This window comes from Lonchura striata, chromosome 4 (assembly GCF_050655825.1).
Source record: "Lonchura striata isolate lonStrDom1 chromosome 4, ASM5065582v1, whole genome shotgun sequence".
NCBI classification, from domain to species: domain Eukaryota; kingdom Metazoa; phylum Chordata; class Aves; order Passeriformes; family Estrildidae; genus Lonchura; species Lonchura striata.
The window spans coordinates 8,203,521-8,275,194 of record NC_140706.1 but is presented as its reverse complement, the minus strand read 5'-3'; the positions used below and the strand labels follow the sequence as shown (position 1 = coordinate 8,275,194).

The 71,674-nt window shown below is 45.2% G+C and overlaps 1 protein-coding gene across 6 annotated transcripts; it reads right to left on the bottom strand.

The window, feature by feature from the left end:
• Nucleotides 1–15,687: 15,687 nt before the first annotated feature.
• On the bottom strand, nt 15,688–68,445 carry FGFR3 (fibroblast growth factor receptor 3). 6 transcript variants are annotated; one of them, XM_021535670.4, is made up of 18 exons: nt 68,314–68,445; nt 67,899–68,127; nt 47,037–47,300; nt 42,657–42,710; nt 36,603–36,772; nt 31,814–31,937; nt 31,208–31,398; nt 26,548–26,692; nt 23,765–23,958; nt 22,824–22,969; nt 22,612–22,733; nt 21,334–21,444; nt 20,991–21,181; nt 20,177–20,299; nt 18,528–18,598; nt 16,961–17,098; nt 16,419–16,524; nt 15,688–16,330 (listed from the first exon to the last, which is right to left on the bottom strand). In XM_021535670.4, the coding sequence occupies exons 2-18, from the start codon at nt 68,074–68,076 to the stop codon at nt 16,166–16,168; spliced, it is 2,493 nt and encodes an 830-aa protein (XP_021391345.2). In that variant the 5' UTR covers nt 68,077–68,127; nt 68,314–68,445; the 3' UTR covers nt 15,688–16,165. The 6 variants fall into 6 exon arrangements, with proteins under 6 accessions (XP_021391345.2, XP_021391344.1, XP_085433703.1 ...); XM_021535669.3 differs by having other exon boundaries at nt 22,824–22,972; nt 23,771–23,958; XM_085577577.1 differs by lacking the exon at nt 26,548–26,692 and adding an exon at nt 27,801–27,951 and having other exon boundaries at nt 68,314–68,444.
• Nucleotides 68,446–71,674: the final 3,229 nt, after the last annotated feature.

The window sequence follows — 71,674 nt, the reverse complement described above, 5'->3', positions numbered from 1 at the left end:
ATCTAATCATGCTAAGGAATATATTTGCTAAGATGAACTTTTCCAAGATGAACATTTCCACTGTAGGCATAATCTGTAGTTCCAGACAAGTTAAAGAGTACATAAATGATTCATCTCTAGCTGGTATCTGTGCTCATTGTGGTTGTAACTACCAGCTGCTTTTACAGAGATATTTGTTAGAGAGGAGAGCATTGTCTCATTTATCTCAACAGCATTGTTGGTGGGAAAGGTGGGGGAACTTGGAAAAATACTTACTTGTGCCTCAATTTCTTCTCCAAAATCAGGGCAGATGGGATGCAGGCATTAGGAAGATGGTGAAAGTCATTGTAGGCACAAAGTAAGGAGCTGAGAAGTGTGCTCTTGCCCTTTCATTGCTAACTTTTGCTGGCCTGACAATGCACACACTTCTAAGAAATTTGGTAAATCTTCTCTCTTGAGCCAGGAAAGTGGAATTTGAAAATAGTTTCACCAAACTCTGAGACCAAGACATACACAAGGGCCACTAATTTATCTGGAGTATGGGAGCAGTTATCACTTGGTCAGCCCAGTTCATGGCTGAAATATTAGCATTCCCCAGGATGGAGAAGCTGTGGCTGCCCTGTCCCTGGAATTGTTCATGATCAGGTTGGATGGGGCTGTTGGGAAACTCAACCTCGTGAATGGCATCCCTGGCCATGGCAGAGGGCTTTGGAGCTAGATGGTCTTTAAGATCTCTTCCAACCCAAACAATTCTGGGATTCTGTGATTGCCACTTGTACTAGGGAGACCAGAGAGGTCCGTGTGTAACTGTCCCTTTCATCTTGCAGAGATATCGAGAAATTTATTAAGCATTACAGAGATGGGAATTGAACTGGATTCAAACAACTGAGTAACTGTTGTTCACTCTTCACTTTCTCCTGCAAGCCAAAGTCAGCACATCTCTTCCTGGGGGAACCACTTCTGAGGGTCACAGAAGGAGTGTGGCTGATAAGATGCATGGCCGAGGGTGATTGCAGGGCTTCCCTGCACACAGAGCTCTTCCAGGGCAGTCCTTGTGATCACAGAGGGCTTTTCATGGGGTTGTCTGGAATCTGAGGGAGGAATACACTCACCCAGCTGCAGGCAGAGAGTTTTGGGAGCTGAAGATGATGAAACTGTGAGTGAGGCAGTCCAGCAAGATCTGGGGTCCCACCACCACTTATGCCTGGATGCACTAATTGGTAGGAGACTGGAGGCAAATTTAAATAAAAACACACTGCACAATTATGAGAGATTAAATCAAGCTGGATGTACCAGAGCTGCAGTAGTGAATGGAAGAAGCACATGGCTGCAGCTTGAATAGGCATTACAGAAAATCTGTCTGCCAAACCTCCCTGATCCTGAGCATCCCACCAGAGGCAACTCCTGAGTAACCAGCTGGAGGGGGCTCAAGAAATGACCCCTTTAGCTTTACTCTTGGACCAGGTGGGTAACTCTGCAAAGGACTGAGTGAAAGGGTTTGTAGAGATTTAAGTAGAGGGGTGTGGAGGTCAGAGCTGAGACCTGCAGAGCTTGTGTTCATTTCCTTTCTTTGGTGCTGTCTACAGCCTGAGTTTTGTTCTCAGCTTGTGCCACAGCAGCCATTTGGAGGTCAGGGGTTGGATGCCATGTGCTTGAACAAAACAGTGCTTAAATAAAATAGTGACACTGAAGCCAAAAAGCCCAGGAAAGGCTTTTTGCCCATGTCTGCTCAGAGACTGTTTGCAGCCCAATGAGAAGAACACGCAATCTCAAAATGAAGCTCTGAAGAACCACCAAATCATAGACATAGATTTAGGTTGAAAAAGACATTTAAAGTCATCAAGTCCAACCATTAATGCAGCCCTGCCTAGGACACAACAAAACCACGTCCCTAAGGGCCACACCTGCACATCTTTTAAATACCTCCAGGTATTTAAATACTTCCAGGAATGGTGGCTGTACCACTTCACTGGGCAGCCTGTTTCTGTGCAAGAGTACAGGATCTTTTAAGAGAAATTTAGATGTGGAGTTGTGTTAGTACATGTTTTATTATGTAATGGTTTGTCCCTATGTACCCCCATTGTACCATGTTCCACTTGGTTTGTCCCTAGTTTTCCCGCCTTACCCCATCTGTCAATCCTTCCCTAAAGTGCCTAGTCACTCCCTTGCCGCCTCCCTGGCACCCTGTCAGTCACTCGGTATCCCTTCCCATACACCTAGAAACTTCCATCCTGGGTACCGGGTGATTTGACAGGGGCCTGGGGCCCCTCCCACGTCCATCCCTCATTGGTTCCCATATGTGTCTACCTGTTGTATTCTCTTCCCTCATCTACCCATACAAGAACCACTCCCTATTCCACCCCCATTGGTTGACTGGTTCCCCTCCCTCTCAGTTTATAACATGCTGCAAGCACCTTGCAGGTGCTCTTGTTAGCAGGACTGTTCAAGTGTTGTTGGCCCTGGTTGGGCTGCAATAAACTTCAGACTTAGCCCTAGCAAGAGTCTCTCTTCCTTATCCCGCCGCGGGATTCAGCAGCGCTTTCCGAACCCACGAAGCACCCTCCAAAGCCCTGCTGGGCCCAGCGGAGGGTGTTTCACCTGCCCCTCTCGCCCCATCGGGAAGCTAGCCGGGACAGAAAGGGACCTGGGGCGGGAGCGCGGCAGCCAAGCAACAAAATACATAGAGCATTCAAGTATTATTACTCACTTTCATGTGGCTGAAGATTTAAGTGTGAAGCACAGAAGTGACTGAAACAACACCTCTCACAGAGGTTTTTGTGGCCAGGCACCACTTTAAATCCAGAAAACTGTTCTACTTAAATCAACATCATTGTCAGAGAGAAGGAATGAGCGAGAAGTGCATTCAGAGCTGAACCATCCTCTAGTTTTGCAAAACTTATGAATATGTTCATGTCTGAAGATTGCCTTAAAAAATACTTCTACATTATCTTAAATGTGAGTGAAGAGCAGAGTTGGTAACTGCCATCTTTGCTTCCTGTCTTTGAGACCTTTGGTACTGGGATTGTGACAGTAGGTGGTGTTTAGATGCTGTGAAGAAAAGCTGTCAACATCTCCTGGAAAGTATTGTCCACACTGAACAATGAAAATTCAAAAAAGTGGCTTAATCTGAAAAGTAATCAGAATTTAAAATCCTGCTTCTTTGGGCTGGAATTGGGAATGTGTGGGTCATTAGTATAGAAAATTGCTATAAACCCCATACTCTGCATTTGTCTGGCACAGCAGTGTCTTCTGCCATGCCCATCGAAACAAGACTCTTCATCTTGCATGGAAATTCAGGCTTTGGTCTCAGGGATGGATCACTACCAGGGAGTTAGGGAGAGTTGTCCTAGTTGGCTAGACAGCTCATTTCACAAAAGCCAAAGTGGAAGCCCAGTTAGAAATCCATCCCCTGGGCTCTCCCTGAGCATGGATTCACCAGGGGAAATGCAGTTCCCAGGTGCTCTACATCCACATGGTCACTCAGGCCACCACTGACCTGGGTTAATTACAATAGATGCTCTTTGAAGCATATTATGGAGAGAGAATGGCAGGTATTTCACCTTGACCTACTGAGTTTAGCTCCTTTCCTTTTGTAAACCTTTCCCAAAGTACAACAGTGTTAGTTTGCTCTTCATCCTGCAGTGAGAATAATTTATGTGGAACGCGTTTTCCCTCCTGTTAAATACTTTTTCTTATCATGTCAAGCGTGTACATTGCTGCTGGCAAAAAGCAACCAGACTTGTAGAAAGAGAAATTTCTGAAGAATGTGTGGGGTGCTTGGGTGGAGCACAAATGAGCAGATGTTCCCACAGAACAGCAGGGTTTTATGGCAAATGAGCAGAGGTAAAGCCCTGGCTCCAGGGCAGCTGGATGTGTTAGATGTGCTCCAGTGTAAGAGCCACAGATGCAGCAGGACTGCAGGAAAAATGATTGCTGGGATGTGACTGAACCCTTGAAATGCTGTGTCTGGGTGTTTCCTGCTGAAGGAGATTATTGGGATGGTTGGATGTGGGATTACTGGGATAATCTGTGTCCAGCTCACAGCCACCCTCAATTAACAGCGTTTGGCTTTCTGAAGCAAACTAATGTGTAGTTTAATGTCAGGCAGAAGAATTCCTGTAAGAAATTTCAAACTTGAGCATTGGAAGATGGGCCATTTAAATCCATGTTATTTGGAAATAGTAAAATGCCATTTCTTTGGCTTGTACTTACTTTATTTTTGTAACTGAGTGGTCAAAAATGATGAAATATCTCTTTCAGCTCCCCCAAACAAGGTCAAGAAGCCCAGAATCTAATCCTCCACTCCATCCAGTGTGGTCCCCGTGCCCCAGTTCCTAGGGATACTGCTGCAATGTGATCAGATAGTGAACAAAGTTAGTGCTTTAATTTGCAACACATTGAATCTCTCAGCCCTTCTGAAAATATGTGCCTTAGCTTCAGTGTCTGTAAACTATGGTAATTAGCTGTAGAAACTCATCTTTCAAGCTTGACATCTTTGGCAGCATCCTAAAAGATTACTCAGAGAAAGGAAAAGCCCCTCCAGTGCCCTCACTTGTCACTGGACCCTGCCTACATCTGTGTTCCTGTGAGATGTGTTGCCAACTCACCCCATTCCTTGAGCTTGCATTGCCCTACTAAATTTGCCAAGGTCTTTCTTTTTCTGCACCTGTAAGATGTGAAAAGAGAGAACTTAATGATTAACCTAAATGTTTCTCTGATAATAATTTATTTTCAGCTGAAATTCCCACTCTCTGCACATTAGATGCCCTGCCCAAAATCTGCAGCATTTGTGCCTGAACTTCAAGGTATCGAAAATGAATGTTGTGAGCTGTGCTTCTGGAGTGTTACTGAGAGCTTGGTGATATCTGATTTCCTCTGTCTTATTTGTATCTTGCTCATGCATGCATTCTGCACAGAAATCTGGCAAATCTTTAGCTGGACTAAATTGAGATGTTGCACATCATCTGATGTTTAATGTGAACCATTCACACCTTTGAGGCTGGAATTAAGTGTCAGGTTTCAGTCACTGTAATTAGCAGTTGCTTGAAATGATAGTTAAATCCATTTTCTGAGCCAAACATATCACTCAGATACTGAGGAAATAAAAATAAACACAGATCAGAATTAGATTTGATCATTTGGAATTATATGCAAAATAAGCTGGAAACTTTGAAGGGCGAAGAGATGTGGAAGTTTGTCCCTTTGCAGCCACAGATTCTCAATTCTCAGGGGGATAAAAAGGTCTGTTATAAACCATGGGATGACTTTGCTGGCTCTGTCTGTCCTGAGCAGCTGAATCCTAAGGGATGATGTGGATTTTGCAAGGGAGTAACTGCAGGAACATTTTCAGGTGCTTTTAGGAAGGGACTGTTGCCTTGATATGAGTCAGCTGTGAGGAGCTTTCCAGATCAGAATCACAAAACAGCCAATTCCTGAGTGAAGAATGAGGTCTCAAATTAAAGTGTTGCCTTTTTTTTTTTTTTCTTTTCTCCTTTGCAGGATAATCACCGGTGGACCTGTCACTGAACAACCCCAGCTATAGCATATTTCACATTTAAAAGGCATGTGGCACTTGGAACATGGCCTAGTGGTGGGCACAGTGCTACTGGGCTGACTGGTGGACCCAATGATCTTAAAGCTCTTTTCCATTCTCAGTGACTCTGTGATGACCAACATTTCAATACCAGGAGGCAACATTGCACCTGAGCAGTCACCCCTAACGCTGCACTGCTTGACTGCTTCATTTCTCAACTTTAATGTTGCATAAACAACTGTTTTTCTGCCCTGTTCTACGTGCTCACACATGCACAGAGGCCTTGCTTCTCCTGTCCCTCCCACACAAGCAAACCTCTATTGGCTTTGCTGGAAATTTTGCCTAACACTTGAAATGATGGTGTTTTGCAGGGTTCCTTGAGGCTGACTGTACTAATGAGGATGTATCTCCCTTTTGGAGAGCTGCCCACTCTCCTCGGGCTCATACAGTTCATAAAATCCATGAGACTCACTGATCTGGGCAAGGCAAATATGAGTTGCACCCCTGATGTGAGGATTGTGATGCATTCAGAAATGTTGATCAGCCAACCAAAATTATTTTGGATTCTGTAACCTCAGAGCAACCCTTTTTGCCAGTAATTTCTTGCCCTTTCTCTACTTGGTAAAAATTTCTTAAATTCTACTTTTGAGTACAAGACTTGGAAAAGTCATGCCAACAGCACTCTGTAATGTTGTAGTGAATAAAGCACTTACCTTTCTGTTTTGTGAATATCCAGTAACAGCCTTGTTTTTGCAAACTCAATTCCTAAAAATGTCATTAAAATCATTCTCAAAGAGTGAAAACTGATGGTGGAGTTTTGCATGAAATGAACTCGGCATCTGAAGGCTCTCACTGGCTCAGGTGTCTTAACTCCTGTTTATTTTTTTTAAGAGAAAAAGAAGTGATCATCACAAATAAATAATAATTTGGGATAAAAACAGTGTGTGTGTATCTCCTATGCTCTGAGACCCTTTTGATGAAAAATCTCATCACAAGTAATTAACAATTATGGTCACAGGTGGAGGTGGAAGGAAGTGCATCCAGAATGTTTCAGCCCATCTGAGACTTTCTCCAGCTTAAGGCAGAATTAGTCTTAGTGGTAAACATCAGTAAAACTGGTAAGCAGTACTAAAAGCATCCATTTTCCCAGAATTTTTACCTAACAACAGGACTGCTCCTAGGCTGAAATTGTACCTAGAAAGCATATCTGTATCACTATATATTAATTACAATGTATTTGTTAATAGCAGGAAAAAAACACTTGAACACAAAAGGAGAGTGATGCCCACCTGGAAGAGCTCCAGGTATACCCTCCTGCCCTCTGCACAGACATTGATCTGAGCAGAAACACCAGTTCTCTGCTATTATTAGGCTGCAGGAGGTCCAGCTCCACTCATCCATCATGAACCTCTTTGCTCAGCCTGTACAAGTGTGGGAACTCAAAATGTCTCTCAGACATTTTTGGAGGTTCCAGGCTGTGGTCAGAGGCAGTCTGGACCCTGGCAAGCAGCTGGATTTAGCTGTGATTTCGAGTTTGAACCATGGAATGAATTACCAACTTTGAAGGTGGAACAAGCAGTCACAAAGTGTTAGATAGTATAGTAAATGTAGTCACAAAGTAGAGGGAAAAAATTTTTGGTAGTGTACAGGGGGGTTTTAGTGCATGTACAGGGGGGTTTTTACTTTGTACATGGGGGTCAGAAGTTCTAAGATGGAAGAAAGTGGGCTGAACCCGTCCTTCTTCTTTCTTCTTCCTTACCTCCATGTTCTTGGTGATGTTGGCACTCACAGATTAGTTTAGAATAGAAAAACACTTAGCAACGTAGGTAATAGGTATTGGAGAATAATTGTAAACATGTTATACGTAATATATCTTATAAAAGATAGCAGCAGCCCTGGGTGGGGGGAGAGAAGAAGAAGACACCGGACAGTCAGGGTGTCAGGAGTGTGTGCCTCTCTGCCTGGGCCGCTGACCAAAGGGCCGCAGCCCGAGAACCTAATCTGTTAGATAACTAGCAATAAATCATCTTGAGACCGAACAAAAAGAGGCTGCAGAGTTTTTCTTTGGGAACACAGGTTAGAGGAAAAGCTTTACCACCACATGAGACCCCAAACCAAACCCAAAGTTCTCACATACAAGGAGAGATGGGGGCTCCTTTGCCTTCCTCCCTTGCAGCCTGGAGCCAGCAGTTCTGGTTGGATCTTGGTGTTGGTTCAGGTTTAGAGGTTTAGCATCAGCTTCACAAACAAGGTGTTCTGCATTTATCATTTATCTGTATCTGCTTTTTTTTTTTTTTTTTTTTTTTTAATCTAATAATCACTGTGCTGTCCAGGAGCCAGATAGGAGGGTTTCATACCTTGGTAGTTGATTTGCCAGATGAAGTCCCTGGTGGCCAGGGCTATACTGCAATCTTCTCCTCTCTCTTGAGCTATTTGAAAGGTGATAAAGCTTGCAAAAGCATTACCTAATTTTCATGTGTTTTTGTCATATGAATATTTCCTTGGGTAATTTGTGAAGGGCTTTTTAGCAGATGATTTTTATTATCTGGGTGTTTATACACCCCAGGCTGAGGCAATAAGGGTTGTTCTGAGTGGAATGGCTTTTTTGAAGAGGGAGACTCTGCATGGTCTCATCAGGATGGTGCAGGTGTTCTCCCAGAGTTTGACCATAAATGCCTTTGGGAGGTGCTTGCAGAGGTTTTGCATGTGTAAACCATAAACCTCCAACAGAAGCATTCCATAGGAATGTATATGCTGACGAGGGCATTTCCACAAAAGCATTTCACAATGCCAGATCAAAAAGGCCTAAAATTTACCTCCTGCATCCCTTGTGTAGGTTACAGTTGGCTGCATGGTTTCTGCCCAAGAAAGAATATCACCAAATATTTGCATTACATGTATAAGAGTTCTAAGATGACTTTCAGACTACCACAACTTTGAAATTCTCACATGCAGGCTGTAAATGAGTGGCCCTTTCTGACAGGGGCACATTCCGAGTGTGTGAACTCACAAGTAACTGGAAAGGTATTGCATCTTTCTTAGGAAACCATCTGACAGCTTGGAACTTTCCCTCCTTTGACAAAGATGACTCAGCTTCACCCGTGCCCATCTCTGCTCTTCTCCTTTGGTTTCCAGATTGCCTTTACCAGCTGAACATCTCAGTGCCTTTATGACATGCCCAGCACTGCCTGCTCAGCAGTCTCCTAAGGGTTTAAAGTCCATAGTCCTGGAGGTATCACCTGCTGGGATTCCCTTGGCTGGGCCAGGAAATGTGTGGTGGAGGCCAGACTGCTGCTAAGGCAAGAATCTGCCATCAGATGGGAGAAGACATCCCTGGAAGATGGTATTAGGCAAAACCCTAGGACTGGCCCTGGAAATCCTCTGAAGCTACTGGCCAAAGTGAATCAATTAGACACATTCAGGAGCTGATCCTGTCCCTCTGCTCAGGCCTCATGGAGGTGCATGGAGGCATGAATGAATTTCATTAATGAAAATATGGTGGGCATCATCCATGTAACGTCAGCATTTAAGTGCATGTCCTTCCAGCATGGAAGATGCATGTCTGTCACTCTTCAGAGTGACAGAGAGGTCGTTGTTCTGGAGCCCTGAAATGTGCAATGAGCATCTGTCAATGCTCTTTTAGTTTGTTCCTGCAGAATGGCCTCAGGCATCATCACTTCTGAGCCTGCCATTGCCTGTGGGACAGACATGGATGTGGGACAGACAAACACTGCCGGGAGGCACAGGAGGCTGAAAACAAATCTCTGTCTCCTGCAATATGAAGAGGTAACCTGTCAGCACTACTAAAGTAGGTTTAATAGCAAAGTCTGCTTGAAAACTTCTGCAAAGTCAAGCCATTTGTTGTTTGGGAGAAAACAAGCTTTTTCTGCCTCCTCTGTATTATGGGTGTGAAAGTGGAAAAATTGGCTGAAACCGATAAATGTGTTTTCTGCCTTGCTGAGCAGACTAGACAAGTGTCTGATGGAAGGTCAGCAGAAAGAGTAATTTCTTGACTAAGTTATTTTCTCTACTGGGGGAAAAGTTAACTGTGCTACCCAGGAAAGACAAGGAATGATTTCTCTTGTGTTGGGTTTGGGCAAATTCAGCAGGATCTGAGCTGCCACATAGAGTGACATGCTGGCTCCTGGGAAAGTGGCAAGCTGCTGGCTGGATCCTGGATGGACAGGCAGCTGTTCTGGCTGTGCAGGAACAGGTCAGAAGTGCATGACAGCACTTCTTCAAGGAACTCAGTGCTGTGTCTGTGCAGGCTGTGACACTAAGTTATTCTCCAAAGCTTACAGCTCCTTGAGGCAGCTTCACTGAGGACTTGCAAGAATTCATTGGGGTTCTTTCCCCAGTTCTACCAGTCTGGCAGTGCCATCAGGGGCTGTGCTAGGTTTTATATTGCCTTTCTCAGCCTTGATTTTCTGCTTCCCATAGTTCTGCTCCTCTCCTATTAAGAGGTTTTGCTGGTATGAGTCAAAACTTTCACCACTCCTGCTTGTAACCTGCTCTTTAATACAGTCTGTAACATCTGGAAGTCTCTCATTACACCAATATCCATGTTGCCTTTGGCTCAGGGTTGGCTGAACCCACTGCCTACCTGGCATGTAAGGCAGTGGTAACACCTCCCAGCCCATCTCAGTGAGCATGCAGAGGGTGGCCAGGCAGCCCCAGAGGTGAGTGTGTGTCGCCCTGATTCTTAAGATTTTCTAAAGCCTTCTGAGTTTACATTCTGTTAGAAAACTTTCCCACAAATTTTCTATAAACAACATATTGTTTTGCATTCCTTCGTGGGGGTGGAGGAAGTTGATGTACTGGTGATTTGTCCAATGTCTTTGGAGAGGTGGCCCATTCATTCTCCAATCCACTGTCACCTTTGGAAAAGTATAAAAGTTGGAGTCAGAAAATAAACCTTCTTTTTTACCTTGCCATCGCAGTGGCCCGTGTTGGGCTTTCTCGTGTCCTATGGCGACAAGTGTGCATGGCATTTAGCTAAATGCCAGCAACAAGGGTCTGTCATCACTGGGCAGGATATGTGCTGATTATCCATCTTACTCTGCCCAGTATCAGTTTGTGCTGCCTGGTTTTCTGGCCAAATGTGTAGGGAGTGCACCCTGGTGTCCTGGAGGTGGGGAGGTACATTATGGTCTCATGGTGCCACATTTCCTCTTGCTTTTACTGTTTAAATGTTGTGCCCAATGCCTATATGAATGTACCACTGGGTTGGAAGATGCATTTGGCTTGGTTCCATATTTCTGCTCCCTTCTCCCAGCTGGGGTCCTTCCTTCTTGATAAAATGCTGGTTTTTCCTGCACTGGTGAGGAACCTGGAGCAAACCATGGATGGTGAATGTGATGCAGACTTTGGCCTTAAGCAAAATCATTCCTGTGCCAATGCCACTTGCACATTTGGTGAGATATCTTTCTTCTGCTCCTGCCAGACACCACCACCCAAGGAAAAAAAAAGGTCTGGCACAGAGCTGGTCTTTGATGGGCACCATAACCCAGAGTTGTGAGGCCAGAAATGTCCCCATGAGGCTCTGATTGCAACACTGCACACTACAACAATGATTTCTTTCTTGGTTGTAGATAATAATCTTGTTGGGGCAGGGCACAATGCTTTTTCAGCTTGACATGTTACTGACACCTGAGATCTGTTTGTGAAAAACAACATGATGGTTATGAAACAGAGAAACTAACTGAAATATAACATGCCTGAGAAAGTGGAGGGAAAAGAGGGTATAAATAAGAGTGACAAATCCTTTCCTTGTCTCTGGTGAGCCCATGGTCCTGGGCCACAAAGCCCATGAAAGTTCTTCAGCTCCTGGCATCTCCTCTGGCCACTCCCTCATGCCCTCCTGTTGTTAGTAGCTCTGCTGTGCTGAGCAGAGCCATCATTCACCCTTTATTCTCCTTTTTCATATAGCACAACATATCCCCATATTCCCTTTTCTGGAGATTATATAGCCCCTGGGAGGGATGAGCTTGCTCAGAAAAGTCACCAGGGGAAACACCTCCTTTGAGAGTCTGAAATGGCACCAAGCCCCAGGAAACTTTGCTGTTATGGTTCTAGCTGCCTTCTCCTACTGACACTTGCAGGGCTTCAGACTTTTCTTCCTTTTGCCAAATCCTCCCTGTCTCACCATGGAGCCATGACCAATGGAAATAAATTTACAACAAACAATTTTAGGAATTTATTTGAATGTTGCTATGAAACAGGTCACGACAGCCAGTGAGAGGCTCTATTTGTGTAGACACCCACAGAGGAAAGAAGACATTTGTTTTGCTTTGAAAAATAACTCTTTCATGTGTAAAGGGCATTTTGGGTTTGGGTGGAAGGCTGCAGCCACTGAAGGGAAGATGAGTTGCAGTGGGATGTTCACTCAGTCACACAGCCTAACCAAGTAAATTTGCAAATTTTCCTTGAGGTCGTTTTGTGCGTTGCTCAATGCACATCACAAGCTGCAGCCAAACGTTCAACATGGGCTTAGAACTGGATGCATTGTAGGGCAATTAAAGTAAAATATTTCCCTCTCCTCCCTAGGCCACAAGCAAACACGGCTGCGGGTGAAGGCCAGCAGAGGAAGAATGACATCATGAAACCCAAGAGGGAAAGCAAACACCGAGCCAGCGCCATGTGCAGGTCAGCCACGGCACCAGGACAGACTTTCCTCTTTGTGACTTTGATTTCTGTGCTGTTTGCCCAGCAGGCTTTTATTGGGAAAGCTTTCAAGCACAGGTGCTATACACCACAGCTCACTGCAGAAGGATCTGACCCTCTCCCACTTCTCCAGTCCTGGTGGTGGCAAATGGAGCACAACATCCTCACCCTGCCCCGATGAAGCAAGTTCCTCAAAAGGCCATTTAGTCACTCTGCCTGCAGCCCTGGATGGCCAGGACTTCTCCTCTGGCTCATGCTGCTCCTGCTGGGGCAGGGCTCAGGGTGGCCACCAAAGCGTGTCCCTAAAGCACAGAAGCAACTCATTTCAGGTAGCAAGGCTCCTCTAACAACACAGTGGCACTAAAAGAACGGTGTCTTTTCTTACAATGGCAAGGAAATTACCTGAATCTCATGTGATTTTAAAATTCTTTATCTAGGATGGAACAGTGCTGGTGTCAGTCCCAGTGCCACAGATGGAACCTCCTTGGATGCATGCCATCCCATGCCCAGCTACTTAAAACACAAAGGTTTGCTAGTGGGCAGGGTGTACACAGGTAGGCAAACGTGCCTGCCTAGATCCAGGTGTCTGAGATGCATTTCAACAGGATCACTTGTAGGAACCAGTATTATATGAAAGTGCTGGTAGGATTGGCCCAAAGTCTCCCAAGCTGCAACATCCCCTGCATTGTCTGCTACCAGAAACACCAGGTTTTACTGAGTCCCCTTGCTTAGGCCCCCCCAAAAGTCAAAGCTAGGGCTGACACCCCTGTGCACACAGTGGCTTGTGTGGCTATAAATACACCCACTAACAAACACAGAAGACTGCCCTTCAACCAAAATGGCTGTAATTAATTTATTATGAATACAAAACCTGAACTGGCCAGGACTCGCAAAGCAGCACTATAAAAATTAAACCTTCCTGGCAATACCAGTCCCAATGCCTAGAACACTTGGTTTTGCAAAGGACCCTCACAACTGGGAATAAACCCCAAAATTTATCAACTTGTTTATTTTTTTTTTTTTTGGTAGAAGTAAGTTTCCCATGTTAACAAAAGCAGAATAGTTTTATTTAGTGTTCATCTCACACCTTTGACAGCTGCAGCTGTCAGGCACAGAAGTACAGTATTAAAATAAACTGAACAGAGTTGCTCATTGCAAAAATCACACTATGCAAACCTGTGGATTGTAACATCAACAGTATAAAATGTAACAAAATTGGAACTTTTAATTTTTTTAAGCTTTTAAAGATAATAGTCCAGGCTATAAAACTATATAAGCATTGAATAAGAAATGTTAAAGTCAACAAGTCTACAACAGATACATCTTGTAAAAACTCAATAAATTATATATATATTTATAATATCTAGTAACATTTAAAACCATGCACAGTTTTGTACATTTTCTTTTTTCAGTACAGGAAAACTCTTTGCTTCGAGTACTTGGAATGTACACAATTAGCAGACATTTGTAAGAAAATACCAAAAAATTCTTTTTTTTTCTTCCAACAAAACAAAACTCTATAGAAATCTACCTTCTCAAACTCCCACTGAAGTAACCTCGAACTATAAATTATTTATTTTAGGATAAGGATTCTGTGGCTCTAAGAAGAAAAAAAAAAATCCTTAAATGAGATGCTGTCATCCTGTTATTCTGCAACATTGATATGCAATATGCACCAGAGAAAAATGAAAAGAAAGAATTCAGGATGTAATTTGCTTTGCCTCTTCTGGTAGTACATAAAGAAGTCTTCTGGACGAAAAATAAAAAACCTCACCCACAACAAATCCTCAGCCCAAACCTCCCCCTGTCAGCTTGATCCATGCTAACATTCTTTAGGTCACTCCTGTGCTTTCACACAGCTATCTGGCATTGAGGAACGGAACAGCATAGCATTCTAAACACCAAAAATCAGGCATCACTGGCACTTTCCAATGTGTTAGATGCAAAAGAAATATGCAGCTGTAGCAGCTCTCCTGCAAACAGTGTCACTATTTTGCTCACATGGCATTTCTGAAGCCGAAAATACAACAGTACTGGCAAAGAGGAGAGAAAAAAAACCTACCCTGCACCATCCAAAGTCAACATTTCACTTTGCTGCATACTTGTTATTAAATCGACCACAAAGAATACCTTCATTTGAAAATAGAAAAATAAACACCCACACCCCCTTAATGCACAGTGGTTAAACTGATGGAAGAATTCTTGGCCCTGTTTTTCAGAAATATGTAAAAATCATCTCTCTGCTGCTATTTGCTTGGTTTTAACCACTGGTGATGTATTGAAAAATAAACTTACCTTTGCTCACTGCAATCCAGGATAAACTAATATTTTTTTAATGAATACATATATATATTTATAACATTAAATGTAATTTGTTAAAGGACTGTACATCTATACATTCTTTCAATATTTCCCATAAACACAAAGGAAAAACTTGATTAATATATTTTTCTCCATTTTTAATAAGTTAAAAAAAACACCCTTAAGTTTGGTGAAATTTAAAGTTTACAGTAACGCTATACTATTTAAACCAATGAACAGATATGTTAATGTCTATAAATAACTTTACAAATATACATGTTAAGGTACAATTTTTAAAACAAAACTGTGAAGATACAAAACAAACAATCAAAAACATCTTTTCTTTTGCCCAGATCAGTATATCCTAGATTGCAATGCTCATATTTTGAGACTCTCTCTCTCAGTACTGCTTTATGTTGCATTAGTATTATACATTCTTTTATTTTAATATATTTATTTATATATATACATGATATATTTATAGATATATACACAGATTCTCTGGGATAAACCTTTTTGATATAAGTTAAAGGCTCTTGCCTACAGGTACCCGTAACTTCTCTATCCAAGTCACTGCACATTGATGGAGCCAAACCTCTGGCGTCGAGGGGTGGATGGAGGAGCTGCTCCCCCCACTCACCCTTGGCAAGCAAGAACTGGCAAACCCCAAAAATGAGATTTATTCCTTTCCCCCCGCTTTTGGCTGTTCTCAAAGGTCAGGGTGTGACTTGAGATGCCGTGTGGGCTCCAGGAGCCAGGTGTCAGGGCACCCTCTGCTCTCAGGTGGGTGATGCTCTGCTCCCCAGGGACCCCTGGGGTCTCTGCCCATCCCTGGGGTCTGCTCCTGCCTTGGCTCGGCCCCGTCGCTCCCAGCCCCGTGCAAGGGCCAAGGCGCTGACACTTCAGATGACTTGACCACCTCTCTTTTTACTATTTTTACTTTCACTTCTCCATGACAATTTGCATTTTACTTAACTTTGCTTTCTCTTCTTCCAAAAAGGATTCCTTCTTATGTAGCTGGGTAGTACGATCACGAAGCTATAAAAACGACGACAACAAAAATATAGATATTTTTATAAATATATGAATCCCTGCAGGCAACGTGGCTTTTCAGCTCCACCAAAAAGGTTCATGTACAGATTGCATAAGCGAAGAATTTCCACATTCTTTACACTTTTTTTTTTTTTTGCATGTTTCTTTTTTTTTTTTTTACTTTTAAAGGAAGATTTCTTTTTCTCTTTTCTTCGTATTGCAGGCACAGAACGGTTACTCTGGCACTCGGAACGCAAGCGTGGAGGCTGGGAGGTGTCAGCGCCCCCCAGGTTCAACATTCTGCGTAGTGAAAGAAAAATCCCTAACAAAATGGAAAACTAAACCAAAAAAAAACCAAACAAAAAATCATCTAGGATAGATCATCTTGGCAAGAGATTATAGTTCCTTCAGGCCAAACAGTGCTTCTTGACTTTTCATACAGCAATAGGGAAAAAAAAATTAAAAAAAAAAATATAAAAAGTTAATTTTTTTTTAAACCCTGAACAGCTTGTCAACAACACAAATCTCCAGGCACCACCACACAGTTCCACTGGAAGATCCTTCAGTACGGTTTCATGCTGGGCGCCCCGCACTCGCCACGGGCACACTGCCCACCTGCCCGTCCGTCCGTCCGTCCGTCCGTGTCCCTGGGGCTCCTCACGTCCGGATGACGCCGTTGCAGGGCGGGCGCTTGGGCAGGCAGGGCTCATCGGGCAGCAGGTCATGTGCAAAGACCGAGTCGTCCCCTGAGGAGCAGGTGCTGTGGGTGTCCTGGCCGGCCGGCGAGTACTGCTCGAAGGGCACCGACAGGTCCAGGTACTCCTGCCAGGGTGACAGAGCCATCAGTGCTGCGTGTCCCCCGCGCCAGGGAACAAGTGACCCCCTCCCACGCCCGCCCCGCCACACTCACGTCGGTGGATGTCACAGTGAGGACCCTGTCCAGGTCTTCCACCAGCTGCTTGAAGGTGGGTCGCTGCGAGGGGACGGCGTGCCAGCACTCCCGCATGATCATGTACCTGCACGTGGGGACACGGGACAGTCACGTGTGGTCAGGCCAAGTGACACCCACCCACCTGCTCGCCCATCTCCAAATCGCTGAAGGAACAGCCGTGGCCAACGTGGCTTCAGCCATGGCCAGCTGGGGGGAAGAGGAGGGTTTGTGGAGCCATGGTCCTCATCGCTGATCCTCTGACACATGAGCGTGCCCTCAGAGCAGGAGGAGGACCTGTCCTGGCGGTGACACACCAGAGCTACACCCCCAGGTGCCACCCACCCAGCAAGGGGAGGTGCTGCGTGTCGCTCAGCATGGGCTGAGCAAAATCTACCTGGAGATGGCCACACAATTTCCCAGTGGGGAAGTCCCAACAGCCCAGAGCCCAGAGCCCAGCAGGGTGTTTCTGGCCTCAGAGAGAACAGGGAGTGGAGCAAAGTCAGCCCCCAGCACACACTCACAAATCATGGGTGCAGTTTGCAGGTTTGTCCATCCGATGGCCTTCCTTCAAGAGCTTGAAGAGCTCCTCAACGGGAATTCCTGGGTATGGAGACCCTCCCAAAGTGAAGATCTCCCATAGTAGCACTCCAAAAGACCAGCTGGAAACCAAAGAAAGATCTTTAAAATTCAATGAGGTTTTTTTTTTTTTCCAAGCCCCCCCCCCATATCCCATCCCCCTTGCTCGGCTTTATTTCTGTGCAGCCATGCATATCTAACAAAGTCATCAATAGCATGACTAATTGCCTAGGCCATTTTTACTAGTTACTTGGAGATCTCTACTGATCCAACTCAATAGCAAAGAAATCCCAGGCACCAAGTCTGAAATTGAAATGAGCATTTAATCAGATAGGTGACAGCCCATCTATCACCGCCAGCTCTTTGTTAGGTCTTCCACCAGCTCCACTGAATGGAACAAATCAAATTATTCATGCACGGCTTCACTGAATTGCAGGCTTGGAACCACAGGCCACTAATTGTGCAAGCTGATACCAAAACTTGCTTGTTACAACACCCATTTCACTGGCCAAGCAGGGAGAAAAATACCCCAACAAAAATCAGCAGAGCACTAATGTTACACACTTCAGTCCCACAGCTGTGCTCTGGTTAAAAGTCCTGTTTTTCAAAAATATCTTTTGCCTTCTTCATTTTCTTTCTAAAATCAGGGATTATCTGTCTCTGTTTCACTTTCATGCACACTCACTTTCCCATTCTCTAGCTTTGATTTATCTGTCATGCCTTCTGCAGCATTACCTAAGCAAGGAAACTATGATTTAAGATCAATAAAAGCCAAAATATCTAAAAAATACAGAAATAGAAAGAATTTGTTTGTCCAGTTGCGAGCAGTGAGCTCTGGGGATAAGGCAGGCTAGCTATAAAAATGCCACTATTGATCAAATATTACAATAAAAAGCTAGTGTATATGTGGAGCTGCTTCAGCCCTTGCAAAATTCAGATGTGTTACTCATTTACATGTAAGGAGTGCTCTGCTGTTTGGTTACTGTGCAGAGGGACTAAAACAGATGAGACAGGATTACGAAAAATAAAGAAAATAAATGAAATGGCAAAATTAATCCAGGACTGTATTTGCTGAATATTCTTTGATCAATTCTAACAAGAGACAGAATATTTCATGCTCATTCCATATCCTTGACTGAAGCATAACAGTCTGGGTCAAAGTGTGGAGAAAGCAGAGGGTAATTTTTTTTCATGAGGTGTTTTTGGCACAGTATTTTTCAACTGCTGGATGAATCACCTCATCTATAAAGTGGACGAAATACCTGCCTGCTTTCCAGTAATTTTTCAGCAGCTCCCTAGAGACCCTCAGATGAAAGCAAGCAGATAACAGCAAAATAAAACCACGTGCGTGAAGATGCAGCTTGGAATCAGTTCCTGTACTTTTGCATCCCCAGGCACTCCAGCAGGAAACAAGCCCTGGTCATGCTTAGCAGTACTTTTGTCTGTAAGATACTATAGGTGTTGGTTTCCCTGTTGTATTATTTTCTTTTTTCAAAGTGTGGGTTTGCTTACACATCGCTCTGGTGAGTATAGACCCGGTCAAACAAGGCTTCTGGAGCCATCCATTTCACAGGCAGCCGACCCTGTAATTAGGAAGACAATGGGAACACCCCATCAGCATATTCCCCCAGCCACAACGGCACCATCTGAATCTTCTTTTCTAATCCAGTTTGAAACATTTTCATTAACAACCACATCTGCCTTCCCGGTCACTGGGCAAAGCAGCAGTGGCCACATATAAACAGATTAGAGCATTTGATCCCTGGATCTTCACTGACAATCTCTTCAGTAAATGCTCTCTGTAGAGGACTGTATTTCACTGCCAAGGCAGGTTTAACATATCAGTGCAACTAAATCTTTGCATGGGAACAGCATCTAAGGCTCAGAGATGCAGTGAACTCTGTGGAAGAGCATGGGACAACACTTTCTATCTCTTTGTCTGGAAAGTACAGTTGACTAAGTCCAAACTCAGTTTAGGCTCAACTTGAAGGGAAACTTCTAAAGAGTGAAGGCAAGGCCCAGGTCCTCTAAGATACAAATCCTGATCCTGCTGGAGGCTAAAGGAGGAGGTCTGATGCTGTCCTACATCAGGGTCATAAGCACAGACTGTCATGTGAGAAATACAAGATGAGAAAGACTAGATTAATCATAATTCTCTGGGGCTTTGTTTGGCCCCTGGAGGGAGACAGAAAGTACTGCTTTGTGTTTGAACCATAATTTGGATATGGGGGAGCTTTGTCCTCTTCTCACCCACTGTCTCACTGTGGGAGATGACTAGAGATGAGACACAGGCAGGATATATAAATGGGATTATGTTCTCAGTTGTCCCACACAGCTCAAACTGGGAAAAATCCATCTGACCTGTGATTAAAATTCCCAAGAATTCTTATTAATTTATAATCAGAAATCCTGGCAATTAAGGAAGATTTCTGATATGTGGCTGAAGTGGATCAGAATGGACATGGTGGACTTCAAAGGACTGCTTGGACATTTAAACCCCTTGCAATCCCAAGACCCACGGGTTCTGCCCTGCCCTCAATCCTCACTCTGTCCTAGTTAGGGTTTTCCCTCAGGGCTCAACATCTGCTGCAGGCTCTGAACCAAGACAAAGGGCTTATTTTCTCAGCCCTTTATTTGTAAATTCATCTCTACAGAAAATATAAACAGCTCCAGGCCTCAGCCCCTGTATGAGACCATCTTCTCACTCTTGGCAGTGGAGCGAAGAAGCTCAGATGTAAAGAAGAGAGAAATACATGAAAGACAAGTAGATCCAGGTAGACAAGAAGTGACATTACTCTGTCAAGGGCTCTGGTGAGACAGAAGTTAGCTCCTTGGGACCTTTATGAACAGCGGTGGAGCAGACTGGTAAGGGCTCCATTCCTGTTGGGGAGAAACCTCAGTTTCTCTCAGTCTAAAGCACCCTGGCCAGAGCTGAAACCTCACAACCAGCAAGACCAGGATCTGTCAGGACAAAAACAGATGGTGGATAGACTCCTGGGACCAGCCTATCTACAGTCCCTCACCAGGTGAAGTCCCTGTCAGATTTCTTCCTCCTAAGCCCCTCTAGAAAGGGAGATGTGAGACAAAGCCCTCTTGCTGCAGGGATAACCAAGTTCCCTGCCAGAACGAGAACTGTGTGTGCTCGGCAGCTCTGTACTTACATTGGTGGTTTTCTTGTAATAGTCAATGTTGTGAACGTCTCTGGCGAGGCCAAAATCAGCTATTTTCATCACATTATCTTCAGTGACTAACACGTTCCTGGCTGCCAAGTCGCGATGAATGCACTGTGAAAGGTGAGCAAGCCAATAAATAAGGGCTCGTTAGCCGCTCGCGCCTGGAACCAACAGCACCGTGTGGTTTATGAGCTGCCGTTTCATTGACTCCCAGGCTCATAAAGCTGTGGGCACTGCTTAGCTCCTGGCTCTGTGTGTCACCACCCCACCGTGCCTGCTCAGTGGGAACCCCCTCTTAGCAACACCTAATCGGCGGCCTCGGAGCCGGCACGGCCATGCAGGCACCTTTTCTCTCCAGACAGAATGTATGGATGAGAAAGACAGCTCCCCTCCTCTGTGGGCACTTACTGGCACGTGCAGCAGCTTTTCTCTGCTGCTTCCAGCAGGAAGAGGAGTGTAGGATGTTTAAGGGGAAAGGGATCTTGAAATTAAAGTATCCCAAATACATCCAAAATACAGACTCGCAGAATGGTCTGTGTTGCTGGTGCTTTTATAGGCATTTTGGGGGTGCTAACGGTCCTCCAGGTGACAGCTGTACAGCTGCATGGTTCAGGAATGCAGACAGCATATAGAGATTTTTCGTATGGATGGAGCCTCCATATACTTCATCCAGCAAAATCTGGCCTCTAAAGGGAGAAGCCTGCAATGTTTTGCCTGGGGTTGTCCCACACACAGAGCATTCCCTGCCTTTGAACACGTGGCTTTCACCAAGGCTTCTACCAGATGAGGTTTCTCAACTCACTTTCTGAGATGCCAGGTACTCCATGCCCCGTGCCACCTGGTAGGCACAGGAAACAAGGTCCTTAAATGTCAGCTGCTCCTCGGGCAGCTTGCAGGTGTCAAAGGAGTAGTCCATGCCAGGTGGGCGACGTGCCCTGAGGTATTCCCGCAAGTTCCCCTTTGACGCGTATTCCACCAACACGTAGAGTGGTCCTGCAAGGAACAGCACATCAGCACCCAGCAGAGGAAGACCTGACCACCCAAATCTCATCTGGGCCATTCTGGGCAGCCAGTAATTACAAACAAGGGATGGCCAAATCTGAGCCTTCTACAACCCGGTTAGTACTGGCTCCTCTGCTACGTACCGTCCTGCGTGCAGGCACCCAGGAGGTTAATAATGTTTTTGTGCTTCCCAATCATTTTCATCATTTCCATCTCAGAGACCAGGTCAGAAAGGTCTTTGTCTGTGGCATCATCTGGAGAAAGTAGAGCAGGAAAGCAAAAAAATGTCAGAAAGAAAATAAGTGTTTAGGGGTATACTTACAACTGCTGTGCAGCCGTGTGGGGCTTTGATGGGGAATACTCAGAATATGGTATTTGGCTTTATTCTACTTAGGGAAGAAGAATAAAAACAAAACCTACTACCATGGCAACAAAAAAAGATAAAAGAGCAAATAAGTGGAGGTAAATGTTCATATGGAAATCAATAATGCCTTTTGTCTTCTGTTTCATCCTCAGAAGTGTTAAAGGAAAAAAATTCAAATTTTGGTACCCGCTTTTCTGATAGTTTCTATCCCTCATCTCTAGAGGACAGGAGTTAATGATGGTGGAAGGTCAGGGCTGGGAGCAAATGCATTTTTTGGATGAGAAGTTGCAATGTCTCTGCAAAATTAGAAAAATCTATCTACAAAAGTAGAAAGATTGGGAAAACCTCCTCAAAGGAATGTTTTGGTTCAGAAAGATGGAAATGTTCCCACTTTCAAAACCAGCTTCGTAAAGACAAAAGGAAATGTAAATTAATTAAACCCATTTCTAGTAAGAAATATGACTTTTCCCCAATGTCCCCCCATGTAACCTCAAGCCCAGGCTGCTCACTGCCCTGCTTGCTCCAGGTGAACTCCTCAGCTGTCGGGGGGCAGGATGGGAAATGAAGACTTATCCAGAGGTGCCCACTGAATCCCCCATTTCTGTCTCCCTTTAATTTCTCAGGTGTCTGGGACCAAGTTTCCTTAATGAAAAGCTCCTGAAGAAGGAGTTTGTCAGCTGAAATTCCCCAAGCTCCATCTGAGGTTGCTGCACAAGCTTTTGGTAGAACAGGCAGCGCTGGTTAGGGGAGGAGTAAGGAGTGGGCTGATTCGTGGAGCTGGCTGGAAGAGAGGGGGATTCCCCTTCTTCTTAGGGATGCTACTACTACCCCTTGGCAGAGAACTGGACTAATTCCCAGTCCCTCTTCCTGATGGGATTTGCACTTTTGCCTGCTCTCCAGGGACAGCCCTCACCCCCAGGCTATGTGGGTAAAGGGGAGGACAGGCTGTTCCTGCTTTCTTCTATTGTATCTAGTTTGTGTAAAAGACTTAAAAGAGAAGCAAAGAGAGGAAATCCCAGCACAATATGCTGTTCTGTCCTCTGTGGACTCCCCATACCTTTTAGCATCTTGACAGCAACTGTGATGGCCTTGTTTGGCTTGTCCTTATCAATCCCAATCGCTTCTGCCATCACCACTTGGCCAAAACACCCCTCGCCAAGCGGCTTCCCCAAGGTCAGGCTGGGTGGAGGGAGGAACAAACAGGTATGTTAGGAGGGTCCTGGTGTGGGGACACTCCCAACAGAGATCCCAGCCCTGGCTCTGACTGACCGAGACCGTGTCAATTCCCACTTGGGATCTGGAGGTAGTTCCAGCTCGGAAACATTGGCCAGCATCGGCCCATCGCTGGAGGAGAGGCGCGTGATCCGGACCAGCGGCGTGTTGGAATTCATGGAAGAGTTGGACTCCAGCGACACCTGCTTGGGTAGAGCAAATGAAGTGTTATTGCCAACTGTATCCCCAGGGCAGGCCGGGCCCGAGATGGATCACTGAGGAGGTTGGAGCTCTCTGGGCCCATGGACAGAATTCTGGGAATTTCTAACTGGGAAATGCCCCACCCTTGCAGAAATCCACTCATTTAGGCACTTGTGGTCAAGTGTTTAGCAGATGGAAAGGAGGGACATGTCAGCCAGTGCCCTCCAGCATCAGGAGGAATAATCCATTTCAGTTGTTCTGCTGCATCTCCACAGCCCATACAGACTATGAAGTGACTTCTCCCATCCTGGCATTGTCAATGCCCACCGTGAGCTTGCAGCCAAAACTTGAAATCCATACCCCTCACTGTGGGGTTTATGGGGTGTCTTTTGGTCCTGCCCCTCTGCAATTTCATGCAGCAGAACATCTCTTAACTTCACAGAGGACCTTTGCCACCATCACAGCAACAGCTTTGGGCTCACCAGTGACATCTGTGAAAGCAGGAATGAGCACAATCAGTGCTCTTTCTCCCCAAATTCCTGCTCCTCCAGGGAGCCTGGACTGGACTTCCTCTGCTAGATGTGCTTTCTGTGGCACTCACAGCTGCACTGCCAAAACCTCTTGGGCAAGGCCAACAGCAGTGGGGGCTGCTCACGACCCAGAGTCAGCTGCCACCTCTGCCAAAGCTCCACAGGCATAGAAATAAATAAAAGGGGGTTACACTTCTTTGGGGAAAAAAAAAAAAAAAAAAAAGGAGGGATACCATAGAGGGGAATAGGAATCTTGTATCTACTTTCTGTTACCTGTCTCTTGAGTGGGAATTTGGAGACTTTCTGAACAGTGGGGGTGTTCATGGCTTTTTTGTTTGACATTTTCATCCTCCAGACAATCACCAAGACCAGCACCAGGAGAAGGAGGAAAAAGCCAGTGCCATAACTGAGAATGCCAGTGTACACTGAGCCCGAATCATCCATCTCCATGAGCTCCTCGGCTGCAGGGTGACAAAAGATGGCAGTCAGGACAGGGTGGGCAGCTGCCCACACACAACTACACACACACAGCACAGAGAATATGGGCAGGACTTGTTCAGCTATGTCAATCTCAGTGAATTCAGTGAGGGGACTCTCCCAGGCCAGTGGTTTTCCACCTGCAGCTGTAGCTGCAAACATTAGTTTGGTTTGTTCTTTTTGGGGTAATTTTACTTTGGGTTTTTAAGAGCCACCAGCCCATAGATTGAAAACCACTGCTCTAGGCTGAAGGCACCTTCACACGTCTGTGCTGTCCCTCTGACCAAGACCTTGCACCTCTCCACACATCCACACAAGGTGGCTGGATGCCTTGGATGTGCAAGACTGGGTTTGCTGCACTTTGCTGATTCAGATTCTCCATCCACCAGACTAGTGCCTGCCCTGAGGGACCAAGGGGCTTGAACAGCACTCAGCAGTAAGGCATCACACAGGGAGAAAGCCTCATGAGAAAAATCTGCTTAATTATTTAATGAAAACTTAATTCTGCTGGGAAGAGGCTGGAAGGTCTGTCCCACAGAGGTGGGATAGCCAGGAGGGTGATGGCATGAGCCCATCAGCAGTGGCTACCTGCCTGCAAGACTTCTTAGACAGCAGCAATAGTGTTTTCTGTGTTTTCTGTTTTTTCTGTGTTTTCTCCCTTGTTCTTTTCAGGACAGGCATGTTGACCAGAGGAAGGAGACATAGTGGGACTGATTTTCTGTCCCCCAAAGTTGTGTTGGCATCAGAGGGACAGTCAGCAGTGAGAAGCTTTATAATGAAGTCATGCTGGTGTGGATAGCTCAGTAATGGGTCGTGTCCATTGCTGAGCAGTCCCTTCAGCAAGCAGCAGGAGCCTTTCCCTGGCAGCAGCAAGCTCTGTTTCAAGTATTTGGTGGCAGAGCCCAGGAGGACATGGACATGACAAATGTCATGTTGGTGACATTGGGGACTGCTCCAGCCTGTGAAGGACCTGATCCTGCCAATGGCCATCTCCTCCCACAAAACAGGAGTACCAGATCTCTGGGGTCAGGCACTGTGGTTGTGCTGCAGCTGCCTTGCCCTCTGCTCCCTGTCCCTCCTCCTGTAGCATGGACAGGGCATTGCAAGCTGAAGCTCCCCAGATGGGCTGTATCCTGCACCCCTCTCTGTGGGGGCCTGCTGCTGCACAGATAGCTGTCCTTCACTGCATCTGACTTCAAAATAAAGTTCTACTTTTTGATTTTTGGTCAGTTTTCTCCTGCTTATTATTTTCTTGAATAAGAGGTGTGAATTCATGAACTGAGTCAGATGAGACAATACTGTGATATTCTGAAAATAACAGAGACATTAGTCTTCTAACCAAAGGAAATGTTTTCTCATCAGTGGATACCAGAAACAGAAACAGGATCAGATCAGCTATTACAGAGCTGGCAAATAAAACAGGAAAGATCAGCAGATCCCACTGGCAGCAGGGCTGGGCATGGAGGAGACCTTCTTAAGCCCCCATAAAAGTGATTATATCCAAATCACCTGCACAGATAAAGTCAAGATTAGAAATGCCAAAGTTTCCGGTTCCTAAACACATCCTGAGATGGATGTGTTGTGAGATGGACCCAAATGTGGTCAGTCTATGGGTGAATCGAAGTGGGCTCTTTAGGATTTTGGGTGCCTTTTCAGTAAGGGTGTATTGAACGTACTCAAGGTTTGTTTCTGTACTGAATGCAAGGCACAGCATATGTGAGGTTCAATATGAATATTGCTGGGACTTCCCTGGACCACGCTCAAGCCTGCCCTGCAGCCAGAGGCAGATTCAGCAGGTGAAGGGGCAGCACAGCCTCATTCCCCCTTTTGCAGAACAGATCTCTCTGTTGCACAGTCTGTGCTGGCTTCATTGTCAATAAGGGCTTTGCACATGAAAGGACCACAAAATTGAGGTCACTCTGGCCTCGGGTTTCAAGCCCACTGCAGCTTTCATCGATCCCAGCTGGAGCAGGCAGCATGCAATGCCCCTGGGAGCCAGGACTCCTGTGCTCTGCCTACAGATGACTCTCCTTGACCTTCTGTTTGAGATCACTATCTTGGCCTGCTCATGCGTGAAGTGGAAATAATGCTACAGGCAGGGAAGGGTGTACTCACACCAGACACTTATGCATCTAATTTTAGGTTAAGATATGAGGTCAGACAGAAAGGATCCTTCCCAAGATGATCCACAGTTCATGTCCAATTTAGGTGCCCTGGATCATCTGATGGGGAGGTTTTCTTTGCCCACTGTCAGAATAAGAAGACAAAGCTCCTTATTTTGGCACTTAACAGTCCTAGCAAAGAGGAGGTGAATACCTGCCTGTTATTAGGCAAAAAAAAAGATTCTGTGTATTTTACTGTATCACTACTGCAATAATTTAAATTTTGATATACAATGCAGAAAGAGTCAGCTGCAAGTATGCAACAGGGTTCTGCAGCAAATCCCAGAGAAGGTCTCCCTGGAAAACTCCCCTGCTCCAAGCAAGGGGCAGCCTCCGGGAACTTGGCATTTCCAAAGCAAAACATTGAGGCATCCTGGAGAGGGAAGGAGAGGCCAGCACAGAAGGAAATACCTGGTAGCACCGTCAGCCAAGCAGAGTGATGTGAGAACCCAATAGAATTCCCTGCGAGACAAGTATATTCCCCAGCATCCTCAAAAGTAACATTTCGCAAGTACAGAATCTCTAGCTCCTTATCCGTTGTGTTAACACCTGCCGTCTACGGGGAAAAAAAACACACACATATAGAAAGAGGGAAAACAGAGAATAAGCCACATTCCCAGCAAGTGTGAGGACACCACAGGCAAATTTCAAAAGCAGATTAAAGTGGTTCTTTTTTATTATTATTTTCCAATGGCCCATCTTCCACATTTATTTATTCATTCCCCTCTGCAACCTGTAGTCAAAAGCAAAAAAAAAAAAAAAAGTCCCTTCACCAGGTTCTTACTCTGTCCCACTAAAGAAGCATGCAAGCAAAAGCGTCCAAATGAAAAATTGCCCCCACAATATGACTGACTTTGGGTTAGTGAGGTGAGTAGAGGGGTGGGGAAAGAGAGATGGGAAATGGAAATGAGGACAGACAGAAAGAAAGGGGAAAGGAGGGGAGATGTAGTGGGGAAAGATTCAAGTGCTGATCAAAGGAATATATAAACATGGTTCATGAGTTCATTGAAAATATAGAATTCTAGAATTTTTTAGAATTTCTTCAGTGGGCATCTCAAAGCCATATATTGATTACACAGACCTTGACACTGCAGTAGAATCTGGTTTATAACCAGAGGATGCCTTTAAGGAACTTTCCTGCAGTGGCACCAAATAATACAGCAGTCAAACCTTCTAGGCTGGAGTCAAACCCCAAAGCCCATGAGATTGGTTCTCCTCTCTAGTTAACATGTTTGCTTGAATGAGCCAATGTTGATATTTATTTCTCCATTACTTCTCCAAGAGACAGAACTGATTAATTCAGTTTTGTAGGTGAAAAACACAAAACAGTTTGGTTTTCCAGAGCTTGGAACATCACAGGTTATTAACATGCAATTCTGTTATCAGCACTCAATTGTAAGGAAAGGAAAGGAAAGGAAGTATGAAGAGTTGATAGTAAAATTTGACAGTCATTTTATTGTGGGAATTTTTCCATGGCAATTGCTGTATAGGCGTTACAGTCTTGTAAAAAAAAAAAAATTAGCAAGAAAATAAGATAAAGCCATTCAGCGTCAGTTGACAGGGTATAATACAAAATGAATAGTAATTTTAATCACTAGATTCTTAAAAATGTTATAGCTCATTCTTGCAGTTGCCAGGGCCTTGGGACAGAGTCTGTAGTTTACCTGGTTTTGGTTTGCGAATGTGGAGCCAAAATGGCTTTTCGGCTATGCCTACGAAATTGTTGGCTCTACACAGATATTCTCCTTCATCTTGTTCTGTCACATTGAACAGATTTAGGTTAGCATCGGCTTCAGCGTTTTTACTGATCCAAGACTGCAGGAATAGACAGAAACCTGAACTTCAGTAAACCAAACAATAGCTCCATCGCACCTACATCAGCCAGGATTGACTGCACGGCTGTGCCGGCATCCCCGGCTCACCCTGTGGTGAGACACCGACCCCAGGACTGGGTGGTGGAAAGAAGTTGCCTTTGGCCCCCAAACCACGTGCAGGTGAGATCCCTTCCCTTCACACAGGCGATTTCTTTTTTAAAACAGAACAGTTTGCCCCTTCTCCATCTGACAGCAGTCAAAGGCTCGATGGTTTCTTAATAACTCTGCAGACAGGAGCACCAGAGAAAGGGCTTAAGCAGAGATTTGTGTTTGCAACCCGGCTCAGCAAATACTGTTTCAATTATCAGATTCCAAAATAGAATTTGGAAACAAAATATAAGCAGTGGCGGTCTGAAACTTGCTGCTGACTTTGCCTTTCAGAAATTAGCTGTAATTTTTTCCACTGCTTATAGGAGCCTCTTCTTTACTAAATAAAGTGGTGTATATAAATCAAACAAACTTCAGACTTTTAAGCAATGTGTTTATTTCTCTTCTAAGCTGCCACAACAGCACATCAGCTTCTTCCCAAAACACTAAACAGTTGTTTTTATTTTGGCTGAAAATGCATAACTGTTTTTAAGTGGCCTCAGAAGAAGCTTCAGTTCTGGAAATGAAAATAAAGCAAATGTCTTCTCTGTTTTGGTCTTACACTCTCCAGCCCAGTCTTGATGCCTTTCATTTCCAAGCCTGATCCTGCCAATATGACTTGCAGCTCATTAAAATCATGGAGGCAGCCAGCTCTGATAGGTCATTAGGAACTGAACCCAGAGGAGGCACCAGAGAGGAGCCCCAGTATCCATGTCTGATGACAAACACTACCAGTTTTGACCTGAGCTCATCTCCAAGGCTTACGTGCAAGTTTGTCTGCCCTGACTAGTGGGGAAACGTGCCTGCCTGCTGTTGCTGCCTTGTTTATAATTAAACCAGGCATGTTTCAATGCAGAATGTACTATTTAGCTCTTGACAAAGCTTGGGCACAGTGTTGCCAGCCCCCTTCTGTAACTGGAATGCATTTAGTGCTCTTCTGCAAAGAAAAAGGGGTTTTCTTTGATCACAAATTAGCTCAGGCTTTCAGGAATTGATGCAGGTGATGGCTTGGTTTTGTCAGGCTGTTTAAAAAATGGTTTCAAAGTACAGCATTCAACTTATCCATCTGGACTTGGGTGGGATTTGACACCCCCTCACCCTCCCCTTTAGATGTACGGGGGGGAATTTCACATGCTGGGCACCTCTCTGACTCCCTTGCTGTGATGGAGACTGGGATATTCCCCATATTTAACTGCCCTATAGCAGCTCCTACACGCCACAAAATCTCCTGAAAGCAGGAGGGAAGGGCAGGCTGATAAAAAAAGCCTTATCTCCCTGCAGGAGAGCAGCATGGGGCAGGAGAGCAGTTCTGTGAGCAGGGGGGCTGTTAACAGCATCCTGCTCCTGCCAGGGTGCTGGGGCAAGGCAGCAGCACCGCGTGGCATGAGGAAACCAAGTCCATAAAGCCAATGGACCAGCCCTGAGATGACAGCAAGATCATTTTATCAGATCTTCACATATAAAAAACAAGCACACCACATTTCAGAAGGAAAAGAAAAAAAAACCAATCCCTGCAAAGCTGGGTCTGACACAGCTCTGTGGAGGCCCAGTACTGGCGCACAAAAGATGCATCCCAAAATGGAAATGCTCCGTGCCCCAGCGCTGATGCCGGCATTAATACAATTCAAAGCATTCCTGATTAACCAGAAGTAGTAAATAGACGTGTGCTGGTCCTATTCAGCAAAAAAACATAAAACCAAACAAAACTTGTGCTTTCAAACGCCTGCCTGTGCTCCCCTTCGAGGAATGCGGAGCCTTTGCAGTCCACAGAAGAGAAGGTATTTGGCAATTCTAATTACCTACCCACCCTGGTGCCGCTCCAACTTAATTTTAAAACACTATTTATACGGACTATTTATATGTTCTTTGCCACGGCAAAATGGGGGCTTGTGCTTGTGACACAAGGCACTGTTCACAGCCGCTTTGCAAACTTCCAAAAGGTAGCACTTTATCCCACGGGGACCACACACGGAGCTCGGAGACTATATGAGATGGCATGTGACACAACCAGCTATTCAGAGCTTGGTGCTGGGCTGTGAAACTAGGGGGAAATTCAAATATGCATAATTCAAACACATTTGGAGAGGTGGTGAGAAATAAAAAGTTTTCTAAACTTGCGAGAAGCACATGTTGCCAGTCCTGAAGAACTGTCTCCAACCATTTCTTCCAACCAATCTGTTATTTCAATCTGTGTAATTATTTCCAGGGTCTCTGGCTTTTATTATAATGTATCTGGCTGCGTTACAGTTTTGTAGATACTGTCTGATAAGTGGTGGTTGTTTTTTTTAAAACTTCATACAAAGAGAAGAAGGGTGTGTGCAGTAGGATGTGCACAGGGAATGTCTATACACAGGACAGCCTCAGAGACAAAATCTGCTTTCAGCACTAACTGCAGAGCCAGAAAAACTCCATTTAGCCCTATATATTATAATAAACACCACCACATGATGCTTTAACTATTTTTTTTTAAGTATTTTAGAAGTCAAATGTGCTCCTCACTCCCTATTCCCTGCTTTTATATTTACATTGGTTGAGGGAAACCAAATCCTCTGGCTTTGTTATGGCTGTAATCTGAAAGTTGCCTTTCAAGAAAGCATTTTAGCAAAGTAAAGTCTTACTATGTACTTTTTGCTCAATTAAAAAAAAAAAACGGCTTTTCTGAGCATTGATAACAGCAATGTTCACAAATTTAGTGACTGGAACAAGATTATGTTGGCTCTCAAGTGCTGGTAGTTCAGCATTATTTGGTATGTGCACGCTGCAATGTGCTTCCTTAGAAAAGGAAGAATGTGTTTTATTTGGGAGACTTTTATTTTAATAAACTCTGAAAATACCTCCATTGAAGCTGTAAAAAAAAAGGTATTTTTACAATTTTAGGTCACATGTAATCTGACAGCTCTTTCATTGTGCTGCATGTCTCACAACTGCCTCAGCTCTTACAACTTTGCTTATCTGTGCCACCACAGTAGTAGTGTTATCTCTGGCAAACAGAAGAGTTTGGAATATGGATTTCAGGACATTTTTGCTGCATCCCCTCCAAAAAGAAGAGTATTCCACTGGGCAGAATTACAGAAGGACTGCCCTGAGGGTGAGGAGGAGCATGTACCAACCTTCAGCACTGTGACATACGGGGTTCCATCGGGTCCATATTTGCTGCCATTGACTTCCACATGTTTCAGCCACTGGATGTGAGGCTGGGCATCGCTGTAGACCTTGCAGTGAAATTCCACATTGCTCCCTACCACCACAGTCTGGTTGGCAGGGAGCCCTGCCTGCAGGATTGGTCGGTGGGGCGACCTTTCTGAAAAACAGAAAAGAAATCCTAATTTACTTGTCTTATTTTTGCCCAGCAAGTATTCTCCTCTGAAACATTAATCTCCTGTCTTTTCAGGGGAAAGGACACAAATTAGGTTTGTCCCCCACGGGTGTCCTGATCACTGTTCTACCCAGGGCTTCTCAAGCCAGATGGGGAATGACCACCTGGGAAGGGAGGGGGCATTTCAGCCCTCCCATTCCTTCTTTAAGCCCTCTGCAGACCCACTAAGTAATTTCCTGATCACAGATGAGAGCCCAAATTGTTGGCCAAAAAGAAGCTTGCTGTTGGTTTTAGAAGACACACGATCCAACACTTTGGGAAAGAAACCAAGCTCCTGTTCCCCATATCCTACTCCACATGGGCACAGATCAGCTGTTGAGGGAAAACAGTGGGATCTCACCTAGCACATCCAGCTGGTAGGTGTGCCTAATGTTGCCATATTTGTTCTCCACGACGCAGGTGTAATTGCCTCGATCTGACGGCACGACGCTCTCCATCACCAGGCTCCACTGCTGGTGTCGCAGCTAGAAGAGATCAACCAAGCTCGTGGTCAAGCACCATCCTCACCAGACCTTTCAAACCAAGGAACCATCACTGAGCTTCCACACACCTGGACCCCAGAGGAAGCCTGACCATCTCAATGACCCATTTACAAGGGTAATTAAAGAAAAAAGAAGAAGTTTTCCAGAAAAAGAGTCAAAGTTCTGGAATGGTCTGCCCAGGGAGGTGGTGGAGTCACCATCCCTGGGTGTGTTTAAAAAAAGACTGGATATGGCACTCGATGGCATGCTTTAGTTGAGGTGTTAGGGCATGGATTGGACTCGATGATCTTTAAGATCTCTTCCAACCTAGTCATTCTGTGACTTCTGTAAAGCCTTGATGAGAAAAGGCATTAAGACCAATGCAAAAATGATGCAACACAATGGAACACATTGAGATGTCAATGGGGACTTTATATTTCCACAATAATAACAATAACAAAGCCAGCTGACAACTGAATGTGGCACCTCTCACTAGAATAATTACTTCAGCAGGTATCACATAGGATCTATATTTTATGTATTTTAATATTCTGATCTGTATTTTAAAATGTCTGCACCATGGAGGCAACAGGTTATGGCATTTGTCTGAACAGAAACAGGTTTCTCCAATTGAGTTAGCTCCCTAAATTCTCTCTAAAAACAGGAGCAAACATGTCCAGCCTCAAATCTGGTCCCTAGGATGCTTGACCAGCCCTTCTATTTTGGCACTGAGTTTTATACTAGTTGGTTTTCTGGATGTGGCTCATGTCCACAGCTGATGGATGGTCCAGTAGCAGAAGGGAAAGCACAACCCATGTCTTCACCCTGACCTGCTGCCCTGTGATCTCAGCTAGAATATTTGTTTCTAGTGATTATAAAGAAAAAAATTGATATGGAAAGCAAATCTTGAATTAATACAGAAAGCAACCAACAGTAACAAAGATTACTTCAGGGTGCAGAGCATATGAAAGGTCTTCAAATCTCTGGATATTAATTTGATGCCTTCTGCCACCCAAAGCAGAACATTTAACTTTATTAAACATTTTGAAGGTGACCCCAAGGACACAGAAGTAGGAGATTTACAATAATGCTGCACTATAGAATGTCATGGGCTGATGGAAAAAACAAGGGTGTAATTGCTCCTGGAGATTTCTTGCTGCAGCAGGTGAACTCAAATATGAAGTCATTTAACCTCTTTTGCTACACATAAATTGCATCCACATGCTTTCCTTAAGAGGGCCAAGTTGCAATCAAAGCCAGAACTTTGCAAAGAGCAGCTTTAAAACCATAGGACTAGACAGCTTAGTTGCAAGATAAGCAAGCAAATGTAATTTTAACAATTTTTAGGCCTCTGCAGTTCTATAAAGAGCACTGCTGAGTACCCCATTTTTCAGAGAATGTGGCATTTCTTTTCATTTTAGAGTATGGGCAACAGGAGGCTGTGATCAAACATTTGGTACAGACATCTCAGCTGTGGCAGATGTCTGCTCAGCTCTGACTGCACCTCTGCCCACCCAGGACAGCACAAATGGAGGAGCTCAATGAAGGAGCAGAACCAACATCTCACCTGTTGTAAAGCAACATTCCCTTTGCTGCATCTCTGTAGCCTCGTGGCAACTAGAGAGTAAGAGAAGCTCTGAAAACAGAGAGCCTGGACCCCGAGCCCACAGCTGAACACCTCAGGCTGTCACAGAAATGTGGCTGCCCAGTGGCTCATTTCCATACTGGCTTGTCTCATAGTTGTGTCTGAAGGCTCCTCTAAGTCCACTCTTCAGCACTGCAAAATGTTTGCATCTGGAACCCTCAGGAGCTGCTCCAAGGAAATGGGGCTCCAGAAATATGGATGACTCCCTAGTCTGACCCATATTCTAAAACCAGGTCCAAATTAGGTGTTTTACAAAGGATGCACTTTCAAAGACACTTTTATGACACTTTCAAAAACTTCTCTGTCAGGTTTGTGATGGGAACTTTGTACTCTGAATAGAGAAGAACCTGCGGACACAGACTCATGGGGCAGAACTTGTTTGGAAACCCAGGAAGACATTTTAGCTTTGAAAATCTTTGGCAAAAGATAGTAATTCTCATGTTAGGATAGTCACTACACTTGATAAAACATGAAGTGACTTAGTGCAGGCATTAATCAAGTGGGTGAGATACTGGAAATCCCTCTGGTTCATTTGGTGTTGTCATTCTTGGCTCCTTGTGAAACAAACATTTGCAGACACACTTGGAACCTCTGTTTGCCAGACTGGTATGCAAGTCAGTGCAATGGTCTGGGGAAGGGATAATCCTCCATCTCCCCTCCCCCCTAGTCTTCCCTTCTAGGGTCATTAAACACACACAGGCTTACAATATTAGAGATTCCAACACGGATTTAACCATTAATGCTCTTTGGGAAATTTCATATGATAAGTCATATGAATTTCTTTCCTTTACCAGTTAAGGATGAACTGTAACAAAACCAGGTTAGCCTGCCTATCATGTTTTCAACACTCACCCTTCTCTCTTGCAAGCTTTGCATCGAGCAATCACACGGGTCTAAATGCCATGTGCAAGGGGCAGATGTGGAAGAGTGGTCAGCTTTCATTTGCTGACAACAGACTTCTCACCATCAACATTAAAACTCTTTCACACACTGAAAACAAATGAGAACACTCCCGGCTCAAGGATTTCTGGGTTAAGACCAGATCTCAAGATGAAGCAAGCCAACCAAACTCTGCCAGATCTGGATCTTGCCCATTCTTTTCAAGCTATCTAATCCTGTTATGAAGTTAAGTTGTAACAGGGAATTTAAATCTTGAATACATGAGATACCGAGCAGGTTTTCAATCCCCTTTTGTGGTTCAAATCTCAGCTAATATCTATCAGTATATTTATACTGGATGAGATTTACACTGGATTACTTATATTTATGTGTGGCTCGTGACCAAAAGCAAGGAAATAAAGGAAGGAAAATTATAGAGAAAGATGTCTTTATATCAAGAATGGGACAAAGAACTACACCTAGACAGAGCTTAAACCAATCTTCCTGTAATTGTCCTGATATTGCCTTCAATAGCTCTTTTAAGCATTGACTTGTTGCTCAAAGGTGCCCCCAGAGAAATATAGCACAGTGATGCCAAAGACTCACTACTGTATTTCAGAGGATGAAACATGTCAATTTAAACTCAAAGATAGATTAAAACTACTGGAAAGTGGGTAAGGGAATTGCTTTCAGCTTTAGGGTGTTTTTTTTTTTTTTTTTTTAGGCATAATTTAGTGCAGGTGATGTGACAGAATTTAGTGAAAAGCTGTTGGAATGGTTCATGGAAGCCTGAAAACTCTTCAGGATGATCCCTACAGCCTGCAATTAGTAAAAGATGCTTGTGCTTTGTGAATGTCATCTGTTGAAGAGCAGTTTACCCTCAGGAGCTGCCTCTCCACTTCTTTACCCTCCATGGCTTTTCCAAGATCCAAACCTGAGCGTGTTCTCAGCCTCATCCAGACTGGAGCAGAGACAGGACTGAGGAAGGAGCTTTAAAAGCTTCACTGAAGCCATCACAAAAGGCTCTTTCAGGAACAGGTCTGAGCTAACAGGAAAGAAACAGCCCAAAACTGTGGGGAGGGGGGGACTTTTTTTGAATCCTTCTCTGGTTTCTAGAGCATGGCACGCTTTGCATGCCCAGTCCCCTTTCAAAACACTACGGATGTGGCAGGCATCAGCACACAGCTATTCCGAGTTCTGATGAAGGTGCCTTCCTACAAGGCCCCTTCTCTCCTTAGCAGCAGAGTCCAGGAATATGTCAGGGCTGGCAGAGTGCAGGCAGAAGTTGCTTCTCAAGAGTCCTTCCTGCTATGATGATTTTGTTATAATCAGCTGCAGCAGTTTTATTGTCCCCAAATAAAACCAGAAAAAAAGAGTCTGACTGTGACCTCAAGGGGACAAAGTAATAACAACAGCAGCAAAATGTGAGAAAAGCTGATTTTCCTTTTAAAATCCTGCCAAAATTCATCATATAAAGTAGCACAGAGATTTCTGGCTAATTAAATAATTTGACTGCAGTGGAGTTTTGTGTCCCTGAGCTCTATCTGTAAACATGAGCCAGAGCATTTTCCAGAACACCTCATGGTAGAAAGGAAGCAGGAAGAAGAAAGCAGCCAAGGAGCAGATGCTATTACTCTGGCTACAAGGGAATCCAACACTTGACCAAGGGTCAGTGATTTATACCACAAGAATGTTAATGACTACCAGCATGATGACCCAGCTCCTTCGTGAGGGATTTCCTATACCTTCAAAGGACACTGAATAGTTTTTGGGGTTTTTTTTGAGAGCTGGGAATAGCTATGGCTTGGGCCAACACATCTCAATGCCCTTGGCTCATCTCCAGAAATTAGGACAGAAGTTTCTGCTCCTGCTTTTTAATCCCTGTTCACAATGAAACCATAAACCCAGCCCCATTTTTACCTACTCCCTGAACGACCACTATAGACAAACTCAGAGAGAATTACCCTTTGATCCCAAACGACAGCAGTCCTTTTTAACTTTTGGTGCCAAGCAATTCTTAAGAGAGCTAGAACCACCTAAATTTTTACACAGTGCTCTTAAAACCACCCATGTTAATCACGGCGCAATACCATTTTCTGGTTGGTAGAAATAATAAAAAATTGAGATCCAAACCAAGACCTTACCTTAATGCCCCCAATCCTGTGCTCCCCTTTGAACTCCTTGCCATTTTTCAGCCAGTAGATGGAAGGAGTTGGGTTTCCACCCGCCGGACATCGGAAGCGAACGGTGTTGGCGGCAGGAACTGCCAGCAGCTTCTTCTCCATCTTATCAGGCCGGGTCCAGAAGGGCACACCTGAGAAAGGAAAAACCAAGCTGAACAGGCCCCTCTCTGCAGCAAAGGATATCAGCTGGTGAGCAGATGCATCTGAGGAGTCTTTGGCATGTGCAGATTGACAGTTAAATTGCTACCTGCTGCTGTTAAGATAAATGACACAGAAATGCTTTCCAGCTAAATGGCTCTCATAGACACAGAGAGAGTGTTTGCATTTCAGTTTTGTGATGAAAGGTTCATGACCAGGTTCTTGTCTTGGTAGTGCCACTATAAATCTGAAGTGGCTCCTTTTAAATCAACAAGTAGAGTTATCCCAGATCAGGATGAGAATCTGGCCTCAGTGTGTAAAAAGATACAGATGTACCTTTGGGACATTATTAGCCAAGAAGCATAAACAGCAGAAAGATGTTAGAACTGTAAAAGAATGTTGATGGGCCAGCAAGGGAGCAGAGAAAATGTATGAGCCGAGTGCAATGGAAAATGCTCCTCCTCAGCAAATACAAATATAGTGTAGCCTCCTTAAGGGAAGGAAAGAAGAAAACGCGCCAGTGCCAAACTGGTTTATCATGTTTATGTTCTTTAAGTACAAGTGATTTTAGTTTTAAAGATTCACGTTACCTTTGAACAGGGATAAATTTTAGAACACCAGTGTTAGCATGAGATACTTTTTATAATCTGCCTTAAGTACAGCTACGTTCTTGGCTGCGTTACAAACATTACATATTAACTCCAAATTAAGGCAGCAGCAGCGGCAAACTCATTATACTGGGAAGAAAGAAAAAGTTTTTAAAAAGCCTCCCAAGCTTTCATTTCTGCTTAAGGCAACGCTGCAGAGCTGCACATGCTGTGTTTCCACTGCCATACCAGGGACACATCCAGCCCCCCAGACCTGTGCTCCACACCACGGGCAAAGGGAGAGGGGGGCAGGCAGTGTCTGGGCTGCAAAACAGCAAGAAGGCGAGGAGTGTAAATGGCATCTCCTCCAGTTGGGTAGAACAAACTCACAGACATGGAGCACCTGTTGCAGAGGTATGTGTGCTTCTGCCAAGACAAACTGAAGGCACTGGTTCTCCAAGAACTGCCTTGGAGAACTCAATGGCCAGCAAAGCTGTTGGGACAGCCTTGCTGCTGGCCTCTCCTGCAGTGGTGACGACGCTCAGGAACACCAGCCAGCATCTCAGCCCCATCTCAACGCTACTCTGAAGCCCCTGTAACAATCCCCTTCTTCATGACAAGTGTGTACCAAATTTTCCCTCTTGCTGCATCCCTTTGAGATGCATGGGAGCTGCTCCCTTTCTCCAGCACTCCTTATCCCTGATGCATTTGTCTGCGTGATACCCATCCCATTACAACTCCAGTGACTGACCCCACCTTGATGTAAGGCCCCAGTGTCCCCCACGCAGGCTCCCTGCTGCATTCCAGCTCCAAGGATATTGCAGGAAAGGTCACACATCTCAGCCAAGGCAATCCATGCACCCACTGGTTTTTAGCACCTGCCAACACTCTCCCCATGTTTCCCCCACCTTAGAAAGTCCATGAGGAACTGGATGCCAGGAGCTGCATCCAGGATGCCGCTCCATGTATTAGAAACAGCCCCGCTGGGCACAGCTCATGTCCCATCTGCCCTCCCACCTCTGCAGTAGGATGGCTGGACCTAACAGCATCTCAGGGAGGGAAATCCAGTACTGAGGGTTTGTATCTGCCCTCAGCCTGCCTTGCACAACAGCGTGATGCCTATCGGAGTCAGCCCCATGTATCAGAGGGATCTGCGCTCACACATCCCGTGTACGCCTCATTTTTCAAATAACAAAACTGCTTAAGGCCCTTTTCTTGCCAGGATCCAGCAGGAGTATGGCTGGCACAAACAACAGCAAAAGGAGGAATCCCCACAATTCCCATAGTCCTGGAAAATCCCAGCTACAAACTTTCCTGTGAACACACAGCTCATCCAAGGGGCCTGAAGTATTCCATGATCCAGTGAGCTAAAATGGGACATCAAGCAGCCATGTACCATTCCAGATGGCAGAACTGCACAAAAATAGGAAACATTCAAAAAAATGTTAGAAGAGAGGGTGCAACTGCTAAAGGAACAGGTGTTGATGATAAAAGGATGATGCTGTTATAGCATGAAGGAAGGGCAGAAACCAAGCAAAGACTGGGCAAATCCCCAGGCAGCAACAGGGGAGTGAATGCAGAGGACACTTGGGGTGATGCTGGGAAGGCTGGAGAGGAGAGGGCCCCAGAAACCCACAGTGGTCCTTGGTTTCTGAAGGCCTGGGCCATTTTCTCCTGGGCCATTTTCTGGCCAAATGCCTCCTTTTGACAATGCACTTTGATTTTCTGGGGATGTTACAAGAGGTTAACAGGGGTACAGGGGAGCGGCATGGCAAAGGCCAGGCATGGGTGGAAAAGTCCCCTTCTGCCACCGCCCCAGAGGGCAGCCAAATAACCTGCCTTGTTGTTTGATTAACATATCTGCCCACAAGAAATCCATTTTATGTTGTTGGTGACAATCATCTAGGCACTGAGGTGTAATTACATCACATGGTCACCTGGTCAGGGCCAGGTTCTTCCTTTTGCTTTTTCGGGCTCTTCCCTTTTACACAACATCTGCATGTGCTGCATGGTGACATTTTGTCACATTTTTTCATTCAAAAGTTGAGTCTGAACCTCACAGGAGATCCATCAAGCCATTGGCTGCAAATGTTGTCACTGAAGCCAAGGGGGATTTTGCTATCAGACATCAGAGAGCAGCAAGATGGAGTCCAGGAAAGTTTCCAGCTGGGGATATTCTCCATATGGAGCAAAGGCAAGATTCACTCCTGCCTGCTGCAATTAGACACAACTCCTTCCTTGAGTGCCTTCCCTCATTTGGGTGCTCTTCTATGAGATTCAGGGTTTGCCAGGGCTGGGCACCCCTGGATTATTGTGCCAAGACTCAAACAGGGCATTGCTCTCAAGTTAAACTGGAACTGGAAGAAAGCATCTACACATTGAAAACAGTGCCTTTGTTCTCACTTGCAGGAGCAGCGAACAAAACATCCCAGCTTTTGCTTTGCTCTGCCCTCTGAGTCCTTTCATTACCACTTTTTAAGGGCCTGAAAATGTTGCTAACTCTTCTTTTCAAGCAAAGCTTGCACAGCTCCAGAGAGTTTTGGGAGCGGGAAAAGAGGAAGGATGAAAGACAGGAAAATTTTCTAGACTAGCTCTCTGTAAATTAATTACTAGCAATGGTTTTGCATGTGCAGGTGTGAAAAAAAAAACAAGGGAGCCCCAAACATTATCACCAGCCCTTTCCCATCATCAAACACTAAGCCTGACGGTCCGTTTTGTTCGTCAAAGACACCGGCCACCCATCCAACTGGAATGACCAATTAAAAAAAAACTGAGAGCAATACTTGGAATAATTAATACAGCCAAGCACTCATTTAGCAATTAGGAGCTGCCACCAAATTCTGTGGCAGATAGAATCAACCCTAATTGTGTAATTTCCCCAGCTGACGCCTCCGAGGACAGAGCCAGATTTAATTGGAGATTATGGGGGCTCTTTGAAGGTGCTGGGGCTGCGCAGCGGGGGCTCCAAACAAACAGATACGAGAGGGGCAGGGAGCACTGGGGCAGAAGCACAGTGTGTGAAAAGGGAGTTTTGTTTTTGTTTCAGGGCCAGGAAAAACAGCTGTAGAGAACAGAGGTATTAGAAAGCCTCTTTCTGCAAAGGCGGATCACGGCTTGTGACAAGGCTGCTACAAACGAGCTGGCTTGAACCTGCAGAAGTTTCTCCTTATTCTTTTCTGCTGCCCATCCCCAAGGGATGCCCTGTTTCTGTATTGCCCCTCAGAGAGGAAGCTGCGAGTGAGCAAAGCAGGGCACTCCATATGGAATTTGGTGTTTCCAACCCTTAAAATTAACAAGATTGGCTTCAAACTTATGATGCTATTGGAATCAGCTTTCTCAACTCTCCACTATGTGAGGATGAGAAACTCTTGTTGAGTAGCACAAGCCAGAAGAGTAACTTATCATCACAAGGAGCCAGGACAAAAGGATTTTATTCAGTGAAATACAGTGTGGCAACACACAGTGAGCCAGTCCAGGATGGATTGCCTTCCCCCACATATAAAACACTATCAGTTATACTGAATAGATACCTTTGAGGTCACTTCCAACCCTAACCATCCTATGAGTCTGTGGTATTTTTCTTTAGCATGAAAGCATTTATTGCCTTTCCTCCTTTAAGTACTGACCACAGCTGTGTCCGATGCCTGAGCAGGACACCCCATCATACCTCATCACACCTCATCAGTAGGGCACATTTTTGCCACAGGATAGAGAGGACTTGGGTCTTTGGGCTGTCCAAAGAACATGGCACTGGCTACATCCCTGCCTGGGATGGTCCTTCCATCCCTGCTCCTGGTGGAATGTCCTGACACAGGAGGTCTCCTGGTGGCACCAGGGTTAACAACACAGCTCCCCAGATTCAGGAGACCTCCGAGGGTTAAGTGGAGGATCTGACATTAAAGAAAGCAACACAAAGCACACCCATGCCATGAAATGCTGTGAGGTTTCACTGACACATTAAACTAATCAACCATTTTTAAAGCAGAAGAGAATCCAACTTTTTATAACGAGACCTTTAAGCAAAGCCAGCCATTGCCTTCAGGTCTAACACCAGAGACAGCCTCAAAGTCAAAAGACCCAGAAAACAGGCTATAAATACATGTGGTGAAATGTGTTTTCCTTTTCAGTGAAGAAAAACGTCTTTCTGTACCATAAGCCAGCTGATGTTTTGTGATACCTGTTGCTAAGAGATTGAGTTCTCTATAAACCACATAAAAAACTGCACAGAACAATCAGTTGTGCTCATCAGAAGCTGCTCTGCAGAAGGAAAAAAATCCTGACCAAACCAGACCTTGCCTATGTCTGTACCATTCTTCAGCAGGGACCAGGAGCCCTGAACACCTCTGCAAAGGTGCCTGTCACCTGGCAGGATTTGGCCCCTAATTAGAAGCTATCAGAAAACCACCAACTGCTGCTGATGGATCTCCTGGCACTGTAACTCACCATTACTGTCCACAAACTGCACACACAGCAGTATTAACTTATTGCAGTGGCAGACCTATTTGAAAGAGTCCACATTGCACGTGCAATGTTATGGGCAGGAGAGATTTTCCAGTCATGTTGAACTTCTGCCAATGTACATAGCTGATTGTGAGTTCAAATGCAAGACATTTATTTATTAAAAATACATACATATGGGCAGCTCACTCTGCAGAAGTATAAAGAGCAGAATAAAACACAACACTAACACCTCTGAGGCCTGTAATGATCCTGATTAACGCTATTGCACTTAAAGAAAGCAGCACTGGGGCTGACAGGGATTCACTGTGAAAGCACCAAGCACTGTCCTGGGACTCCCTTCCTCACAGGAGTGAAAGAAAAAGCCAGTGAAGCTAAAGAGGTTGCTCTCACTTATGGCATCAGAAAATTTGGCCCTTGGCTAGAGTATGTTTTGTACTCTGACCCCTGTCAAGATATTGGTAAGGACCAGAATCAGAATAGTTAAAAGTAAAGCAGTCAAGGTTTGAAATGGTATAAAATTGGTGTAACATCCGTGCAGTAAGTGGGCTTGTCTGGATTTACATGCGAGGGGAATTTGTAACTACACGTCTATTCAGATCCTCAGCATCAAGTCTTCAAAATACAGTACTGCTGCTGTAGGACTCCACAGCAGCAATACCACTCTGGCAGCTGTTTTAAGTTTTTAGATAAATTTCATCATGGTTCTATCCTAAGGTCACTGATTTCAACACAAAGAGAGAGCTGCTGTGCAACTGCGTGAACAGCCAGATGAGCTGCACTGCTTGGGAGCCACAGCTTCTGCAAAGAAAAGCCCAGAAAAATGAATTACCTGTATCTTCTGACTCATCATCGTCATCCTCATCATCACCTGATGAAGGGGAATCTGGAAAGAGACAAGAAAGAAGTGAAGCAGAAAGAGGATGGAATGTGGGGACACCCAGCCCGCCCCTCTGACCATGCTGGGCCAGGAACAACTGACAGGAGCTTTCTCCACTGGGAGAGAGGTGTCAAGAGCTTGTCAGTGCTCTGAAAATGTGGTCCAATGTCAAATACTTCTCCCTGTGTAAAATGCTCTCTTCCTCATCATACTAAAGAAATTCTAAACCGGAAATTTTATTTTTGCAGAACAAGCTCTCTGACTGCGTTTTTTTGGGTTTTTTTCCCTCTAGCATTCACTCTGAAGACCTTTTATTTTACCATGTCTCAAAACTACAGGTCAGCATTTCTAATTCACTTTCCCTGACTTTTTCTTTTAACTCAATATCCTCCTGCCACATCTCCCTCCATTAACTCCTTGTTCAAACACTAAGACCAAGACTTTTGAACTTCTTGCAATCAAACCTCTCTCCATCAATGTTTTCATTGCTATTCCCTGAACCAGTTCCCTTTATTATACTCCTCCCACAGAGGCACCTCAAGGCTGTAACTCAATACAGGTAAACAGGTGGGAATTTTCCATCTGTATCTCTCCAAAACATTCTGAATGGTTTCTTTTAATGTGGTCTAACATTTCACCTCCTCCAAGCTGTCCATAAAGAAGGCTCAGTCTGTCTTCCCCCATAAAGTGACTACTGTAAATGTAAATGCCATTATCAAATAGCAGCTTAGTGTTTGATTTAGTTTACACAGTTTAGTTTAGTACAGTTCAGCATCTGGAAGATTTAGCAACACTGATGTTACATCATCTCCAGGAATTTTTCTTTCAAATAAAGGCAAAATGCTAGCAACCCAGCAGCCTCCATGTTCTGAGACAGTGGTAAGAGAACCTGGCCTCAAACACAAGAAAACAGGAAACATTATGAGTGTTCAGCATATGGCCAGAAATGTAAAGAGCTGCTTCAGACTGAGCCAGGCAGAACATCCTTCATTGCAACATGCACTTGAGTTTTCTACTGTTGTACGACCAGCACAGTGGAGGTAAAAATGGAAAACGAAGAAGGTGGGGAGGGGATAAAAGGAGGAAAAAACAAGGAAAGGTAACAGCAAATAGTTCTTCCCTGCAGAATTTGGAAGGGCCTCCCAGGCATTTTCACCATTCACAGAAGCAACACAGGAAACATCTCCCTGCACTGCAGGGGCTCATGGTGCTTTGCACCTTCTCCTTGGCAGAGCCTCAAGGACAACTTCAAGCACGTATCTAACTGCAAACCCACAGCTGAGGTCCTGCTGGCAGCAGAACTGGGGAAATGCCATGGGGCTTGCTGAAAGTCAAGTGGATGTTTAGGTGTTCTGGCTGATCCAGCAGGTTTACTCAAGTCCTGGCGAAGGCAGAAACTGAGCCAAATCCCCACCAGCATCGACAGAGAAATCAGCACCTTCTCAGCTCTGCTCTCAGATTTGGTTACCCATATATTAACACATGATTATATTTTACTTCTGCTTTCCAATGAATCCATCATGACCAGAAGAGTAGAATCAATTTTTAAACTAATTCAAAAACATCTTCACAAGGTTGAAGGAAGTCTTTGACTTTGCTTGTTCTTAAGATGAGAAGTGCAGCTTAGATTTTAAGACCAAATATCCCACATGCATAGCTACTGTCCTATTCAAGTTACTAAAACATCACCTTTTTCAAAAGGTGATTAAAAATTACAAGCTATTTGTTTATTATTTAGTAAAACACTAATCCTTAGCAGAACTTGTTGGAAGTATTGGCAAGAACTGCTCAAAAGGGCTTTAATTATGAATGAAAAGGGACTTAACTTGTTTAGTCACCTGTTTTGTAATGCTTGGCCTTGGATATTTTGAAAGCTCTGTTTGCTGGTACCAGCCTGCAGTCTGTGCTCATCACAGGGGTGCTGCTCAGCCACTAAATCCAAAGGCTGTGCTGTGCATTAAATGGTTGCAGAAACGGAGCTTCTGCCAACAGGGCTGGATATCAGTTTGGGCACACAGCCTCTACACGATCCTTTCCAAGTGTTCAGGTTTTAAGGGGACAGTATGTTTCTTTTTGTAAACTAGCAAAACACTCACGCCCTTGTCTGTCAAGGGAGGAATTTTTTAAAGAGATCAAATCCTGCTATTCATCAGACTGGTTCTCAGCCTTTGAATGCCAGCTCCAGCATCCACTTTTTCTGCTTCCAGCATCAAACATCTCCCTGTGCACAGTCAAGAATCACTGCAGAAAGTCAGCTTGTTGCAGATTCAAACCTCATGGCTCTGTGTGGGAAAATCCTGATATGCCCCTAAGACATGGAAGCATCTCTCAAAATGGAACTTACATGTGATCAGCTATTCCAAACACACCTAGCCTCCTCTTGTTCACTTAAGAACACTGATCAGAGCAATTCCAGTGTGTTAGTACAGCTTTAAACCAGTTTAATGCAGAGAACAACTCCAGCCCCAAACATCAGATATCCACATGAACACCTGACCAGACACCTGAGCTAATTGCTGGTGTTACCTTTAAGAATTGGGGACATGAACCACAAATCTCCAATCACAATCTCATCTCAGCAGTGCCACGCTGAGCAATCAATACTAATTATGAAGAAATATCTGAGTATATGAGAGGCACCACTATTGCCACATAAAGTGGAGCTTCAAAGTTTAAAACAAATGCTACTGACAGCTAAAAAGAGCTAAAAAGGAGGCTCCCACATTACCAGCACTTTGGTGGTAATGACAGTAGGCTAATAGAATCAAAGACTCATAATGTTGTCAGAAACCAGGTTCAGGTTACTCGCTAGTTCTTAAGCTGTTATTAGCTATTATTAGTGAAGAGGAAAAATACAGGGGCTTAAACTTTTTAAAAGCAGAGGATTATCAGTCCTTCCACTATTAAAAACAATTTCTCACTTTACAAACTTTTGGGGCTGGCAGCTGTTTCATTTGAGCATGTAACCAGCTGCCCTCTCCTGCCTCCCTGCTGCCCCTTGAACTCAAAAGCATTTTCATGTCACTTAGGAAAAAAAGAGAGAGTAACATTTCTAACAACCTGCAGTTTGCTGGATAGTTCCAATAATCGTACCTAGTTAAAGAAAGCCTTTCAAGGGCCAAATACTTCTTTAACCATTTAATTGATATGACCTTGAAGCATTCACAGCAATCTCCAGTAACACTCAATAAAAAGCAGATGTTGCTGAAGGCTTGGTGAAACGAGCTTTTATTCTCATGTTGGGTTTTCTCTCACACAAAATCCTATTACACAAGAAAGCTCTCTATGGAGTGAATGTGATTCACAAATCTCTGTGTTTGGTTTTCAGACAGAGACTCTTACTTTTTGAGGGAACTCAGCTTTTGGAGAAAGGACCTGCTATTCAAGGATTCTTGAAAAGGCTCCAATGGTTTAAGGGCAAATGGAAGTTTTCAAAACCTGAAATCCCCAAGGGGCTAATTTTCCTGAGAATTTAGGCCTTTAACCTGTGATCAGGAGAGTTTTTATCTGCTCACACTGATGAGCATCCACCTACCAATGCACCAGCCTGAAATCATGAAAATGACCTTTGTGTTGCTGGTTAGCTATCTGGAAACAACAGATTTTTCTGGCACTCTGTGTTTAGTAATCCAAGCTTGGACAGCTTGTAGCTGTTCTGTTATATTGTCTCATCACAAAAAATATGGCCAAGCAAGTGACAGCGTGTGCTTTGCTAACGCAACACTCATTTGCAATGTATGAATCCCAATAAGTAACTTTGATGAAGCACATATTTTGGATATGCAGTTTACAATTTGATTTTGGATATATAGTTTACAGATAAGCTACCTCTAAAACAAGCTACTAATTTGTGATAACTGTGATGGAGGGAAGAGATTTACCAGCTACAACAGAGAAACAGTCTTCAGGAACTTCCAGATCTTATGTGCAATTTTGCCACTGATTTGTCACATAACGTGGAAAAACATCGTTCAACCCCTGTCAGCCACAGTTTGTTCACTCACAAAAAACTTCTAAGCCACATCTAGTATTGCATCTATTTGAGTGTTAAGTGGGAAATTGAGGTTTAAGCTGACCAGCACCCTTTCTAAGTCTCTCTCAGTATTAACATCAAGGTTCAACATTTGGTATGGACACGCAAGCATTCTTCAATTGGTTTGTTTTGCCAGTCTGATCACTGCCAGGAGTTACCAGGGACGTACAGACCTTCCAAGGACAGACAAACACCACAAACCACCACTTGTGCTGAACATGTGAAAGGGAAAAATTTTTTTAGGAAAACAAAAAAAAATAATAGAAAAATCACTGAAACAGCTGTATTCCTGCACTTACCTGTAACTCTGACTGTAAAGTTTCCCAGGACTTCGTTGGAATGCCTTGGCTTGCAACTGTACAGCCCCGAGTCATCATATGACACATTGATTATCTTCAACAGTTTTTGTCCAATGTGAGTTCTGTTGGTAGGTGCAATTCCAATACCATCTTTAAACCAGAAAACAGACACAGAAGAGCCTTGGGTGTTACAGGAAAGTTCAATGGTATCTCCATTTCCAAACACCAACTCTTCCAGAAAGGCGGTCTCGCTCCTCAAGTATTCTGCAAAGGGAGAAAGAAATAGAGATGAATAAGTAAGAGCAGGTGTCAAGAGATAGAAAGAGTGTTTTGAAAAAGAAATATATCTTGTATTTGCTCTAGTGATGCTTCCGTGTGCCCAGACCTTCCCCTCGCCTGCCACAGGCAGGTGGCTGTGCACAGTCAGGTCTCTGGCTGATCTACAAGGATGGCTTTGACCTGTAGCAACCAAAACACGTCCACCCCACCAGGTGCATCACAACAAACTGCACAGACCTCTAGAAGGGTCATTGCAACACCCAGTGCTGCAGGTGAGGGGGTGATTGGTAGAAATAAGTGTGCTGACAAGTTCACAGTTCCAAAGCTCCTTTTGTTTATTGCTGTGAGGCTGTCCACAAACCCTACGAGACCCAGCAAGGACAGAAAGGAGCAGAACCAGGGATAAACCAATTTTCTTATGTGTCTCTGAGTGACCCAAAGGCACATCTGTGGGCTGAAGAAAACAGGGGGAAGGCTGGACAGAAGATAAAGGCTGGAATAGCTAAAATAAATGAAACCATCACTAGCTTCCTGCTGAAGTTACACTGTGTGCAACAAAAGTGCAGAACCAAAGACATCTTCATAGATCATGACTTCACTGTGAAACCAGTGCAAGTAGAGCGGCTTCAAATACCTGAGGATGTAGCATTGGCTCCAGGCTGCTCTTTTGCCTTGAAGTGAAAGAGTTGGAGCAGGCTATAAGAAAAAAAACTTAATGTTTTTCTCTTCTTGTCATGAGGGTTTTTATTCTTGTATAAATGTAAATATTTAAAATATAAAAATGTTGCAGTTAATAGCCTTGCAGGATAGAAAGAAAGGATTCTGGGAGCCTGAAAAGGTGGTATTTCATGGGAGGTATCGTCTCACAGGAGGCTAAGCCCACACTCATTGGTATGAGAAAGAATCTCTCCTCATACCATGGCAGCAATTCCAACTCAAATATTTTATGGTTTGGCCAGAATGTCGTGGTGTTCATGCAGTCAAAGGTTTAGGGTGTTGGGTTTTTTCCCCTTTTAACAAAAATTTTCCCTGAAAGCATATACTTTTAGTAAATCAAATAAAGAAGATTGAGCTCCATGCAGAATCCCCTTGCTATCAGACCAGCACTCATTATTACACTGGAGTGTTCACCCATGGTCTCTTCTCAACTGGGATATATCTCTGGGGCAAATATGGTCAAGAAATGTTCTGGTTTAAATGATCAAGTTTTTTCCTCTTTCTTCTAGAGTATGAGGATTTTTTTCACTGATACCAAATTTGGCTTCAAATTAAAAAGCCCTGTGGACAGCTTTGCACTTGCAAGACTGAGTACTGGTCTAACTGATGGAACCTCTTGCTAATTTAATCTGCTGGAAAACAAACCCCACACAACTGTACAACTTCTCCACACAAAACACAGTTCTACCAAAGCTGTTTGCCAAACGATCAAGCCTTGTATATTTTGGCTTTTGTATTATAAACCTACTGAGCAGGAACAAGCCCAGACTAAGCACAGGCCAAACTGTACTGGTTAGCTGTTTCAAAGGAAATAACTCTTTTTCAAAAACCATAATGAACCTAGGTTAATGACAAAGCAGCAAAGAATTTTTATAAAATGTATACGGGGAATGCTGGAATGAAGAGGAAAGTACAACTCAGCAGATGGACTGGGGTCTCAAGCTTCTTCTGTGGAATGAAGCAGCACCTCTTGTTTCTGACGACTTTATTTTGGCATCTCTACCCTCCATCTCCCCAGCAGGTCTGCAGCAGATGCTGTGATGCAAAGTTTGGTTTTAGAGACTTCATTTGTAATGACTGGGAATAATCTCGGGGTAGATGCAGCAGTGAATTAAAAGGAGAACACTACTAATGGTCTTAATCTTACCTCTCTTAACTGTTTTCCAAACTTTTGTTTATATACTTATAGCTTAAAAAATAAACAGGACACAACCTGGAGATCTCCACAAAGTATTTTAAATGGGCACTCAAATGCTTTTAAGCACTTTGCCAACTGTGCCCTTGGAGAACCAATTTTTACTCTCATTCCTTATATAGCTTTCAAGTACAAAGATAAATCTGAAAGCAGAGACAGTTTCATTTTCATGCTTAAAACAGCAGGAGTTCAAAGCAGGGAACCAAAGCTCACATATCTCACAGCATGGCCAGAGTCCAGCACCTCCTTCCTGCCTTCCAGTGCAATGTCCCTGGTGTTTCCAACACCTTTTCAACCACAGACACCAAGACATGAAGGAGACATGATGTTGCCCCCTCTGAAGCCAACTCTCCAGCTATAAAAAAATGGGGACACAGCCAGGACAGCTGAGCCCAGCTGAACCAAGGGATATTCCAGACCATAGGACATCATGCTCAGCAATAAACCTGGGGGAAGAAGGAGGAAGGGGAATTGTTTGGAGTGGTGGCATTTGTGTTTCTCAGTCACTGTATGAGGGGACTCAGCTGCCCTGGGGATGGCTGAACACCTGCCCTGGGGAAGTGAAGAACTAAATCCTTGCTCTGCTGTGCTTCTGTGTACAGCCCTTGCTTCTCCTATTACACTGTCTTTATCACCACCCTTATGGGTGGTTTTCTCACTTTTACTCTTCCAATTCTCTCCTCCATCCTCCAAGATGGGGTGAGCAAACTGCACTGTGGGGCTGAGCTCCCAGATGGGATTAAACCATGACACACAAATTTAAATTACCAGGGAGTTAACCCAGGTAGGGGTTACAGGAGCCCACTCTGACACCTGCCAGCAGAGCAGGGATTGACACATTTGCAGCTTTAAGAGGCTCTTTGAGAGAAAGAGGCAATCTGGGTTGTGGGCTCCCAAGGTATGACTAAAACTCAATGAATTATTAGTTTAGTCAAAGCAATAATGACTTGAGAATCACCAAGAGATGCATCTGATGAAGATCAGCACTTGCAGCATCATCACTGCTGGTAGCAAACACACTGCACAGAAAGAGACAATTTTTAAGTTGTTAAGAGAAGCAAAAATGCAGCAACTGGCTGGAAACACCTTCCACAATGAGGAGCAGTTGGCCCAGCAAGGCTGAAATGCTTTTGTACGTATTCACTTATAAGGATAAGATACTTCATCTCCGTAGCTGCTTGGCTCATCCCAGCAATAATTCACTTTCTGTGTGGCTCACAGCTCCAAGTACTTAAGCGTGTCAGTATTTCCATCAGCTGTCTGCTCCTCTCAGACATCAATACTTGTTTCTGGCTGAGCCTGGAAATGTTTTATTTTGGTTTTAACACATGCAGCTCCCAAGTTATTTATTATTCAGGCATGAAAGGATGAGGAAGAGGTGGAGGGTGGTGGGCTATTCCTGGGCTGCTTATGGCCCCCAAAAAATCCAAGCTACCTCGAGCCTGGCTGATACCTATTTCCAGATGCTGCTGAGGGCTGCTCCTGGGCAGCAAAGGCTCACAGGGGGAGGGAGCCCCATGGTCCCATGTCACCTCACATCGTGCCTAGTTCTGGCTCCAGAAAATATCTTTTTCTTCACCTTTGATTTTTTCCCTGGAATAACTTCCCACAACCCTATTTTTTCAAACACGAAAGCGTTCAGGAGTCTCCTGAGAAACTGCTCTGATGGGGTACATGCATCCCACATCACCATCATCCTTTTACCTTCAGTGAGCATCCTGCAGCAGAGGAACATCCACCACAGCTCAATCTACACTGGGACAGCCCCCACAGAGCACTGGAGGCACACGACTTCCAGTACCACCAGCAAGAAATTCCTCACCCACCCTGAATCCTGACAACCCCGAGAGGCTTTCCAGGATTTCTTCACAGCCCAGTGCTGGAATGGACTAAGACTCAGTTCTAAGCAGATCATGTTTTTCCCTTTTCAAGCTGGACAAGCTGTGTTTGGCATGTTAACAAGTACAGAGACAGCAGTGCTCCATGCATTTCTCTCTTCAGGTTAATCTGAATAGTTTCTTGTTCTATGTATTTTATTGCACTAAATCCACCGTGACAGGATACATTACAGGATCACAGAGCAACAGCCATGCCAGAGCTTTCTCCTGTTGAGTTTGTTATCCCATTCCCAGGGGATGGATCATGGTCCCAGCCAGCAAGCTGGTGAATAATTGCTGGAAGTGTATGAAAACTTCCAGCTTTAGGGGGATGAACACAGCCATGGTGGCAAAGATCATATACATTATCTCTAGACTCAGACCAGCACTGTGTCCTGTATATTTAGCCCTGGTTTATTCTACATAAGTGTCCTACCTGTTTCAACAGAGTATTATTCACCCAGTGAATACTATTCAGGTGTTTTTCACAATACCTGTGTGCCTGTTCTTGGGATGGAGTCACTTGCCTACCTCACCTTGGGACTTCTGCACTGGGAAAAGCAAATGACCCAGAAGGGAAATGAAACACTTTCCTTGCCAAATATTGCCCATTTAAGACCCAAAAGTAGCCAGGAAAAGTGGCAAGTGGCCTCAGTGTCACCTCCCCATAGGAACCATGCCATGCACAGAATCCACATCCCCATTCCCTCTGTCTCTCCCCAGAGAGGCAGAGAGAGCCTGGGGGAATATTGAAAACTTCCAAACCAGTCCTGAGCCCTGCAGCCCCTGTGAGAGCTGGGCATGAGATTGTGGGATCACCTGTTTCCCCAGGAACCTGCCTTCTCAGGGCAGGGAAGATCAAGGTAGCAGTGCAGTCCCTGCAAACCCTCACTGCTCTGCAGGGAGCTGATGGGGTATTTTTTATTTATTTATATATATGTATGTATATTTGGCAGTGCTTTATGCAGGGCACAGCTTCCCCTCCTTTCTGCACAGCCATGATGGTGCCAGAGGTGGAACATCCCTGTCTGGCTATGGTCCTGTCACTCCAAAAAGCACCTCACAAGCCTGGCACACAAATATATCAAATACACACATGATATTATATAAAGTATTTTATGTACATATTTTCTATTATATTTTATTTATGAAATAAAAAGTATTATATAAAACCTTCTGGTTTTTTCTCTTCCCCAGCTCCTCTCCCCTTGTGGGGTCAAGACCCTCTTGCACCACACTTCCCAGTGTCAGGCTGCAGCCATCCTGGGAAGAAGGGGATTACTCTGGTAACCACAGCAGCACAGGATGCTTTGCTGAAGCAGTATCACCTCTCAAAGTGGTGTTTTGCTGGGTTATCTCCCCTGCTCAGTGGGGCTCACACCCAGAAATAAAATATTGCAAAAATAAAATACTGCATCTGTAAAAGTCTAAACTGTGATATAAAAATATGTCTTTAGATAATCATATCTGAAAAGGGTTTGCCTCGATTATTTCACAGAATCATAGGACATCAGAATGGTTTGTGCTGGAAGGGATCTTAAATATTATCTCATTACAACATCCCTTGCATGGGCAAGGACACCCCCTAGACCAGATCACTCAAAGGTACCACTTAATCTTTCCTATATTGCAAGTGTTTGCTTCGGAGGAAGTAGTTCTCCTGGAAAAGCTTAAAACAGCAACAACAATAATAATAAAAATAATAACAATAATAATGCAAAGTACACTGTTTATACTGTATTTGCACTGCAGTGGCCTATGCATTGTTACCAGACATTTCTTTCAAAGACATTAAGAAGTAACTGCACTGTGTAAAAACCATGTGGGGGTTTTCTTCAATCTGTTTTAGGAGAAGAGCAAACCTTTTTTCTAGAGAATTAGCAGAACAATAACCAGGTTTAGTTCTGTCATATGCAGCTTTCTTTATAAACAAGAGATTATGGGAAGGAATTAAAAAAAATCTATACTGTTTAGCTTGGCTATCCCCGACTTTGGAAGAGCTTCCAAAATGGAAAAAGCAGATGTTGCAAATCTGCCTTATCTACAGAGCAACTGTTGACTCTGTTGTGCAAATCCTAATTTACATCTGCATGAAAGGTTTCAGAGATTAAATGGCATTCAAGGAGGAATATTAGCTTTTCTCCCTCCCTCCAGCTCTCCTTTGAATGGATTTACTACTGGCAATTAGCTTTCTGTTCCATCGGCCAAGTAGAAAACAGGATTCATCAGGACTCTACAGTATCCTCCTTTTAATGGACTGTTTTCATAGATCACCCAATTCAGGCACAGAGAGTTTAAAGAAATAAACTGTCACAAAGCTAAAACAGTTACAAAAACACTTTGGCCAGGAGGATTTCCCTCTGACACTTGGAAGCCCTGAGGAGGACAAAAAAGAACCCCACCAGAGAACAAATCAAAGGGGTCTCCTGGCTACACCTAAAAAGATGGGAATGTAAACCTCTCTAAGAGGCACAAAGCTTTGGCTGCTGCTGAGAGCCCAGAACTGGTCCCAAGCCTTCAGCTGGGGATTGCTGGCTTAAAAGAACAAACAGTGATGGGGAGTTTTCCTTAAAATCTGGCCGGATTGTACAACCAACCACTTGGTTCCCCACTGGAAGCAGGGAAGCAAACACCCCTGGTATGTATCTGGTTAGCTCAGAGTTCTGCACTGAACTTTTTCTACAGAAATAGAAGAACTGATACGAAAAGTCTCCACTTCATCAGTGGTCCCCAAAGACAGGGAGCAGCGGATGGGAGGCAGCGCGGGCACGCTGAGGTGCCCAGACTGTGAGAGCTCCTGCTCAAGGATGCCCATGCAGATAGTTCCTGCTCTCCCAGGTGCCAAAGTCTCCGTGCTTTCCTGGAGGAGGGCAGCAATGAGCTGCACCAATTCTCAGCAGCCCAGCCTGGCACAATGAGCACACCCCTGCAACTTTGGGTCACACAGACCACCTCACCCAACCATGGCCAGCCCACAGCGCTCGCTGCTCAAGGCAGAGTGATGGGAACCCACTGGGCTGGTCCTTGGGGAGCACACGAGACTGTGCTCTCATCCTTTTGGTGTCTTGCCTCTTGCTGCTGAAGAGCAGTGGCCAACTTGGCCTCAGCTTTTGCTCAGCACAGCAGGGGCATCCCAGCTTGATGCTGACAGGCAGATCCCACCACAAAGCAGCTGATGCTTCATATTTCTGCTCTACATGCCTGAGGAAGTCCAAAAACCCCTCATCACTGCAGCAAGCAAGCAACTACCACGAGCCCTTTCAAAGCCAGTGGCAGCAGCTATGTAAACTGAGGCACAGAATTAGCCTTCCCAGCATCCCAACAGATTGGGCAACGCCTGCCCCAGACATCACTGGAGCAGAACTTGGTCCTGATCAAACCTGTGCTGTTCAGCATCAGTACACCACAGCATCCCCCTGCTTTGCTGGCCCACCCCAAGCAATTAGCAAAGTTTGCTACAAGGACACAGCTTACACAAATGACTGCTCCACAGAGCATAGGGAAAAGAGAGCAGCTGCATCTTTGGAAGTATTTTTTAACCTTCTTACAATGCTGCTGAATGATTCTGCTGGTTATTTTTTTTCCTGGGCTCTTTCTCTATACCCTCATTTCCTTCCCAAAAATTCTTCAAAAATTCATTACTGCTGGAGTTTTGACCTCCAGGGTGGGCTTTCAGCTACTTGGTCAGCTCTATCACAACCTCTCAAGTGATCTTGCAAATGAATTTTTAAGAAATATATAACTTCCCCTGGCTCAAAAGTTTATGTTTACCTCAGAGGAACTTTTTAAGGGATGCAAATGCTCCTGCTCCCTTCCCAATTCCCAAGCCAGTTTTGCCCTGGAAGCTACTTGTGATGTTTTCTGAAGTGGGCTTTAAGATCACATGGCATCAGAAAAAATCTGCCATAAAGCCCCAACCTTTCCCCTTCGGTTCACAGCTATGCAGCTCCCAAATCCCAGGTCCTCTGTACTTCCCTTGCACTTTTTTAATGTGCACTCCTCTAATCTTCATTTAATGCAGGCAGCTGGCTGCAAATACCCCCAAACAATGACTTTAATCCTAACTATCCTGAAGCCCTCCTTTCCTTCCCGCACCAAAACTGAAGGGAAAAAAATAAAAAAACCAGCCTCAAGACAGCAAGACGGAGAAATCCAAGCTATCTACTGGGCCAAAGGATCAGAAAGACACAATGAGCTAAATTTTGCCGGGTTTGCTAATTAAAAACGGAAGCTACCCCACTTCGGAGCCAAGGCAGGGAGGTGGGGAGAGTTCTCCTGCTATTCAAAAAAATCGGCTTCCAACTGGGACCATATTCACTCCACATTAATTGTCATTCCAACTACGAGTGTCCTAGTTTCAAAATGAAAACTACTCTCCGGTGTAGCTAGTGAAAACTAACACCAGTTTTGAGGCATTAAACAAAATTTATTGATTGCATTTTCCCACCCACTAAAACTTTAATAAGCATTAAACCTGAAACTCCTGGCCCCGTTTCCTCCCTCTACCCTCTCTCTCCATAAAAAGGGTCAGGCTCCTCTATATGGAGATTAGGACTTAATGTTTGGTATTTGTTTATAAGCCTATCAATTGCCTTTACTTCAGGGGGGAGAAAAGGACATCTTAAAAAAAAACCCTCTTGTACAGGGATTAAGAGAGGGCAAAGGTTTAGGGTAGTTTGGGTGGGTTTTTTTCCAACCGATTGTGGGTTTCAGATATATGAAGGATCATGTTCACGTGAATAAAAATAAGAAAATATTCCCCTTTTTGCAAGTTTCCCTTGAGTAACATAAAATGCTATTTTCAAAGATCCCTATTTCTCAGTAATAAGATGCAGAACTTCAAGTCTTCTCTGCTGGCTGTTTTCAGCTGTGTAAAAGGGAAAAATAATAATAATTTGGGGGCCACTCTGTCTGCATACTTTGTAAAGAAAACAAAGGTCAAACATTTGAAATGCAAAGGTCAGTGATTAAGCCCAGAAATCCATATCTATGCATCAAAAAGAATAGCCAGATTTTGAGAGTGCTTAAATGATTTAAATGCAGAGCCTGACCTGGCTCAGCATCTTTCAAAACCAACCTTGTTATTTCAGAGTCTCAAGCGAGATTTAGGTGCCAGGTACCCCAGTTGGAGAAATTTAACAGTAATCTCCTTTCAGGAAGTCTGATCCACTTTAATGTCGTGAATCACAAACGAAGATTTTATTATTTAGAAAACACCTCTAACTAAAGCTGCAATACTTTGTCCTTGTGCTAAACTCAAGTCTTATCCTTCAGCATTATTAGAAAGAGTTGTGCGAGATGGCAAAGAAATGTCAAAAATTCTTTTATTTCTCCTCTTTAAAGAAGGCTGCTAAAGGGATTAGACAGCTTTGAGTTCACCGCTCTGTTAAATCAACCTTACAATATTTTTTCAGCTTGTTTGACTTGCTGTTTCTGTATACATTTGTGTTTTCACCTTTCTGCATTCAAATCCCACACTTAGCGTTTGTTCCGCGCTTCTCACAGGAAACTTAGTCAGTCCTTTATTTGTATTAAGTCTACAGGGTTATAGAAAACAGACTTGGAAAACAATCCCTAAATTAGCAGGACTTACCAGCTTCCATCCATAGGCACATACATGCAGGGCATGCCACACCATCCAAGCTGAATGCAGAGCTTTATCATTTCCAGCAGCAGCACTCAGGCATCAGGTTCACCAGGAGGGACCTTTTATGGTCTCCTGTAACCGTATCTATTACAGAGGGGTTTGGACTCCACTTTACAAATTAAGAGAGAGTTCAAGGAAGTCATGCGTGTCTTGGTTCCCACTGCCTTCAAGCAGTTTTAGGGCTTCCAAAATAATCATCTACAACCTGCACTACATTAGGATCCACAATTTCCAGAAGCAGGGTAGATACGTCTGTGCAGAGATATTTTAGGGCTGCTGTAAGGAAATGCAGACCCTCTTCAGAGGACTATTTCCACCTTCCTACAAGAGGATGTGGCTGGTCTTACCTGCATGAACCAGGGACCTTCCACAGGCACTTTGGGATATATTCCCCATCCTTCTGACTCATTTCCCCAGCTTTTCCTTTCCTTTCCCCACCAGAAACACTTATAAATTCTTCTCTGTGCAAATGAGCCCCTAACAATTACATGGATGCTGTTGTGATGCCAAAGATGGTCAGTGCAACAGGCAAGCCAAGGGTGGAAGAAAAAAGCCACTTCTCTCTGCCAGGCAGAAGACAGGGATGATAAAAACAGAGCCCAGCAGCCACTAAAGGGCAGGATTTGTCTGAAAGTCAGGCACCAAAGCCCCTGCCACTACCCATGAAGACACGAAGTTGATGCATAACCCATAAATGGAGGAAGAGCTGCACACAGCATTCTGCCCCCTCCACTCCCTTTCCACGGGTGGGTGGCTAATCAAGAGTCATCTTGTTTTCCTACCTGCCCTGAAACATCCTATGTCACCCCTCCAACTGCTCCATCTCATGCCCAAAACAGCTGGGCTCAAACACTGAGTTACATTATTCCTGCAAAGACTGCACCTCTTGTCTGCACTTCATTTGCTATGCACTGGAAGGAGGGGACAGAGGGAGAAAACTTCATTTCAAACATTTACTGTATCTTGAAAGCACCTGAGGAGGTTTCAGGCCCTTTTTTGCCAGGACTAACACTTCCCACCCACAAGAAAATCTTGTTCAGAGCAAGCAGATGACTCCTCACAGGAAGGATTTGCATTGCGTGGGGCCACCAGATCCAGGCTCAGGCAAAGACCCTGCACTGAGACCACAGGGGTGGGTACAAACCTGCCCCTTTTTGTCCTTACAGGACTCTTTTACCCCTGTACTCCTTTACAGGGGTAAAGGAGAACCCCTGCTGTCCCCTCTGCTACCTCTGTGCTTCCCTCCCCTTCATGAAGACTTCTGCCATGCAGAAGCCCACTGCCTCCTCAAATTCAAGATGCCAACATGCCTGCACTTAAAAATGAGGCAGAAATCTCATTGCTTCACTAAATAATTCACAGGCTGGAGCCCCAGCACAACTCCATTAACACTTTCCAGGAGTTATTTTCCTTTTTGACTGGGCAGATCAAAAAGCATTTCTGCAGTGGGAGGCTTTGTGTTTGTATTTCCTTTGCCTCCTAGTTCAAATAATGGCAATACTAACTGATCCACTGGGCAAAAGAAAATTGAGTGTGACCCTTTTGTCAAAACTCTGGTGGTTCCCATTTGCTCCTCCAGCTCTCCTGCCCTAACTGCAACAAGATCAGGAGAAGGTGCTGCTGTCACAAGATGCCCCTCTCTGAGGTATTTTCTTTCAGCCTGGGATACCTGTAACACATTACTTTGTATTTAAACTCCATGCTATTTACTGTATTTATATTATATCCCAGGATGGCAGCTGGAGTGCAGGAGAGAGGTTTTATCCAGTATCTTCAAGGTTAATGCTAGTATCCCCCCACTTACACCCTTCTTCTAAAGCTGGGTGAACCAGGAGCCTGGAAAGCCTGAAACATATTTTTTTATGCTTGATTACAGATTTCAAATGCCTGACACCAGGCCCCCACTCATTATATTTTGACACTGATGACTTTGAGCTGAGATGCTTTGCGCTCACTCATCTCTCACTACATCCAGCAGTGTTTAACTGGAAAGAAGGTGGGTGATGGATTTGTAGCAATTTTGGGCAGGGATGCAGAGAGGACACCATCTGCTGTTTCTTACTTTCCCCCCACTCCCCACCCCATCGCTTCCTTTCTATAATTAATCAATTCACAAATCAGGAGGCAAAGTTTTCTTGCAGCCTCCTCTTGCAACCAGCCCTGCGAGGCAAAGGCAGAGGACACGGCAGGGCAGCTGCAAAGCCCAGATGCTGCCTGCAGAGCTCAGAGCAGCATTTGGGGCACTCAGGGGGAGCACTGGGTTCCCAGCCCTGCAGCTCATCCTACCCAGGGGCCTCCCATGCAGGAAGAAAGAGGCTTTTGGAATTTTCTTTGGAAAAAAAATTATGCTTTCACAGAAAGCTGTGAATTCATGCATAACATGCTGACTGTAAATATGAAAAGTATTTTTCATTTTTCTCCCCCAACTGCATTCAGCTCTTTTCTTACATAGTGAATACTGGAGGTTGGATTAAGGTGATATTCAAGGTCCCATCCAACCCAAACCAATCCAGGATCCTATGGTTCTAAATAACAGCTAATTTATGTACCTCCATTTACCAGATCCCCTCAGTTCGGCATGAATCCCCAGCCTATTAACATAACTATTTAAACTGGACATGTTTTCTTAAAACATTCTTCTTTCATAAACTGCCAAGTGACAGTTGTTTACTGTCAACAAGCCTGGGTACTCCAAGACAGGGAGAAATATGCCCCTGCAAAAGGCAGGAATATCGGCTACCAAAGGAAGATTAAAATCTGCTGGTTTTCTCCCTCCTCAGAAATGCTTTATTCGTACAGATACTCATGATACTGATCAGGAGAGATGATACTATGCCTAATTCCAATCATTCTTTTAATTAAAGAAAGGCTCATTGAGGATTTATCTTCACTTGAACATGGTAATTGTCAGGGCACACTCAGAACTCCTTAACCTTCTCACTGCAATTGGTTTCTCCTCTTCACTTTTAGCTGTGATACTCCCATCTCCCAAGGCACATCTTGGCTCGTCTTACACAGATCCTGCTACTGGCTAGAAACAAAATGCTTTCCTGGGGGAATCTGTACAGAGAAGTTAAAAAAATTTTAAACAAAAATGAAGTCATCAGTTCGTTCACACCCTACAGTCTCCACACCGCTGAAGTATTTTGCTGGGAGGGAACTTGCTTGAGTCTTGCCCATGAAAGCAGGGTTAAAAAAGACAAAAAAAAAAAAAGAACAATCCTGTGGGAAAACTTTTTCTTGTGCTCTCTCTGCCCAGGAAGTGCCAGGAAAGCTCCTGTAGGGTGCAGGGTCCCAGGGTCAGGCTCACCCACAGACCCCACAGGGGATTTATTAACACTCCCTGGTGCACTGTGCTGCTCGCAGCTCATGATGCTGGGGCTGATGCTGGCAACACTGGCAGCAAGGATGAGGCAGGAGGGGACAGGGACTCAGCTCCACAGAGGACTCACACAGAGGCATGGGGAGCTGGGTGCTGCCAGGGGCACGGGGAGCTGGGTGCTGGCTGTCGCTGCTCTCTGATGCTTGAGCTTGGGCTGTGATGCTGCTGCGGGCTCCCATTGAAGCTGGAGTTACAGAAAGCAACTGGGAAGTGAAGTTCTGTGTTACAGCTGATTAGAGAGGAATGGGAGGTCACTGAAAGCCAGTTCCAGGGATCTCCACCCCCAAACTGGGAGCCCTTTTACTCGCCCGAGTTTCCTCTGCTTGTTAAAATGTTTGGGTCATTAGAAAACTTCCCAAACAATCCCTGCTTATGCTAAATAGCTGCTCCCACCACGATCTGTGAAGAGCTTCAGCCTGTTCTCTTATAATCAATGGGGGCTTTTTTTGCCTAGGATTCAATAGGCACAAGATCAGGACCTCATTATTATTTTTACAGGACTACAAGAAGCAGAGAATGGTAAAACCCCTAAAGAAAGCAATGACCCTCCAAACTGAGAGCCAGTTTTGCCGTGAAGAATCTTTACAGGCTCTGTCAAGCATCAAAATAAAATTAAAAATCTAATTCTTGGGATCTTTTCAGTTTTCTGACAGGGAAAGCAGAAGGTTGAGAAAGGCTGGCCTCATCATTTGGATCCAGAGACATCTCCCGTAGGTCCTTTTTACTTGGAAGAAAAGCCTTCACAGAGGTGTATTTTACCTTCCCCAGGGGGAGTGAGCAAGAGGGGATGATGAGCTGTCAGGTCAGGGTGGTGCCAGTTACCCTGCGGTGCCCTGTGGAACAGAAACACCTCCAGGGCTTCACATGGCTGCCTCTGCCACACACCACAATGAAATCCCCAGTAAATCCCCTCTGCAGAGGCACCACCAGCAACACAGGAGACCAGATGGCTCCTGGGACATGGTCCTGCTACAAGGACCATGCCTGAATCCCATTTTCACAGAGCCAGGTGCCTCCTGCCTCTTGTGAGACGAGCATCAGAGATGTCCTCGTCCTCAGCACCCTCCTTGGAGCTCTCTTGACAGTGAAGTCCTCTCTTTGCCTGTGTCTTTACACCACTCCTCCCTCTTGGCATCAGTGAGAACCCACCCAGGCACCACATCACCACCACAAGGTCTGGCCCCTAAGCAATACCCTGCTATTTTGCTGTCTCCTCTACACCCAACTCAAGCCAGGTCAACTCCAAAATGCTTAAAATCCATTACTTCTGGATACTAGTCCAATCCTTATAATCCAGCACTGGTCTCCAAAGCTTTACTGATTTAATTACATCAGCTGAAATAATTTCATGAGATTCCTTGTGAACAGCACAAGGTAGTTCAGTGAAATCAAGGCATAACTATAAAACACTTCACTTTCCAGGGCAAAAGTTTTAAACTAAGATAAACTCACAAACACTTTCATCAGCTGTGAAAAAGCAACAGTTGGGAAGCCACCTCTGGAGGTTTCTGGCATGCCACAGAGCACTACCATTGCCTGTTACTGTCTTTCCCTAAAAGCCTCACACTCAAGTTAAGGAACTTAACTGATGGCTTGGCTCCTTGGGTGAAAAGGAAATGAGGGGGGGAAATGCAAGCCAGGGTGCTGCCATGTGTCAATGTGACATGTGCAGGTAGTTCTGCAGGTCAGAGCACACCCCTGGCTGCACTGGTGCAAGCAGCAGTGCCGGGGTCGGGGCTGGGATGCTCCCAGGGAAGAGCCTTGGGCACACACAGCATCCTGTGGAGCAGAGCCTGCTCCCACAGAGCAATCCTGGGCAGCCTCCTTTCCTCACCCGAAAACTTGGAACCCTTCTCCTTGAGTTATTAATTCTTTTTAACCCCTCACAACCTGCAGAAATGGCACAGCCCCAAAATCCCACAGATGCTAAACATGTAAGCACATGGCAATTGTTTTGCATACAGTTCTGTGTGATAAAGAGATCTACTTCCAAGTTTCAGTATAAGCTTTTTATTTAACCAACTCATTATCTTGCCTTGCTCTCTGGATTTGAGAAAGCAAGGCCAGCACACCAGACCTACCCTCCACCTCTGCAATAAATACCACCCCTGTTTTAGTTTTATACATCTGAAACTGAAGTAGTTACTGGAGAAATGTTTTCTTACTTGACTGTGCTGCTATTCTTCAAAAATAGCTTTGCTACATTGAGTAACCTGAGTGTCAATGCACACACAAAAAAAAAAAAAAAAAAAAAAAAAAAAAAATTGGTTTATCTACCTCCTGGGTAGTTCATATCCACCTGAATGCAGAAGCCCTGATAGCCTATCAGAATAATGGGGCAGGTTTACATCTGATTACCTTTCACATTTTAACTACTAAGTTTGCTAAAGGTTTTACTCAGCCTATATCTCACAGTTCTTGTTTGCTTTTGATACTGCAGAAACTTCCTGGTCATTCCAGCCAAGGAGCAGATACTTTAGGGGTAAGCACACCAAGAATCCAGCATTCACTGCAGGAATAAAAGGCCTTCTTCACACATATAGAGCTTTAAATCACATCTATGGCACTTGGCAACCTGAGCTCTGAGCATATGAGAAAGGAGACATTGGGGGAGTCAGCTTTACTTCAGAGAAAAAAAGAGTTTTTTTAACAAGACCACCAGATAAACAGCCAAAAGAGGGGAACCACTAAAGTGATAAGCTATGTAGGAGGCCAAGGAAAAAAAATCAGGGTGTAACAAGGTATTTTAAGGTGCTTTCAGCTTTGCATGCATCTTCAGACATGGTTTTCACCCAGCGTTTTCAGAGAGGTGCTTTCAGATTTACTCCTCCTACAGTCCAGGCTGCCTGCTGCCACATACCATGAGTGGCTGTGCTGAACCAGAGTCCCATTTGCTGAAAAAAACCCCAGTGTAAGGCAAACTTTTACCAGGCACCATCCTCTTTGGCACACAGTCTGGTACATGTACAATCAAGTTTATCACTAATCGCTGTTAGAAGAGATGAAATGGCAAACACTCTAACAGCTACATCAAATCACTCTATTCAATGGCTTGGAGTCAGCGGGCAATTTCAAGGCTGGAGTGTTTTTTAAGGATCAGAAAAAAAGTAAGAAACAGATATGCAGAGTCAGACAAACTCCCAGGACACATGAAAAGTTATGAGCACGTAGCCCATGAGGGACAAGATAGAAATCTATTCAAACAGGGAAACATAAGAAAAATAGCCAGATCCATTGTTTATCTGTGTATCAAGTTCTGCTGAGCTGGGAAAAACTGGGGAGGAAATTTCAACTCTATTTTCAATATAAATATCTGAATTTGTTATTAGCCTGATGGGTCTACCTTATATATAGTAAAAATTGCCAAAAGCTAAGCCATGATGACAACACAGCCACTTCTCCAGGAAACCTAATGGCTCCTGCTCAGGCTCCTGCACACTTCAATGACCAGCCAGAAAAAGCCACCAGCAGGCCATGCCCTAACCTTAGCTAAAATTAAGGTGCAGCAAATGCCTTCAGTCACAGCTCTGCATGCCAACAAGATATCACTGTCAGAAACACCTTGATCCAATGCTTTTATAAACTGAAATTTGTATTAATTGCTCAGAAACCAGGCTGATTCCCTACCCTTTAGGATCCCTAAGTGATACCCTTTAGGATTCCTTTAAGTGAATAGCAGATGTACACAGCAAGTATTCAGAAAGGACAGCTTTCTAAGCATTTAGGTGGATATCAAAGTTCACTGATATTTTAAAAGGAAAAATTCTGTTTCTCAGCCTCATAAGAAGGGGGGGGGGGGCAATGCTCCTCCAGCTTTATGAAAAATTTCAGCTTTGTCGAACCTGCAGACTTGGTCCCACTGTATGGAAATTGTCTGGATACAGTGGGAATGCCATAATGAAGAGTTCTTTGGTGTTCACCTAATTTCAACACCCACGTTCAGTCAGGCTTCAGGACAGGTTCACCTTCCCAAACAGCACTAAGGATTTTTTTGGAGGGAGTTGTAAAAGTTAACATGCCAGTCAGAGCGGCTTATTTAATTGCATAATTTAATTAGCAGATCAACACTTTGCTACACAATTTTCAGATTTACTTTCATCATGTTTCCTACTCAGCAGTTGCTAATAAAGTCTTTATTAAAAGAAAAAATCCTCAGATTTAATTGGAGTGACCCTTGTCAATATATGTAGAAAGCATCACGTTATACAGCTGCCATTGAATATATTGAGTCCATCTCTGCACTGCAACAGAGTTTAGTTTCTAGTTCACTATTTGCAAGGTAAGAAATAGATTTTTTTTTTAAAGAACTGATGCTTCATCATCTTTTATTTCTCATTTTATTGCATATAACAAAATAGGCTAGTCTCAGTATTAAAGACTTAACTAGCTCTTTAGCTGCTGCTGTTCATGAGAACAAATGGATCAAGTTTTAATCTCAAAACTATCACTCACAGCTACCCACTAAATCTTAAAGGTTTCTGGTGTAGGGCACAAAGTAAGCAGCACCATCAATATATGAGAGACTCTTTGCAGAGGGTTTGAACACATAAACCCCAAGGCCAGCACCAGGAACAGCCAGTGCCATTTGGCACTCACTTCAATACCCCTATAATTTCAGGATGAACTTTGAAACAGTCAGACACACACAAAGCAAAGTGACACAGATCATATCCTACACCTTGGACCCCTCACTGAGCTCATGCTGGAAGGCTGCAAGAGCCCAGTTGCCATCAGCTGCATGAAAAACACTGCGGCCAGCACATCACCACTTCTTTCCACACAAAAAATGTCATAGGAATTGGTACATGCTCTCCCACTAAACTTCAACAAAATCTCCAAATAGTACTTGTTCTGTTTTTCTGGAAAAAAACTGCCTGTGCAGTATTAACTCTGGGTGACAATTCCACTCCTTGCACAAGGAAACTTTGGTTCTTGCTCCTGACAGACTGGGAGAGCTCTCCCCTCCCCTCCCCACACAAACCTGATCAAACATTAGCAGCTCTCTATACAACTCTTTCAATGCACTCAGACAGCCTCACAGCTAACTAGTGCAACACAAATCCTAAAGAGCCCAGAAACTGCCTTTTTCCACATATACTGTGTGCAGACACATACACAAGCCAGTTACTGGAGACAGGATGGTTATCAGAATTTCTTAAAAGTTAAATGCTGCTGTTTCAGTTGGGCTGCTCTCTTAAGAAAACAGCCAGCATTACTTGACATTCACAAATCGTACGAAGTAATATCTTTATCTGAATACTAATGCAAATTGGACGGGCTTTTTTATATTGATGTCTATTCTGTGGCTGCTGAATAGAGTGACCGCATGCTCAAGGCTGCAAAGGAGTTCACTGACCTCCCTAATCATCTCTGTCATAGCCCCTGAATGACATACACATTCAATCCTGCCTCGCCTCTCTTACTTTCATTCATAAAAAAAAAAAAAAAAAAAAAAGAGGGAGGGGGAAAATTTGACATTGTTCTTCCTACAGCAGCTCCGAGAACGGGAGAGAAGAGAAACTCAGCCCAGATGAGGCCCCTGGTGTTTTTAGTTTAGCTTCTATTCAGCAACAGCCCCGCCATCTGCCTCCTTCCTGCCAACAGCCGAACACCTCCCTGCGGAGATGTTAAAACCTGCACCCCCTCCACCTCCGCTAATAGCCAGTATTCATATTAGCAAACATACACATACCTCGAGAATGCCTCCCTTCAATGTGTGTTTTATGTAGCTGAGTATAGGCACAAAGCAGTAGCTGTTATAGCCTTCACAGCCCCGTGCGGAGAATTAGATCACTGGGGAAAAATCCTTCCAAGCCCCTTTATGGAAAATAAGGCCTTAGACTGTAAATGCAAAGCCCAGCGAACAACAACCCTCAGTAATGAGCCAATACCCCATGGCCCATTTGACTAGGAGAAAGAATTTGCTTTTTACCATTCAATTCAAAAAGACTGAAAAAGTAAAATGTGTTTTTACTCGGCTCTGAAGGTTTATATTCTTTACAGTTTCTTTTGCACAACCTTTCCCCCCCAGGTCGGACAGGCAGCGGGTGCCCTGACCGTGGCAGAGCCGCTGGCTCTGGCACAGAGCTGGGGAAGCAGCAGTGGCTTCACGCGTCCCCACGCACGTGGAAGAGGTGGCACAGCCACTGGCACTGAAAAGCTCTGTCTCCCCTCATACTTCCCATCCACACGAGTTTTCAATAGCTCACAGTGACAGGGCAAGACGTTGCTAGGGGTTGGGGTTGACGGGAACCCTCCTGGTTTCCTGAATCCCATTCCAGGGAGCAGAGCAGGAGTTGACAGTGACATCTTTCATTTAGAGAATGCTGACCAAGAGATAACAGAGACTGTCCCGAGGATTTCCACGGGAGGCCCTGGAAACCCCAACCCATCACTCACTTCACAGACATCACTGGAAGGATGATTCCCTCTGTGTGACCTCCGAGTATGCCACTTGCTACGATTCCAACAGGATCCCAAAGCTTTAACTTGCCAAAGTATCGTAGAGCACGGGAGGGGTTTAGCACCACTTAACACATCGTCGACCTCAGCTAAGGGCTGAATGAAAGAAGCCCAGGGACCACTGAGGCAGCCACCGAGGTTGCTGCTCACCCCCACGGGATCGACTGTGTCTGAAAAGTGACAGCACCAACACGGACCTCAGGCTAAGCCAGAGAGAACTGGGGACACTTCGCTTCTGTCACTCGCAGCCCTGTGGCCAGCACAGGCTGCTCGCCGCCCTCCGCACACCGACCTCATCTGCTCTGACCAAGTCCCTGCCATGTTGCCCCATAAATCAATTCTTTTGGCTGTGAAAAATGAGCCAAACGAGTTACACTAAGAATCTGGTGTTTTATTAGGACTTTCTTAAAAACAAACCCAACCCCCTGTGTGATTTATAGCTTTAACCAAAAGGGGTATGAAAGTAATGCCCCCTACCCCCCAGCCTCCACGAAGTCCATTTATTCCCCTGTCACTTTTTTGGCAAACAGGCTTCGAACCCTTTCCTGAACAATGGAAACTTTCTGCCGGGTACATGCAAACCGGAGGACAGGGGGCTGCGAAGGGGCTCCCTTCCATTAAAGAGCTTTGAAAAATAAACAGTGACTCAGGTAGCAGCTGAGGCGGATCACAGAGACACGATGCTTCAAACCCGCCGTATATTACTTGGAAAGAAAAAAGCAAAGCCCAGCTTTTGCCCGACGTGTTAAGTTTTTTTCACTTGCAACTGCAGTGCTGCCACTCCAGGGGAGATCCTCGCCGGCTCTCCCGAAACGCACTTCCCTTCTCAGCACGGCCGCTCATTCAGCTGCAACCCAGCCTGTGCCTACCCGGAGCTGTGGCAACACCCCTTTTGCTCCCAGGATGAGGACATAAATGACCTTTCCTTACTCTTCCCACCCGAACACACGCAGTCAGAGCATTCCCGATGTGTGCCGAAGATGCGCTGCTACACACGCACGCAAGCATCTTCCCAGCTGTTACCCACGGAGCGCCCCATGCACCGCCTGGCTGAGAGGACTCCTGGCAGACAGGGATCCTCTTAAAAGCACTTTGTCCCTCCCGGGCGGCTTTCAGACTACCCCGATCCACGGCGAGGTGGAACCGCCCCGGTCCCGCGTTCGTAACTCCCGCTCCGCCGCCGCCTCCAGCGGTCTCCATCCACCCGCCCCGCTCCGCTCGCTCCCGGACGGGGACGCGTAGCGCCGAACCCGGCCGGGCCGTCCCCGCAGAGCACGTGTGTGCGCGGCCGCGCAGCCCTTACCTGCCGGCTGCCCGCCGCTCCTCGCCGCCGCCGCCTTGCCGCCGCCCCGCCGCGCCGCCGGCATCCCGCCGACGGCCGCCGCCAGGCACAGGCACCAGACGGAGCCCCAGGCCGCCCGCATGCCTCCGGAGCGGCGCCGGGGCAGCGCGGCCGCCGCCGCACCGCCCGCCTCAGACATCCCCCGGCCGCCGCATGCTGCCGCCGCTCACCGCTCCGCTCCGCCGCCGCGCTGCCGGGAGAGGAGAGAGGCGCTCAGCGCGGGAAGGAGGACGAGAAAACCCCCCGCCCCTAGTGCCCACACAGAGGAGGAACAGGAAAAATAACAGTAAAAAGGCGGAAAAAAAAGCGGTGGGAGCAGTAAAAAAGTGCAGGGGGCCGGGCGAAGCCGTGCGCCGAGCGGCGGCGGGGCGCCTACCTGCGCAAGCCCCGCGGCCGGCCGCGCACCGCGCATCGAGGGAGGGAGGCAGGGAGCGAGCGCCCGCAGGAGCCGCCGCTGCCGCCCGCCCGCCGCCGCGGCGCTCCTGCGTCTGCTCCCAGCGCAGCGGGCGCGGAGCGGGGCGGCCGCGCTGTCCCCGCCCGCCGGGCCGGACCGCCCGCCCCGCCCCGCCCCGCCCCGCCGCCGCCGCCGCGGGGGGCCGCGCCCGCCCCGCGCCGCTCCGCGCCCGGCCCCGCGGCTGCGCGGGGGGGCGGCCGGAGCCGCGCGGGGCTGCGCCCGCCGAGCCCTCGGGGCGGAGCGGCACCGCTTCCCACAGACGTGAGACTGAAGTTGGCGCGGTGCTCCCATGCTGGATCCCGCGGCGGTCACCGCGCGTCCCCTTCTCCTGGCCCTGGAACAGCGCGTTTTCTGAAGAGGCGGCGGGAAGGGGGATGCGTGGGTTGGGGACAGCTCTGTGCGTGCAGCAGTTCGGCTCAGCCTGGCACCTGAGCAGCAGATGGCCCATGCACCCATTTCCCCTCCATGGCTGCCACTCCGTACCCCGAAGTGAAGCCACCCGCTTCGAGCCCCCTGACTTCACTCCCCCACACCCATAATCGCTGTGATACGTGTATGGGAATCATGACAGGCTCCACGGCTCTCTGCGTGTCTGCTCTGCCAACTGAAGTAGCTGTTTTAATAAAGTCTGACTAGATGGATCTAGTCACATTTACAGTTACCACTGCAATGATCTAGTCACTATCACAGTTATAGTTCGGGTTTTTGTGGTCATCTCAGAGACCCCCGACACGGCCGAGCTGCTGAAGCGACACGCATCACTTACTGCTGACAGCGAGCTGAGCTGCCTCATACAGAGAAGTCACAGCTCTGCTTTAATCCCACTTGACACAGCAGCTCGTTCGCTGAAAATAGACGCAGATATTATCAGAGCTGAAAATGCCCTGCAGAAGGGGCCCAAAAAACCCAACCTGCGCAAGAGTCAAGGGGAGTTTTTCTGGGTGAGAGGAAAGGCGGGCGGTGCGGAGCTTTGGCTTGCAGCGAGGGGAGCGGCGGCGATCGCTCCTGGCCGCCGCGGCGGGCTCGGCGTTCGCGCTGTCGTCGCCGCAGCCGGGATCTCTCTTGACACCTTTATCAGGCACAGAGACTCTGACATCTCAATACTGTGGCATTGTGTGGGGAAGCATTGAAAGGGGCTGCGGCGAGGAAATCCTACATGTCAGTGGAGACCCTCGCCAGTGACACTGTCGGTTTTAAATGAAAACAACGGAGGGAGAAGCAGACATATAAATAAAATGTGCTTATTTCACCGTCACAGAGAAGGTTTGGCAGTACGTCAAGCTGTACAATCTTTGCTGTCATAACTGCTGTGCTGGAGGTGCCAGAAAATCACAAAAAATTAAAACAACAGCAGCATAATTATAACACTGCACAAGGAGTTGTTGGCGTCATTACTTTGAAGGCAAAATTGCAAAAGCAGGGCCAAATTCTGCTCTCAAGTAAAGCCATCAGGGTAGGATTGTTGTTGTAGCGTTATTTTTCCTATTGCTGTTAGTATTGTTACTATTACTACCTCAATTTTCCAAGAGGAGAGCAGCAAAGGAGGACCAGGAGCTTTCCTAAGTTTGCAGAAAAAAATAAAAACATCAGTGAGAATTCAGTGAGGTTTTTCACACTGTAGCTGAGTTTTAAAAGTGCCACAGTGATTGTTGCTTTCTGTCAGGCAAGGGTAAAAACTCTCATGCTGCTCCAGGAGTAACAGGATGGAAACAGCAAATCTGAACCCAGAGAGTTTTAAGGTTACTGGGAGATGTGAAGGTCTGCACCGTGTATCAAGTTAGCTCAGCCCTTTAATGATTTTGAACTGGTTTTCATTTGGAAAAAAAACCAAGAGCTTATAACATTTGGAAGCTCTTTACAACAGGAAATCAAATGGGCATTAAGATAGTCCTGTATGAAGAACTTCAAGGTTTGCAGTTTTCCCTACAGCAGGATATTTTTAGTTTTCCTATTTATTAACCATGCGGAACATTCATGTGGTGTTGGGGAGCACAGACCCGATTAAGTACAGATTTTTTTGATGCTGCTTTGTCACAGTGGTGGCCACTGTAAGAGAGCCCAGGATGTAGTGCTGTGCAGCAAAAACTGCAGCTCTGGACTGTGTCTCAGCCACTCTCTTACTATAAAAAAAAAAAAAAAATCCACGTACATAGGCTAGTAAAGCCTGCACAACACAGTTGCATTTATTTCAGCACTGTTATGCCATAAGCCATATATTAGCCCCAAAGTTTTTCTTCCCCCTCAGGCTAGGAGCATATGCACTCCCCTCCATGCAGGGATACTTTCTCTGCCAACATGTTTGTTCTCCTTTTACCCTTTATAAGAATTCCCTTCCCAGACCTTTATATTTGTTTATCCCTTTAATATCTAAAGCTGCCTGTGATGAAAATCAAGCCCCTTTCAGCAGCTCAGGGATGGTGAGTGGTAGCCCTTTTTTGAGTGAGTGGCTTCAAGCCTGTCACTGTCACACACCTCCATCTGCCCAGACCCCACTGGGGGCTCAGCCACGGAGACTGGATGCCCTGGGACAGTTTTTGGAGAGCCTTGCAGGCCCTGGGGGCATTTGCATGGCTAAGCCCCCTCCCTCCCTTCATGCCTCTCCAAAGCCCTACCTTAGAGGGAGGCTGCTAATCTCTCTCTATTAAAGTGCAACCTGTTGATAGTCTCAAATTAAGTTACATGAAGGGTTCTGTCAAAAAAAGGGGACCAAAATTGGCTCCAGGTGTGAATGCTTTAAGCAGTCCCTTCTGCCTCTCTGTCTATGAGATGGGGACAGGACGGGCTGTCAGATGCTTGTCCCAAAGCCCTCAGGACTGAGGCTCTGGAGAAGCATGGAGAGAGGCTTTATTCATGCCAATGTCAGCCTTGATGACATTGCTGTCAGAAAGCCTGTGATCACTTCCCTTCTCCTGCAGCCCACCTCGTGCACTGTGCAAAGCTCTCCCCTGCACATCTGAGCTGCCAGATGTAGCATGGCAGCCAGAAGGCTCAGGCACCAGTGCTGCCCTCAACAAGGATCTTGCAAAAATTGCCCCCACACATCTGATACTCACAGGAGCTGCTTCCTTAGCCAGCAGAAAGCAATCCCTGAATCAATACTGAGTTAGAACAGAGCACTGAAGTAGGTGAAGCTTTAATTCAAATTTTAATATGCTGGCAAGTTTGATCAGAGTCTCAGTCACTTAAGCTACTGAATCATATCAGGTTAGGTACACACAATAAATATTCCCAAATATTTCTTATCAAAACTGGGTCTTGTTAGCTGACTTATGAGCCAGACTGG

Bases quoted from the DNA above. Each gene is read 5' to 3' on its own strand.
- FGFR3 (XM_085577577.1), bottom strand. From the start codon at position 68,076: ATGTCTGAGGCGGGCGGTGCGGCGGCGGCCGCGCTGCCCCGGCGCCGC. The intron at 36,773-42,656 runs GTAATTCATTTT...TTCCTTTCTCAG, and splicing joins TGATGAGTCAGAAGATACAG to GTGTGCCCTTCTGGACCCGG. The intron at 22,970-23,764 runs GAAAGTAGATAC...CTACCCAAGCAG, and splicing joins CACTCAAGAGACAGGTAACA to GTGTCGCTGGAGTCCAACTC.